Below are 72,089 nucleotides of genomic sequence, written 5' to 3' on the forward strand. Positions count from 1 at the left end.
CAGAGGGGGACCCCGGTGGGAGCTGGAGCACAGAGAAGGGAGCAGAGTCAGCGCCCCGGGCTCCTGAGCGGATGCGGGAGCAGCCAGAGGGCCGGCCGGCTGGGCGGAGGGCGGGTGTGGGAGGGAGGAGTCGTTCTGCCTAGCGGACCCGTGGGCCCAAGGCGAGGAGGCAGTCACCCCAGAACAAGGCCGGCGCGTGACTCCAGCCCTTGGCTCCATTCTTTTCTGTCATCATCGATGTCTCTCTCCCTCTCCCTCCCTCTCTGAAAGCAATAAAATATATTTAAAAAGTAAACCATGAAGCAGGCGGGGTCCCCGTGAGGGAGGTGGATTAAAAAAAAAAAGTACCAAATAATATGCATTTATATGTTTTATAAAACACTTATCATCTTTCTCAAATCAATTCCCTGGTAGATTTTTCTTTTCTTTTTAAAAATTATATTTTTATTGGTTTCAGAGACAAAGGGAGAGGGAGAGAGAGAGATAGAAACATCAATGATGAAAGAGAATCATTGATCAGCTTCCTTCTGCACGTCCCCCACTAGGGATCCAGCCCACAACCCAGGAATGTGCCCTGCTGGGAATTGAATCCTGACACTCAAGCACTGAGCCACATCGGCCAGGCAGATTCTTCATTTTCTTCATTTTTTCATGGTTGTATATCATAACTACTCAGATGAGCTAGGAATTGCAAAAGGGGATAAGGAAGTACAGGAGAGTGTGAGCAGGGTGAACAGGGATGGACATGGTGAGAACACACTAATCAATTAAATATCAAGTTTAGGACTTTCAGTTCTTGAACTGCCATATAAGGAGCTTGGAAGTCACCACTTCACCCTAACAACAAATAAAAATCCAAATAAACTGAAAATTCAGCACTCTTCTTAGTCCTTCAGAGACGTGAGGTGACAGAATAAAACACTGCCCAGATTGGAGAGATGGCTCTGGCCAGGTTGCTCAGTTGGTTTGAGCATTGTCCCAATATTCAAAGGTTGTGCTTCTATCCCAGGTCAGGGCATATAAAGAATCAACCAGTGAATTTATGAATAAGTGGAACAGCAGTTCAATTTCCCTCTCTTTCTCTTTAAAATCAATTTTAAAAAAATTGGAGACATAGGCCATACAGAGAAGCACAATTTAGGAGAGCAGAGACCCACAAGCAGACACTTCTTTGGAAACCAGTACCTGGAAGTGTAATTAATGAATTGTTGGATGCTCATTGTGGAGAGTTAAAAACTCCACTTTTGTGAGTTTTACTTCCTGAAGCTCTTCCAGGTTGTCACAGTGAATAGAAGAAGAAAAAAACAATCCTTTTAGATAGTTGGCAGGGGAAGGGGAAAAGGAACCATTTTGAAATATGCCAGAATATTTTGTTCTATTTAATAAGGCCTGCACTCAAGAGAAACTTTTACCAAAGCCTAAACTATTGGGATTTTATCAGAGTTTAATTGACCTGGGGGAAAGGAAATACCCAACTTCAGTGCCCTTTAGCCTTCCACATGTGAGAAGGGAAAAACTCAGATGCCCCTCTGGCCATCTGTTCCATATAAGGTGTGGGAGTGGGGGACTGAGAACCACTTGTGACATTCAGTCAGAAGCATAGAGTCACTAAAAGACAGGCCCTAATTATAGGAATATAGAAAGCACCCCCCCCCCACCCCCTCACCTTACCAAGGGCCTATTTTCCAGAGTTCCTTTTACCCAGTAATCCAAGGTCCAGCTTTCAACAAAAATTTGCAAAGCATGCTAACTGGTGAAAAATAAAAATAAATCAATAAATAAACTAAGAAAACATGATTGGAAGAGACAGAACACATATCTGAACCAGACTGAGATATGGCAAAGATATTGGAAATATGAGACGATGAATTTAAAACAACCATGATTAATATGCGAGGGTGCTAATGGGAACAGTAGACAACACACAAGAATAGATGGGTAATTTAAGCAGAGAGATGGAAATTCTAAGCAAGGATCAAAAAGAAATACCTGAGATCAAAAACACTATAACGGAATTGAAGAATGCCTTTGATGGGCAAGTGAGTGGAGTAGACAGGTCTGAGTAAAGAATTTCTGAGGATTAGGAATGTCAGTAAAAACTTCCAACACTGAAAAGCAAAGAGAAAAAAAATACTGAAAAAACAGAACAATATCCAGAACTGCAAAAGTGTAACATATGTGTAATGGGACTATGAGGAGAGGAAAGAAATGGATGCTATTTGAGGCAATATTGACTGAGAATCCCCAAATTAATTTCAGACACCAAACCACAGATCTAGAAAGTTCTGAGAACATGAAATAGAAAAGTGTCAGTAAAACACAAAGACATATCATATTCAAACTGCAGAAAATGAGATAAAGATAAAATATTGAAAGCGGCTAGAAGAAAAAAAATATCTTACTGTAGAGGAACAAAGATAAGAATGATATTCTGCTTCTCCTCAGAAACCATGCAAGCAAGAAGAGACAAGAATAAAATATTTAAAATGTTGAAACAAACAGAAAATATCATCAACCCAGAATTCTGTCCCTGGGAAATTATCCTTTAAAAGTGAAGGAAAACAATGATCTCAGACAAACAAAAATTAAGGGAATTTGTGGCAACTAGATCTGCCTTGCAAGAAATATTAAAAGAAGTTATTCAGTGAGAAGGAAAATACGTCAGAAACTCTGATCTACATAAAGAAAGGAAGATAATTAGAGAAAGAATGATTGAAAGTTGAAAAAAAGACTTATCTTTCTTATTCTTTTTAACTGTCATCCAAGGATATAGTTTTATTGATTTTAGAGAGAGAAAGGAAGGCAGAGAGAGAAAAACATCAATGTGAGAGGGAAACATTGATCAGTTGCCTCCCACACATGCCCCAACCAGGGACCAAACCCACAACCTAGGTACATGCCCTGACCAGGAATCAAATCCACAACCTTTTGGTATACAGGGTGACACTCCAACCAACTGAGCACCTGGCCAGGCTATTTTTCTTATTCTCAATTGATCTAACACATAACAGTTTGTTCCCAATAATAATGAACGATGGACTTTGGATGATAATATGTTCATGTACTAGATTCATCAGTTGAAACAAGTGTACCATTGTAATTATTTTGAGAGTGGAGGACATGAGGGAGAGGGGTTAGGGGGTAAATGGAAACTCTGTACTTTCTGCTCAGTTTTGCTGTGACCTTAAACTGCTCAAAAATAAAAATAAAAATGCCCTAACCGGTTTGGCTAAGTGGATAGAGCATCGGCATGTGGACTCAAGAGTCCCAGGTTTGATTCCGGTCAAGGGCATGTACCTTAGTTGCGGGCACATCCCCAGTACAGGGTGTGCAGGAGGCAGCTGATCGATGTTTCTCTCTCATTGATGTTTCTAACTCTCTATCTCTCTCCCTTCCTCTCTGTAAAAAATCAATAAAATATATTTAAAAAAATGAACATTTACTAACTGCAAAAAGAATCCCAGCCTGTAAATAAGGACTTTTGAGTTTAGCTCTTTTCTTTCTTTCTTGTTCACATGTTTATTCTATCCCCTCACAGATGTCTCCCTGCATTTAGTGATGTAAGAAAAGAGCTTGCCCCACATGTGCCACAGGACTGTTTTTGCTGAAGGCCATGCATATTTGTTTGCCTAAGAATCATAATCATTGGTAAAATTCTTTAAGGTTAAATGCTACAGGCAGAATAATATCAGATACTCATTTCTTAACCAAGTTCTCCCTCTGCCCTAGGGACAATGATTCCCTTGCAAATATCTGAAGAACTTATTCTTTGCCTCATCCCTTTCATGTTAAGAAATAGCACTCACGTAAGGCCTTTTTCTCACTTTTTTTGAAACGACTCTCTTGTCTTAGAAGTTTGCATATTTTCCATTTGCTTCATCAAGAGCTTCAGGGGTTCTTACCTCTAAAGCTATATCTCTACCCTGTAATCTAATCTGAATCTTACTGGTACACCCACTCTTCCTTGTATTTCACAACCACTCTTTCAGCTGTCCCCTGGATCTTTTCAAATGACCATACTGAAAACCAAACTCAGTTTCAACAAAAAGATATTTTCCTTTAATATTCTCCATAGGAGTTAACAGGCTTGTTGTGGAGCACGAGCGACAGAATGACCAGAACTCCAGACTGATTAAAATTTAGAGAGCCTGTATTGACTGGCCAGTGTCCGCTCCTCCACTCGGGAAGCCCAAGAGAGAAGCGGCCCCGACCATCTGCAGTGTCCAATATTTAAAGGGGACAACTACATCTGTGTTCAGGTTCCCATAGTAAGCAAAGCCAAGTTACAAAAGCCAATTGTGTAGTTTTATCCAAGCTATTCATCATCATCCTGTTATTCATTTCTGGGTAACTTAAAGGTAAGGACTATTCTTAATTTTGATCTGTTTGTTCTTTGTGGGCCGTTGTTCAGGTGTGGGAGCTCAGTTCCTAGAAACTTTGCACAGGCTGTCAAGCTGCTGAGGTGGCTAGGTAATTAAGCAGGCCTAAAAATGTTCCTGCTCTGTAACATTCCCCACTGGTTTTTGGGCGACTTCCCTGGTCATTTTATCTGCGAAGGCATTTCCCGGTGCCTCCAGGGTGTCAGTTGACTGATGTCTTTTGCAGTGTATGACTGCCACCCGCCTTTGGCATCCAAAGGGCTGCAAGGAGGGTAAGGATTTCTGGGACATTTTTGATTTCCTTCCCTCCTGATGTTAGGAGTCCCCTTTCTTGGTATAAGGCCCCGTGAACGTGAACAGTGGCAAATGCATACCAGCTGTCTGTGTATATATTCACTGCCTTTCCCTCCCCCCATCGTAATGCTTGGGTGAGGGCTATCAGCTCTGCCTTCTGAGCTGATGTCCCGCGCCCCAGTGCCTGCGCCCAGATCACCTTGTCAGCTGTCACGACCGCTGCTCCTGCGTACCTGGTCCCTGCTTCCATCAGTGTATAGGGTCTCGTCAGGGTCTGGCAGGGGCTGGTCTGTGAGGTCCTCTCGAAGGTTCTTGAGCGAGGACGGTTTCAGTGCAGTCATGGAGGGGCTGCTCGGGGTCATCATCAGGCAACAAGGTAGCAGGGTTTAGTGCCGCCGTTTTGAGAAAACTGACTCGTGGGGGATCAAGCAAGAGTACCTGATACTGGGTGATCCGAGCATTGGAGAGCCAGCGCTCCAGTGGGCTTCGCAACGGTGCCTCCACGGAATGTGGAGCCACTACTTGCAAGTCCTGCCCGAGAGTGAGTTTCGAGGCTTCCTTTACCAATATAGCTGTAGCTGCCACTGCTCTCAAACACCCCGGCCACCCTGCAGCCACGGGGTCTAGCCGCTTGGATAAGTATGCCACAGACCTTTTCCATGGTCCCAGGGGTTGGGTTAACACCCTCTTTGCGATTCCCCGAGCCTCTGCCACATGGAACTGAAATGGCTTTGTGAGGTCTGGCAGCGCTAACGCTGGTGCACTAAGGCTTGTTTAAGATCTCGAAAAGCCTTAGTTTCAATTTCAGTCTAGTTCAGTTTATCAGTCTTTCCTCTGGTGCAGGTAATAGGCTCAGGAGGGTATATGGATTAGGCACCGTGGGATGTATAGTTTCTACCCTCTTATTGACCTCTCTTTAGTCCTGAACGGGTCTGAAGTCCTCCGTCACGGGTTTTTGCACAGGAAGCAATGGGGTATTCCACGGGGAGTGGCAAGGGACTAAGATTCCTGCTTTTTTCAGTCTTTTTATGTGCACTGCAGTGCCTCTTCGGGCCTTTTGGCTTATTGGATATTGCTTAACCCGTACTGGAATTGCTGTGCTGGAGAGTTGTATCACAATTGGGGCTCTGTGGACGGCCAATCCTGGGGGGTTACTCTCTGCCCATACTCCAGGAATTTTCTGTTGCAGCTTTTGGAGTAATGGGGCATCTGGGACCGGATTGTTGCTCTCAGTTCCTTCAGTGAGGAGATATTCGTTGTTCAAGGGGCAAGTCAAAAGCACAGCCCCCGGTCTCTGATTATAAGTCACTGTAGCCGTCTCCTCCTGGAAGGAGATGGTAGCCTGCAGTTTGCTGAGAAGGTCCCGTCCCAGTAGCGGGTACGGGCACTCCGGCATCACTAAGAATGAGTGGGTCACTGTCCCGGCCCCCAGGTTGGTAATTTGGGCCTGGGTCCATGGGTAAGATTTAGTCTTCCCTGTGGCTCCCTGAATGGGGGTTTGTTCTTTGCACACCAGGCCCTCCGCCTGCTGTAGGATGGAGTAAGTAGCTCCAGTGTCTACAAGGAAGTCCACGGGTTTGCCCCCGACTTTTAAGGTGACCCTGGGCTCCTGGGGGCTAATTGGGATGGAGCCCCGGCCCCGTCAGTCTACTTCTTCGACTAGTTCCGGGGTCGGGTGCTGCTGAGGCTTTTTTGGACAGTCTTTCTTCCAATGGCCCTTTTCCTTGCAGTACGCACACTGGTCCTTCCCTAAATCAGAGCGTCTTGGGTGCCTGTCCTCTTTCCCGAACTTCCTTCCCTTTCTCTGATTCCCGTCTCTTTCCTCTTGCATGGCAGTTACCAGGACCTTTGCCATTTTCCGAGTCTGCACAGCCTCTGAATCTTCTCTATTGTTAAATGCCTTTTGAGCAACCTCAACCAATTCCGACAGCACTTTTCCCTCAAAGCCTTCTAACTTTTGTAATTTCTTTCTAATGTCTGGGGCCGACTGGGAACGAAAGCGATGTTAACTGCCTACCAATTCTCAGGTGCATCAGGATCTATGGGTGTGTAGAGCCTGTAGGCTTCACACAGGTGCTCTAGAAAAGCGGCAGGAGATTCATTCGATCCCTGTAAAGTTTCAGTTACCTCAGACAAATGGTGGGTTTCCGCGCAGCCGCTCGGATTCCCCTCAGCAGAGTCTGGCGATACCGACCTTACCTCACTCCGTGTTGGGGTCCCACGAGGGGCAGGAGAGTGGGAAGATAGCCTTGAGCCATGCTGACTCCGAAAAGGGTTGGCTGTCGGGGCCAAGAACCATTTTCCTTCCCTCCGACCTGATTTGCTCTCTCTCCTCCGAGGTGAAAAGAGTCTGGAGGAGCTGTTGGCAATCATCCCAAGTGGGCTGGTGGGTGAAAAAGACAGACTCCAAGAGGGAGATTAATTCCTGCGGATTCTGAGAGAAAGAGGGATTCTGATTCTTCCAGTTATAGAGGTCACTGGTCGAAAAAGGGACGTAAATCATAAAAGGCCGTTCCTCCCCGTTGGGGGCGGCCACCTGGTGCAAAGGCAACATCGGGGCTCCAGAGAAGTCTGGAGAGGGGGCTGAATGAGGGGGTTGGTACTCTGCCCCACTGCGGGTATGAGATGGACTCAGAGGATCTTCAGGGGGAGCCGCCATCAGGGCTGACAGGTACGGGGGTGGCTCTGCCAGGGTGGGGTCCTCCTGCGGAGGTGGGAGGACAAGGGGCTTCCTCTCAGCCTCCCTGGGAGGTGTAGTGAGGAGGACAGTTGGTCTCTGTCCCAATTTCCTTTTCTTTTCTGAGGGTTTTTGGCAATCCCAGAGCCATCTAGGATTTTCAGTTAAGACATCTATCCAAATTTGAATATATACCATTTGGTCCAGGTGCCCGGGGTTTCCAAAAATTATAGCCTGGACCTGATAGGCTAAACCCAAATCAGTCGGCCCCTCAGGAGGCCACTCGATCTGCGGGAACGTTGGCCATTCATGTTCACAGAACTTCTGTAAATCAAAAGCGTTAACAGGGGCTCCGTAGCCCTCGGCTCTTCGCTTGAAGTCCTGGAAATTTTTCAAAAGACATTGAAGGGGGGTACAGGCAGTACATGAAGCTGATTGATCCATTCTGACAACAAAAAACAAATTGGACGCAACAACAGACACAGACAAGACAAATAACAACCAGACTCAGGATCACCGGGCACCGTCATGCACCGGGATCTGGTCTCAACGGAAGTAGTGCTGCGTCCAGCCTTCCAAAGACCTCTGACGGGCCCACAGAACCAGAATCAGGACTCAAAAGAATTGAGTCTTCTTACCGGTAAGAATCAGATCCAGATGGCTCCAACTGAAGTCAATTAGACAATTTTTGGACAGACCTGCCAAACTCTATCGGTCCCGGGGCTGAGGAACGTCTCTCAGAGATCTCCCCCTAGGTCCAGGAGTTCGGATGTCTTCCCTAGACTCTGGTCACCGGATCAGTCAATGGCTGGTTATCTCGCTGGGGCCTCCAAATCTTGTGGAGTGCGAGTGACAGAATGACCAGAACTCCAGACTGATTAAAATTTAGAGAGCCTTTATTGACTGGCCAGTGTCCACTCCTCCACTCGGGAAGCCCAAGAGAGAAGCGGCCCCGACCATCTGCAGAGTCCAATATTTAAAGGGGACAACTACATCTGCGTTCAGGTTTCCATAGCAAGCAAAGCCAAGTTATAAAAGCTAATTGTGTAGTTTTAGCCAAGCTATTCATCATTCTCCTGTTATTCATTTCTGGGTAACTTAGAGGTAAGGACTATTCTTTTTTTTTTTTTATTGATTAAGATATTACATATGTATCCTTATCCCCACGTTACCCCCTATCCCCTGCTCATGCCCTCACCCCCCTGTTGTCCATGGCCATTGGTTAGGCCTATATGCTTGCATATAAGTCCTTTGGTTGATCTCTCCCCCTTACCCACACCCTCCCCTACCTTCTTAATTTTGATCTGTTTGTTCTTTGTGGGCCGTTGCTCAGGTGTGGGAGCTCAGTTCCTAGAAACTTTGCACAGGCTGTCAAGCTGCTGAGGTGGCTAGGTAATTAAGCAGGCCTAAAAATTTTCCTGCTCTGTAACAAAGCTCACTATCCACTTAGGTTTATAATTGACTAGAGGCCTGATGCACGAAAATTCATGCCTGAGTAGGCCTTCCTTTCCCGGGCTGCCAGCACCAGCTTCCCTCCAGCACCCGGACCTGGACTTCTCTCCTCCCACCACCGGTAGGCACCCAGAACCCGGGCTGGCTTCCCCCAGGCCACTGGCAGGCACCCAGGACCCTGGCTGGCTTCCCCTGGGCCACATGTCAGGAAGAATGTCCAGAATGACATCCGGAAGACATCCGGTCTAATTAGCATATCACCCTTTTATTATTATAGATTAGCACTTATGAGCATCTCATGTGCTTCATATTTTACATGTGTATTTAGTTTACTATCCATCTCCCCCACCAAATAGTCCTTGAAGATAGGGGATTTTGTCTTTTTCACTATTCAAAGTGCCTAGATATGCACTACTAGAGATCAATAAATATTAATTGAATAAATGGGTGAACCTATCTTCTGTGAAATCAACTTGAAAAATAAGATGGCCATCACTTATTTTGTAGTCATTTCCTAAAATTGGAATTTTCAAATCAAAGGTATCTACGTTTTTAAAACTCTTTTTTGTTAATTGCAATGGTGATGCCTGGAGCTGCCGTGGTCATCTTACAAGTCAACATACCAGTGATATAAGAAAAGGTTGTAGCCCAGCCAGCATGGCTCAGTGGTTGAGCTTTGACCTATGAACCAGGAGGTCATGGTTTGATTCCCGGTCAGAGCACATGCCCGGGTTGTGGGCTCAATCCTCAGTGTGGGCTGCGCAGGAAGCAGCTGATCAGTGATTCTCTCTCATCATTGATGTTTCTATCTCTCTCCTTTCCTCTCTGAAATCAATAAATATCTATTAAAAAAGAGAGAGAGAGGAAAGGTTGTGAAAAAGAACCTGGGTCCTTGATGGCATTATTGAGATGGAGTCCTGGTTGATTTCTCCTAGAGTTTTCTCTGCCTATAGATTTCTGGTTAAATGAGTCCCAACAGCTGCACATAAAGCACTTAGGCTGAACTGATGTCAATTTTAATATTCCTAGTTTTTAAACATAGACTCTTAAAGTGATATTAGCCATCACATTCCATCTGTCAAGTCAACAGGTTCTCATTGCTCTGAAATGAAATCTAAACTCTTTACAATGGCCTACTAGGCCCTACCCACCTCTTCAACTTTTCCTCACACAACTTATTCTTCCTATCTGTGATCCACTCACACAGGGCTTTGTGTATCTCCATCATTTCTAACTTTTTGCTGCCCAAAGGCCTTTGCACTTGCTGTTATCTTCACCAGAATGGTTTTCCTCTGCATGGCTGGATTTTTTTTTTCTTTTAATTCTCAGCTATCAACTCAAATATTGTATCCCCTCGTTACTCTCTCCATTATATGTTCCTGGTAAATTTATTTATTTTATTGTCTCAAACATACTCATCATGAGAATACAATCCTTGTTTCTTCAATTCACTGCTATATCTCTAACACCTAGTGCAGTCCCTATTATATGTACCTAATTCACGGTTTGTGCTCAAAATCTACACTAATAAAAGAGAAACATGGTAATTAGCGTACAACCGCTACCCTTTTCATTGGCTAATCAGTGAGTATATGCAAATTAACTGACAACCAAGATGGCGGCTGGCAGCCATGCACTGAAGCAAACAGGGAGATTTGCTTGCTCCAGTGACTGGCGGACTCCAACGTTCCCCGCCTGCCGCTGCCGGCCTCTCTCATCGATATTTCTAGCTCTCTATCTCTCTCCCTTCCTCTCTGTAAAAAATCAATAAAATATATTTTAAAAAAAAATTTATTCTTGCCCAGCTGGCATGGTTCAATGGTTGAGCGTTGAGCTATGAACCAGGAGGTCATGGTTCGATTCCTGGTCAGGGTACGTGCCCAGGTTGTGGGCTCGATCCCAAGTGTCGGCACGCAGGAGGCAGCCAATCAGTGATTCTCTCTCATCATTGATGTTTCTATTTCTCCACCTCCCTTCCTCTTAGAAATCAATAAAATAAAAGAAAACTTAAAAATTTTTTTATTTCGAAATGAAACATCACCTCTTTGGGATAGTACATCGTGTTCTGTTACATACAAAGAATGCCTAATCCTCTTCATAAATAACAAGCCACTTCTTTTCAGTATATTTATTATATTTTTTATTTTCAAAATCTTTATTGTTGAAAGTATTACATAGCTCCCCTTCCCCCCCATTGACCTCTTCCAGCCTACTCCCAATCTTCTCTCCCCCACCCCCCCACATCCCAGGCCCTCACCACCCCATTGTCTGTGTCCACGGGTTATGCATATATGTATACAAGTTCATTGGTTCATCTATTTATATTTCTTCCTTCCATTTTCTTATCATGTACTTCTTATCTGCATAACCTAATTTGATGTGCTTTAAAATATTTCAGTCTTCTTATATCAAAAAATCCCATTGCTATTTCCAACATAGCTTAATGAAAGAAACATTTAATATGAAAGATTGACCTTACAACTTGGACAAGTCTTATATTTGTTATTCCTCAGTCTCTTCGTCAGTTGGTAATGATGATAAGTAAAACATATAGACTCCTTTGAATTACCAGAAGACATCTAAATCCAGTATGTTTAGGCTTCCTGAAATCTATGACTTGCGGTGCAATCTGGTCATAGTTGTGTCATGCCATTGAGACTTTGCATGCCTTTACATTTCCACTCTTCCATTTTTATCTTTTTAATTATTATTCTTTGAGCTATTCTCAGCTCAATCCTTGGGCTGCTGGTGATTGGAAAAAATTTTATTGCCTACAGAAATGATCACAGGCCTGATATGACATTCAGCAGTCCAGAATGTGTCTCCTTTTTTTGTGTGGTTTCAAAAACCACAAATTCCATTTAGGTCTTACATTCTTCATTGGGCATTTAAGCAAAACCTTACTCTGTAAATCAGTTGTTTTTATTTATAAGTGACGCATGTAATTTACTTTAGAAGCAAGTGAAAAAAATTCTATTTAAAGAGAGCCTCGCTCCCAACTTCCTTTCCAATTTTTAAATGTAAAAATTGATTTCGAAAAGCAAAGTAAAAATGGCAAAGTGACTTAATGAGTGCATTTAATATTTACTAGACCATTTATTGTTTGTTTGCAAAATTTAACTTCAAGTAATCTTAATACATTGAGGCAAATCTTATATCTATTTTATATTTTTTCATTCTATGCAATATCTGTCCTTTTTGATTGCTGTATATGTTTTCACAAAATACTTGCTAGGTGTCTTCTGTGAATAGGAGATACAAAGCTTATATCTGACTCAAAATTCTGAGCTTGGTTTTGAATCAATCAGACAGTGAAGGACTGGTTTGATCAGAGGACCAAGGCCACACAGCTAGTGAATGACAACTCTGAGATTTAATTATTCTCATATTTGCTTTTCCAGCCATATGAAATAAGCTACACAGCAGCAGTAGGACTCTATGTGGTTAAGAGTATGGGCTCTGGATTTAGGTTCTGCTCATTTGTTGTCTGGCCTGGGGAAAATTACTTCATTTCTCTGTCCTTTAGCTTTCTTACCTGCAAGTGGGGAGAAAAATATGATGATGGACATGAAACACCTAGAATTGTGCCTAGCATATAGTTAACACTCTGTAAATCTTAGGTGTTTTATATTGATATGTATTTAGATGTTATTACTACTCATCACAGATGAAATCTGTTTTGCTCTTCCTGTATGCAAGCCCTGGGTGAGGCACTCTTCACACATGCTCTAATGTCCTAGTGTTCAGCATCTCTCTGCATTCATGAAGCTATGTGGTGAGTTCAACGGCTCTAAGGGTGGCTTCTAATACTTCCAGTTAGTCTCCCATGGGAGGGATTCAAGGAAATTCAACCATGTAGTATGGTTGGTGGCTAACACCTTTGCTGGGTTGTTAGAAATGTTTTATTTTAATGCATTCATATTTGTCAAATTTTTTATATGGCTTCCGTGGTTTGAATATAAAGAATGGCCTCCCCACTAAAATCTTCTCATGGTGTCATATGAAACTGTTACTTTTTCATTTTATTTGCATTAAATATTTGATACATTTGGAATTTATCACCCTCTAATGAATTAGGTAGGAATATGGTCCTTTTTCTTTATCAAATAGTCAAACAGTTGCCAATACAGATAACCAAACTATCCATATATTGCATAGCTTGCCATTTTTCACTATTGCAAAATGTTGCCATATATATTGAGTCTTTTTCTGAATGCCTCTATTGTATTGTTCTTTTCATTTGCTAATGTTCTACTGCTTTAATAACTGTAATTATATAACATACTTAAATATCTGATAGGACTAATACTTCATTACTTATTTATTTACCTGTTTTTCTTATCTTTATTTTTCTACATAAATTTTATAGTAGGTTTTCTTGTTCTCTCAAAAAACATATTTGTATTTCAATGAGATTGTATTGTATTTATAAAATAACTTTACAACTGAATAACACTGAACCATCTTTTCCAAAGAAAAAAGAATATGCATTGTTATTTATTCAACTTTATTTAATGTCTTTGGCTATAGTTTTCATCACATAATTCTTATACATTTAAGTTTTTTTCTATATGTTTCTGTTACTATTCTAAGTCAAATCTTTTCTTTACTGCATTTTCTCAAGTGGTTGTAAGGAAAGTCAGTTTTTGAAAAGCTGCTGCTGTTGATATTTGTGTATTTCATTTGTATCTAGCCAGCTTAATGATTTTTTATTATGTCAGTTGATGCTCTTGAGTTTATAGGTATATAATCATACCATCTGAAATAAGTGACATTTTCTCTCTTAGTCTTCAATTGTTATGACTCTTCTTCTTTTTTTCTAATTACTTTGTCCAGTTCTTCAAAAATGTATGGTAATTATTAGCTATGATACAATTTGAGTTTTAATAAAGTGTATTTTATTATGTTAAAGTAACTATCCTTTCGGTTTTATGAAGATTATTTTGAATCAGTAATGGATGTTTAATTTTATCACATGTCTTTTTGGCATCTATAATGATGACTAAATGGCTTATTTCCTTTGCCCTTTTAATTATATTAATTATAGCAGTAAATTTCCTAATAGTGAAGAGCTTCTTTGGGAAAACCCCTCTGAGTCAAGGTGAATCATTTTTTTTTATAAGCTGCTGCTATTAAATGAATTTCACATGAGCATTGATAACATATGTGAGATGGACCTATACTTTTAAAAGACATCTCTGCCAGCTTTTGTTACCAATGCTTTATTTTGTATTGTATATTGGTGTGGAAGAGATGGAAACTTATTCTCACAGTAGTAGAAAATAGATTCACGAAAGCATTTGGGAGTCTCAGAGAATCTCTCAGAATACTGAGAACTAGACTAGGAGGCTACACTCTACAGGGTGATATGGAGAAGTCAGCACTCTGCCAATACTGCCAAGGCATCAGACATAATCTTGAATGGCCCATACAAGAAATGCATGGTCGCCCAATGGCGCCACAGAATCGGATGCCATTGTTGCCTCTGGAGATCAGAAATGGCTGCAATTCTGCTGCCTGTTGTCAGATTTTCTTTGACAGGTTTCTGGTCCTTGCGTCGCTGGCTGACTTCCAGTCACACTGTGTACATCTGATCTGCGGTAGGTTTTGGGTCTGGCTCTAGCTGCAAAGGAGGCTGGGAAAGCAAAGCTGGCAGTTCCAGTTTCTATAAGGGAAGTCCCTGGTCTATTTTCTCTCTGTAGGGTCTGGGATAAGTAAAATGTTATCAAAATTAATTGAGTCATTGATGTAATTTCTCTGTAAGACTGTATATCTGGGTCTGTTATTGGAGGATTGTAGGGATGGGATTCCTCTGTTGCTAGTGGAAGTGGGGTGCTTGGGGCACTGCTAGAATGAGCATTTATGGAGGCCCCCTTGGGAAGAAGAGAAGTGGAAAAAGGCTTTATTTTCATGGAGTTACATTCTTCTTGTTGTAAAGTCCCATGTTCCTTAACAGTCCTGAAAAAGATGCAGCTGGGGCTTCAGTAGAGCTAAAAGCAAAGCCAGTGTACAGAGTTTCCATCCCATGTTGGAGCAGTCTGGTGGAGCATCAGGCTAGATTCAGTCCATCAGTCTATTGTGTGGGTCCCACATGGCCCTAAGAAATGTGGGCAAATGCAGGAAGCATGCCCCCTGCAACAGGAGAGCCAAGAGCACAGGCAAGCAGCAAGAGAGAGCACTCTCCTTGTGCAGGAGTTTAAGTATTAAATTTTCCCGCCTATGCAGTGGTCATGCCTATTCTGGTCATTGACTCATTCCCAGGTCTGACTGACAGACAGGTAAGTTACCTTCCCACCTCATCCAGACCTTACTGGGCATGTATCTATTGTTCAGTCCCTTCCCCCAGCAATTGGCAGGGAACAGATTTTGAGAATGTTAACTTCAGCATACATATTAACTAGAATTCAACATTCATTCAGAGGTTTTGTTTTTCCTTTTGAGGCAAAATTATAGCACATAGTGAACAAAAATCATAAGTGTATCTTAATTGAAGTTTGACAAATTGGTACACTGGTGTAATGCAGACCATGTTAAGATATAGAATGTTACCATCAACTTGAAAAGTTCTTTCATGCGCCTTCCCAGTCAGTTTTCACCTCTTCACCCTTAGAAGCATACATTATCTGATACTTTTCAATAGTTGGTAAAAGTGAATCTTCATTTTTATTTGGCCTTTACTATAATAAAATTTTCTTTTTTTAATGCTTTCTGTCTTGTATTCAATTTTATTTGATATTAATATTTTTACCAGTATTTTCTTTTTCTTTGCACTTGCCTGCCATGTCATCTCTGTTTTCTTCCTTAAATTTTTAAAAATATGTGTTTTACATATTGCAAATAGTCAGTTATGTTTTAATAACCTAACTGGAGTTATATATCTTCTACTTAACTTTTAGACAACAAATGTACTTAGCTCTGATAAATTTTGAAATATCTTTCCAAAATGCTTTTGATTCCACATGGCATTTATAGTTCAGTGATTCTAAAATTGTGTCTATGTGTTATTAGTATCTGATAATAACAATTCATTTTCTAATTTGAGAAATATAATCTAGAAGAATGGCTGTCTATTTTTATTGATCCCAAAATTTTCCTGTTTATGGAATACCTGGTTAGTCATAGAATATATTGGAAACTAAATATATGTAAATACACATTTAAAGTAATAAAAGACAAGAGTCATATAGTATAGAAGATGGAGTTAAATAATATAACAACTTATTACATTCTTCAGACCTCGTGATACTTAATCTCTCAGCAGCATAAGTTGCTTTTTTAAACTATCCTTTTCTTGGACTTTTTTAAACAACCCTCCCATGGCCTCTCTCCCATATCTCTGACTATTCATCACGCATCTTTTTAGGTTCATCCTCACGCGTCTTATATTGTATTTCCTTCACACTTGATCTTAGGCCCACTTTTTTCCTTTCGTTGCCCTCTCTCCAGGCTCAATTATATGCAGATAGTTCAAATATTTACATCTCTGTCTAGTTCAGACTCCTCTGAGCTCCAAAGTTGAATATCTAAAGATCTACAATTTTCACTTGAATGCTACAGTGATACCTCAAACTTGGCATGTCCTTCTTGGAACTCATGGTTTAAGCACCAGCTGCCCTTTCCCTACCCACCACACCAAACCTGCCTGTCTTTGTTCACCTTTTGAACTAATTGCAGACTTTGTTATTTTGCTTCCTAATATCTTCAGTATTTGTGTGATTCATTTCCTTTACATTTACTACCACTATCTTGGCCCAAGCCATAATCTCTTCCTTTTTGGCTTCCTTCTATATCTTATTTCTTGCAGCCAGAACGAGCTTTTTCAAATAAAAATTTGACAAGTCATCCCCTTGTTTAAAACCCTTCGATGTTTGTCGATGCTTTTAGGATAAAGAAAAAATTCTTCACATAGTCTACAAGGTGTCACCTACTTCCCATCTCAGCTTCCTCTCTATTACTCATACTCTCTCTCTTTTTTTTCTTTATTGATTAAGGTATTACATACATGTCCTTATCCCTCCATTGTCCCCCCACCCCCTTACTCATGCCCTCACCCCCTGGTGTCTGTGTCCATTGGTTAGGCTTATATGCATGCATACAAGTCCTTTGGTTGATTCTTAGGATTGAATATTTATATAGACTCTTCTCTTTGCCTGGCATATTATTCCTAGGAACCCCTCCTAACCTAATTAATTTTATTTATCCTTCAGACTGCATTTGGTGTCAGTTTATCATGAAAGCCTTCTAATTATAATCCTTTGTATTAGGGTTCTCCAGAGAAACAGAACCAATAGAATATATACAGAGAGATTAATTGTAAGATATTAGCTCATGTTATTATGGAAGCTGAGAAGTCCCATGAGTTGCTGGAAACCCAAGAAAGCTGCTAGTGCCCTGAGGACCAGTAGCACTGAGGACAGGAGATCAATGTCTGAGCTCAACCAGTTAGAGGGACTGGCATCCAATCTTCCTCCATCTTTTCATTCTTCTCGGGCTCTTGATGGGTTGGATGATGCCCATTCACCAATTCAAATATTAATCTCTTCTAGAAACACGTTTATAGCCATACCCAGAAATTATGTTTAGTCAGATATCTAGGCATTTCATGGCACAGTGGCCCTAACTTTTATGTGTTCTGTGGCCCAAGTTGACACAGAAATAAACCGTGACACCCCTCATGGCACTGTATACCTTTTCTTCATGGTGCTACAACAGTTACACTTTTGCACTTATTAGTGTGATTATTTGAGTAAGAACCATCTCTCCAACTAGACTGTAAGTTTCTTAAGGAGGACCATGATGGCTTTATTCACCACTGTATTTTTACATGTGTACTCCGTCTAGTGATTGAGTGAATAATTGAAAGGGTGATAAAAAAATATGAGTTTTATCCATGTAGATATTAAATGATCACATTGAAACTTAACATTACAAATGCCTCATTGTAACAGATAAACTTTCTACAAAAATGGTGGGTTCTCTGCAACATGCATTACATGTGAATTTATAACTGTACATTTTTATAATCGTGTGGGGAGCTTTTCCTGCCTATGTTTTTATTGAAGAAGGTTAAGTTGTAGAATCTCCTACTTGAAAATTATATTTATACTAACTATCATTAGAAAAGATGATTCACTTCAGTCAAATGATCTATATTCAGAAGCCCAGTCTTGAGAAATAAGTAAACAACTATGATCCTTAAAGAGAAAATCTAATGATTCACACAATGCTGTATATTTCCACTCTACTCACTCCGTGTGGCATTAATCAGAATCAACAATTTTATGGTTCCCAAGTACGTCACTGCCATAATCACATGAACTTTGAGAGCAGCTTCAATGACAACATATATCATAGTTGCAACAAATACGAATATGTAGAAAAATAATATGTGGAGTGAAAATATTTACACAGACTTAAGTTCCAATTCTGGCTTTATAATTTATAAATTCTTACGTGTCAGTTCCTTTAACTTGGGAAAAGTAATTTCTCATTGTGTTGCTGTGATAAATTGCTTTCAAGGGCTTGGCCTAGTTTCTGTCTCATAGCCATTTAATACATGTTCCCTCTACTCCATCATTATTTTAAAGTAAAAAAAAGAGAGAGAGAGAGAGAGAAATGTTTATATTCTATGAGTGAATTGAGGATTTCCAAATCTGGTTGATTATCAGTATCATCTGAGAAGCCTTTATAAAAAGGTAGATTCCCAAACTCTATGGTGGTACAGACTCTACAGGTTTGGATTGGAGCCCAGAAACCTATGGTTTTCCAAAGTTCTACAGGTGTTTCTGATGATGAACCAAACGTTTCCACATGTGCTAGGGCATTGCACTCTTTTTATAACTGCCATTTATTGTGATGAGCCTGGTACTTTATTTCCATTACTCCCAATAATGGAATGATAATTCCATAACATTTATGTGGTACAGAACAATTGAATTTGTCCAAGTTAGGTTATGAATTAAGTGCTGATAGACTCCAAAGCTCATTTTCTTTATTATTCTATATGGCATCTCTCTCTCTCAATCATTTAAAAATTCATTATTGGTAACTTGCTCAAATTCTGTACGATCAGTAGATTCTAAGATGGTATGTGAGAACTTGCCCTATGTAGGGAACATGAGGCAATGTTATGGAATGAGTAGTACCAGAGTCTGGCTGGAAGACCAAGGATGTATCCACTCCTGACATTCTAGCTTTGTGGCTTTAGACAAGTCTATTAATTTGTCTGAGTTTTAGCTCCCTCAATTATAAAACACAGATAATACATGAGATTACAAGACTTTTGCCATGAGATTTATTATGATAATGAGATAATGTAATATAAAATGACACATGAATATAAGGTGGTCTTATTATCTGAGTTTGTTAATCTTGTCATCCTCCTTATCTAATAAAAGAGAAACATGGTAATTAGCCGTACCTCCGCTACCCTTCCCATTGGCTAATCAGGGCGATATGCAAATGAACTGCCAGCCAAGATAGCGGCCGGCAGCCAGGCAGCTTGAAGCCAACATGAGGCTTGCTTGCTTCAGTGACAGAGGAAGCCAACGTTCCCCGCATGCCGCTGCCGGCCTCTGAGCTTGCAGTTTGAAACATTGTTACAAATATAGAACCCAAACAAACCAGATACCTGCTTTCAGCAGCCAAGGCCTCAGAGCTGGAGCTAAGCCTCAGAGCTAAAGCTGGCCCAGAATAAAAAAAAAAAAAGAAAAAAAGGAGCAGTTGGGAGCTTCAGTCACCCGCCAGCCTGAAAACAGCCCTCAGCCCCTCACCCAGACTGGCCAGGCACCCCAGTGGGGACCCCCACCCTGAAGGGGGTGTGACCAGATGCAAACAGCCATCATCCCCTCATCCAGGCTGGCCAGGCACCCCAGTGGGGACCCCCACCCTGATCCAGGACACCCTTCAGGGCAAACCAGCCGCCCCCCACCTGTGCACCAGGCCTCTATCCTATATAGCAAAAGGCTAATATGCTTCCCAGCACCGGGATCAGCAGAGCAGCGAGGCCTCCTGGCACCAGGATTAGCGTGACAGGGTACAGCGCCCAAACCCCCTGATCGCCCTGCGGCTCTGTGTGTGACAGGGGGCGGGGCCACAATCTCCCTATCTGCCCTGCTCTGTTCGTGACAGGGGAAGGCGCCCAAACCCCCTGATCAGCCCTGCTCTGTGCCTGATAGGGGGGAGCTCCCCAACCCCCTGATCGGCCCTGCTCTGTGTGTGACATGGTGCAGCACCCCAACCGCCCCCCCCCACGGGCCCTGCTCTGTGTGTGACGGGGTAGAGCCATAACCTCCCCATCGGCCCTGCCTGAGTGTGACAGGGGGGCGGGACCCCAACCCCCTGATCCTCCCTGCTCTGTGTGTGACAGGGGCGGTGCCCCAACTCCCCTATCGGCCCTACTCTGTGAGTGACAGGGGGGAGCTCCTCAACCCCTGATGGGCCCTGCTCTGTGCGTGACAGGGGGGAGCTCCCCAACCCCCTGATGGGACCTGCTCTGTGTGTGACAGGGGGGGAGCTCCCCAAGCCCCTGATCGGCCCTGCTCTGTGCGTGACAGGGGGGAGCTCCCCACCCCCTGATTCACCCTGCTCTGTTCCTGATAGGGGGGGACTTCCCCAACCCCCTGATGGGCCCCGCTCTGTGCCTGACAAGGGGCAGCGCCCCAACCCCCTGATTGGCCCTGCTCTGTGCGTGACAAGGGGTGGCGCTGCAACCTCCCCATCGACCCTGCCTTGAGTGTGACAGGGGGCGGTGCCCCAACCCCCCAATCGGCCCTACCCTGAGCATGACTGAGGATGGCATCGCAACCTCCCGATCCACCCTGCTCTGTGCATGACAGGGGGCGGCGCCCCAACTCCCCAATTGGCCCTGCTCTGAGCCCGACCAGGGGCTGCACCTAGGGATTGGGCCTGCCCTCTGCCACCCAGGAGCAGGCCTAAGCCAGCAGGTCGTTATCTCCCGAGGGGTCCCAGACTGCGAGAGGGCACAGGCCGGGCTGAGGGACCCCCCCCCCTCCACCCCAAGTGCACAAATTTTTGTGCACCGGGCCTCTAGTCCTATATAATAAAAGCCTAATATGCAAATTGTCCCCTCAACCAGGAGTTCAACCAGGAGTTCGACCAGAGGACAGGGTTGGCCAGCCAACCTCCTGTGGCCCCTCCCCCTGGCCAGCCCCGCCTCAGCCAGCAGCCGCTAGGGACCCTACCCGTGCACAGATTTTGTGTACTGGGCCTCTATTATATATATATATGTGTGTGTATGTGTGTGTGTATATAGCCACTTCTTGTTAGTTTGGGAATTAAGGAATAGAGCATCACCATTAAGCATTTAAGTATATATATATATATATATATTTTTTTTTTATGTTTTTTACAAATCCTCATATATCATTTATTTTCAGAGAGCAAAGTACAGACAAAGGAATGGATGTCTGGAAGTCTTTCTTAAATCTGAAATGGTAGCAATGTTTCTTTTGGGCACTAAGTAATGAAAGATACAGATGCTAGTTTTCCAGGAACATTGGCTGTTCCTGAGATAAACAGAAGCCGCATCCTTTCTAGATAAAGAATGAGGAAGAAAGTTTGCTGGGGAGGGGGTGGGTACTGGACATTTTTACATTTGCCAGTTACATAACGTAATACTTAGTTTATAAGGAATAGGAGAGAGGGGAACCCTTCACTAAACTTGCCACTTTGGGGGACATGCTAGGTTAAAAAACTAAAGTCTAGCAATCATAGATGGTTTCAATTTTTCAGAGGCTTCTTGAAGGTTTGAGGAGGGAAGTCCCCTGACAACTTTAAGCTGTATATTTTAAAGTGTATATTCTTGTCTCTATGTTAAATCAGTATAGTAACTTTTAAAAAATTGATGGTGATGGGCAACAGAAAATTAAAGATTTCAGCCATCAGTAAAGATCAGTTGCCACCATCCCCAAGAATCTAACAGTTTTATATGAAAATTTAGAATGGTTGAAACTTTTTGATAAACTTCCTGTAAGTTTCATATCTACTTTAAAACAAAATCTAAGAGGAAGAACTGATTAGAATAAGTTCCAATCCGAGACATATTGGAAATATCTTTAAGATTTATCTGGCTCAACTGGTAGACACCAAATTTCCTGTGACTGAGTTTGTCTTCTTTAGGAAACTCAGTGAAGTAAACCATCTGGAATCTTCCAAGTGTGATTATCTCAGGGGATGATAACCTCCAGATAAAATTATACGTAAAAGTACCATTCATCGGAAATGATGAAACAGAGAGAAAGAGGCTGGTAAGGGGAATAAAATATCTTACACATACTGAAATGCTGATATGTCGTTTTTGAAGGATATAACATCATAATGTTGAATAGTAAAGCTGAGATGGATATTTTTCTTACTGTGCCTTAATTTTTCATTAAAGGATGATGATTAACTATAAAATATTTAGTTTCTCAATTAGCTTCACTACATAATATTTATCAAATGCTCACTAACCTGGGTTTTAACTTCTTAGAGTTTTCATTGTCTAAGAAAATATATCTTCCTTAAAATGTCTTAGATGATAGTAAGAGAATTAATTTTTTAAATAGTAGTTTTCATTGTGTATGAAGTTTAGAGTGAGATTTTTTTTTTTTTTTTGGTATATGTTAACTATGGGGAAAGGAGGCACTAATAAAAAATTCAATTTTTAGGCAAGGTGCCCAATGTGTGTGGTATCAGGACATGACTTTTCAGGAAGACAGCAATAGAGTTTCAAACCCCAGATCCGAATGAATAGGGAATGAATAATGTGAGGGAACTGTGAGGGATGCTGTGTTTGGCAAGCCTGCTGCCTGGCAATTTGATATTCCAGAAAAATCAGAAAACAAGAAGTAAGGTTTTAATTCATTCAGTGGGCAGTCTCTCAGGATCACAACACTGTGAGGAGGAGGCATGGTTGGCAAGAAGAAACTAGAACCTCAGGCCTATGAGGGCGAGGCTCTGGATAATTCTTCTATTATTAGTAGACAGACTCTTCTCCAAAGTACAGTTTAGTTATGAACCTTTAGATAAGTGTGTTGAACTTGCCTAACATGATAGACCCTGGTTTTGAACCTTGGCTCCACTAGGTCAACAAGCTGTTCACTTTGGACAAGTACCTTATTCTTTTTTGACTTTACTCACTTGAATTCTTCAGAGTAATCTTTTAAAAATATATATATTTTTATTGATTTCAGAGAGGAAGGGAGAGGGAGAGAGGGATAGAAACATCAATAATGAGAATCATTGATCAGCTGCCTCCTGCATGCTCCCTACTCGAGCTCACAACCTGAGCATGTGCTCTTGACCGGAATCGAACCTGGGACCCTTCAATCTGCAGGCCAATGCTCTATCCACTGAGCCAAACTGGCTAGGGCTTTACAGTAGTCTTAAATAAATAACAATTAATTTATCTTTTTTTCAAAATAAAGATTATAACTTAATTTACAGAATATTTTGCGTATTTAATATCATAATATATGAGAATTGTCTGATGCCTATAACTTTAAGACTGATATAGGCCAATTCATGAAATACAGAAAGAAACCAAAGAAACCCTGAAGCAACAAGTTGCTGCTTCACACAACCCTGATCCTTGCCCTTACCTATACTTATATTTGTTTTGTTTTCTGACTATTAGATATAGTGCTATTCTCTACCTTCAATCCATAGAATTGGTTTTGGTACTTGATTTATTCCTTTTTCTTTTTCAACTTGAACCCATTCCTCTTTTTGGGATTCCTCCTACTTTCCTATCCCCTGGATAGAAGTTAGCAGCGTGGGCAAACTTCTCTGGGATTCTCCCAAAACCCTTGGTACATGTCTATTGTCTGCACAAGAAAGTACTCTGCACAACTCTTTGCTGCATTCTGAAGGACTGTGTGGAGGACATTTCTTAGGACATTATTTCTTGCTTTCAACATAAAGTGACATTTGGGAAATTCATTTAAAACTAAGTTCTAGGAAAAGATTATCTAAAACACTGTAATGTTTTCTCCATTTTGCTAACAAAAGAGGTGAAATTTATAATCTAGCTCTTTCTTTTTTGTTTGCCAGGAACTTTAAAATAAAATATGAAACAGCAACTATGCATGAACATATGACCTATATATTTGGATTTCTGATTCTGACACACTAATTTAATTCATATTTACTTGATGTTGATTTTTTAAAATTCACTTTAAATTTTACACTTTTATTCTAGGTAGATTTTTCCCCCTAAAAATTCCATTTGGATCCTTTGCAGGAAGAAATAGGAGATAAGAAAACAAATGATTACCTCATACTGTCATTCTTATCGCTCTAACAGTAATTTCTAATGTGTTATTTCCTCCACGAGGCCTTAAATCTATTTTAAAACTTATTTTTATATTATCTGAATCACTTATTACAAGCCAATACTAAGCATATGTGTGTTGCATGAAAGAATGATAAAGTAGCCCCATTACTGGGAAATGCAGATCCTGGGTACTCAGTGCCATTCATTCATTTATTCATCTAAGCTATTAAACAACCACTTTGTGTCAAACACTCCTCTAAGTGCTGGGGATATATTAATGTAATAGAATATTTGAAAGATTATTAGGACTTCTAGGACAGGATGAATGCCCTTTAATGGTAGGTGGGAAATTCAGGACAGGAAATTGGGACAAGGGCTGCCTCATTTGAGCATGCAATGGTAAGAACAATTAGACAAATATATATATTGAGAGTGAATGCACTAAGAAACACACGCAAAGCCAAGCCTTTCAGGCTTTTGTGTCATACACAAGAATATAACTGATCACAAAGGGCTAAGATCCATAATAGATAAAGAATTCCTAAACATCAAAGAGATCAACAACTTAATAAACATGGACAAACAGGCATTTTACAGAAGAAATACAAATAGCCCATAAAAATATGGGAATCTCCAACTTCTTTGTTATCGGGTATATGCAAATTGTAAATCCAATGTTCTACCATTGAAATCCATCATATTGCCAAAACTTAAAAAATCATTATCTTGAGGGCAAGGATATAGAACAAATCTGTTTGTGGTTAGAGGATCTATCCCTCTAATTTCAATAAAAAACACTGAAACATTGAAAGGCAACATAGTTTTAGGATTGAAAGAAATGGTTTGGAAAATGACAATGAGACACAGTATTCATAAGACTTTGTACCACAAGAATAAGATATAGGTCTGTTTTATGGTTGTTTCACTGTTTTATCCCTATCATTTGCTACAATCTTTATACATATAGAGTCTCCAATAAGTCTTTGTTGAATTATAACTAATAAAAATTAACTTCAAGTGAAAGAAGTCCAACTTTATACATTTTGAATGAGAATGCATTATCTCTTGGAAGAGGTTTATAGCATAATCTGTGTTTTTCCATTCTTATTTGAACGTGGTGAGAACTTGGGAAGTGGAAAATTCCAAATCCTTGGAGATAGTTTTTAAAAAATTATTTGATTAATAAAATTGTGTGTTTTTAATCATCTCATTCAAAGGTTTATTGCTACTGACACACTCTAGCTGTTCTTACATTATAAATAGTGAAGGGAAAATTTAAAGCTTAGCTTAACAGTGATTGTAGGAAGGAAATGGTTTTAATGAAGCTCTACATGGACTTTTCCTCATGCAATATTTTGGTTTATTCAGTCTCATATAGTAGATGCAGCACTGAGTTCTATCTTGCTTACTTGCCCCTGCCACCAAGTTCTGTGTAATTTTGTTTACTTAACTTCTCTGGGTCCTTGTTTTCTCATGGGCCAGATAAGACTCTTATGGCCTCTTACGTCTGTACAGATGCAACATATTGGCTTTTCTACAAGGCTGTGCTGGCGGAAGGAAACTTATTTATTGAATGTGTATTGTATACATTGAATTTAGTTAGGATTCATTTAGGCCCTTAGGATAACATTGCAATAGTCAAAGATGTCCCAAATCATAATTTAAATAGTATATTTTATCTTTAGTGCATCCCTATCCTTCTCAGGATTCTTCCTCTGTGCTTCCATTGTGTTTCAGATTATCTTGTTGGATCATTGGCCAGACATTTGAGGGATTTTTATTGCCTAACTTTCCTCTAAAATAAATAAATTTAAAAATCCCGTAATAAAAATCTTACTGGAGTAAAAATGTAAATTTCCAGTTTATTCATTGATGTATGATACATCTGTAATACATTTGCATGACATTATCCAATGCCCTTTCCCCCAAATTGCTACAAATCCAAATCTGTTCCTCTTTTAAAGTTCAACTCAAATGTCACATCTTTCTGAAATCTGTGTCCTTTAGTTTCCTGCTTTTTTATTTCTTATCTCTTTTCTCTTTTTTTCTTGTTACCTGGCTTGCAAACTATCACTCGATTATTATCTTCATGAGGGCAGATACCATACCTTTTTGACTTCCTAAGCCAAATGCATTCTGACATTAAAAATAAGCACTCAAGCCTGACCAGCGTGGCTCAGTGGTTGACTGTCAACCTATGAACCAGGAGGTCACAGTTCGATTCCCGGTCAGGGCACATGCCAGGGTTGCAGCTCGATCCCCAATGGGGTGTGTGTGCAGGAGGCAGTCAATCAATGATTTCTCTCATCATTGATGTTTCTATCTCTCTCTCCCTCTCTGAAATCAATAAAAATATATTTATAAAAGTAAGCACTCATATATATTAAATAAATGGATAAATTAGTGAATTAAGTAGGCAAATGGATTCTTTATTGTCTGAAGAAGTTTTTCTTTGGTACTTTCCCCTTTCCAGATACTTATCCAATGTACCTTTTATTTCTAGTAGGCCCTATGATTTGTACCTGTTGGAAAGACAAATCTGAAATTGAAAGGTAAAACTTGTGTTTTAGCCCAAGATATTTCTGAATGAATGAATGAATAAATAAATAAATAAAATAATCAAACCTTTTTCTAGATATTTATGAAGTCTTCAAAATTTCATTTGCCCTCTGCTGGTATTTCCATTAATCACAAATGACGCTGGGTTGAGCTAGGTCTATTCTAAATACAATGAGAATTATAAATTTGTTTTGGTAGATAATAAATGTTCATAATGCTCTGACTTCAAGGGGGAGCTTAAGGAAACATAGTTTCCATTAGGTCTAGAGCTTTTGGTGAGGGTAGTAAAGAAATGTAAAGAGAACTGAGCTACGGTCCTTTTCTTCAAATCTTCCTCTTGCACATCTGTCTCAAGGAATTCTTGTGGAATTCTAGGCAGCCTGTGGGTAAGTTCATGTTCAAAGTGATCGTTCCTGTTCTTGCAAAACCAAGAAAGAACTGGAGTAGAGCCCAAAGAAAATACTGTGTAGACCTGAGGTTATGTAAGATAAATGAAACCAAACTACATTAGGGTGGAATGAGACTGGGGTTTGGACCGACCCAAGACTTGAGCTAAAATTAAGAATAGAATAAATTTCATTGGTTTGTATGATATGTTTCTTACCTTTCTAGCTGTGGTATAATTCACTTTTGCAAATGGCTAGTCAAGAGTTAGTGGATTTGAGCTTAATTACTTCTCCCAGGAGACATAACTAATAGGATGTCTTGGTACTTTTTTGGATGAAAGAGTGATGTGAAAACTGAGCTGGGGAGATTAGTTTTGTAGCAATGTTCAGGGACGATTGAAAGAGGCTAACACTGGAGCTGGAAAATCAACCAGAAGTTGTTTTGTTAACAGAGAATATGGTAATGATGAATCAAACCAGTGAGTTAATGGGAGTGAAGATAAGAAAAATCATAGGAAGAGGGTACTGTGATTGCATAAACACAGGGAAATAAACATAATGACAAATATTTGGTCTAATTTACTCATTATGTAATAGACTAGATTGCAGACACAAAGTTTACTTTCAGCTTAAGGAAAAGTTTGAAGAAGTTTCAAAATATGTGTTATTTCTAAGTAAAATATATAACACACATTATCTTAGTTTACTATGTTCCTTAATTTTACATTCCTTCTATATTTATTTATTATTCTTTTATCCATTATTAAGATAAAAATACATGTTAATTTAATATGAATTTAAATCAACCATTAGTGTAATTGTGATCAGTAGATCAGAAAAGTTTTTAAAGTAACTAGAATAGGAGCTAGCATAGAGTAAATAATCTATAAATGTTAGTTATCTCCATGCTTGGTGCCTTTTTTGTTGTTGTTGTTAATTCTCAACCAAGAATATTTTGCATTGATTTTTAGAGAGAGTGGAAGGGAGGGTGAGAGAGAGAGAAAAAAAAAAATCGATGTGACAGAGATACATTGACTGGCTGCCTTCCTCATTCGCCTTGATTAGGGCCATGAATCAAGCCTGCAACTGCAATAAGTGTCCTTAATGGAATTGAACCCGGGACTCTGCAGTCCATGGGCCGACATTCTACCCACTGAGCCAAACCAGCTAGGGCACTTGGTGCCTTTTAAAAGCACTGTTAAGTTGGGACTAGATATATCTCCATTTAGACAAAAACTTGAAGCAAAAGGGGCCACCTAATCCCAAATTCCAAAAGGACCTGATCCCCTTTTATAGGACTTCAAAGAAGATGGTATCAAGTAGTTTCCTGTCCTTAGCCACTCACCCCCTTTCAGAAATAAAATGGTGAAAAGTGAAGTAGCTTGGAGTTGATGGAAATTGAGGGTTTGTCTGAAGCAAACTATTGTGTTATGCAGTCCATCCATGCCAAGAGGTACAATGGGAGTCCTTTCCCTTCACTTTAAGCACAATGAGAGAGGATTTGTGAAGATCACTTGCAGAACTTTGTGTGGATCTCTTGGGTTAAAGAGACATAGAGAGTTTTTTTCAATTAATTCATAGAAAAGGACGTTCATAGGACAGAAGCTGGCTAAAACCCTCCATTCAGGAAGAGCTGAGGAATGTTTGAGAACTGAAGCCTCCTGAGAGCAGGTCAAAATGTTTTTTGTTTGTTTGTTTGTTTGTTTTGTTTTTAAGGATCAGATTTAGAATCTAAAGTAGAAATTTTATCCTGGAATTGTTTTGAAAGAGATCCACTAGAGAAGGCTTCTTATAAAGAGCCAGAGAGACGAACTCAGCAGAAAAATCCTGAAATGAACCTTAGGATGCAGAAGGGGGTCATGTGTTGTGATAAAGAGTGTTGCCTCAATCAAAGGGAGGTACAATATGATAAGCCCCACTAGAGTGCTCAGGAGGAAAACACACCATTTTTAACTCTGGCATCAGACAGAAGAGACCAAAGCAGATAATGCTGGTGTTAGTCAAGCAGGACTTTTCTTATCTCTTACCTCTGCTAGCTATCCCTTCTTCGACCCCGGGCCTACTTAATGGAAGAAGGAAAATAAAAATCCTATTGGGATTTCTACTTCCAACAATGGTGGACTAGGAAATTGAGCTAATCCTCCCATGCGAACAAAGAATGCATGGTCAAAATATTTTAATACGATCTGCATGAGAAAACTAACAAGGCATTGAAGATGTCTAGGGCCAACATCTGAGAGAAGAAAGCAGATAGCTAAATCCAGCATTAAGGGCTGCTTTCTTCTTAGAGGTATCTACTAACTCCAGAAAAGGTGACTGAGAGGATAAGAAGATGGAAACTAGATTTGGACAGTCTCTCAGAAAGATCAAATCTGTATAAATATAATGGAAATTGATAAGCTGATTTATAACTTACATGAAAATACTAAAGACCAAGAGTAGGCAAAACAAGCTTGAAGAAGAATAAAGTTGAAAACAACTTTATTCAGACTTACTATAAAGTATTTGGTCTTGGTTTATACATATAGCAATCGATCAATGAACCAGAAGAAAGAACCTAGAAATTGACTCACACATGTATCACTTGACTTTTTTTTTTTACAAAGGTACCAATATAATTTAATAAATGATGCTAGAGCCAACTGGATAGATACCATACAAAATCTTGTACATCATAGACCTAAAGGTGAGGATTAAAATTACAAAGCTCTTGATAAAAACAGAATGCCTTCTTGACAATGGGATGGACAAAGATTTCTTGTCAGGAGGAGAATGATCCCAGTTCTGAAGACAGAGGTGTAAGCAGAATGAAAGTGACGAAGAGGATAAATCTGGGGTAAACCTAAATGGAATGACTGCATAAAACAACAACAACAATAATAATATATTTGGGAATATATAATATTTGAGTTAAAATATAAGATAACAATGTAAGTTAGGAGGAAAGTAAATGGAGGTAAGGAATCAGGTTTATATTAAACTTTAATGATATAAGGGTAATTCTAGGTTTACCACTGAAACTGTATTAAAAGAGCCCATAGTGAGGAAAGAAATGGAATAATTTTTCAAAATTTATTCTAGAAAAACAATAAATGATTTTCTGAAAATAAACACACTGCTGCCCTTCTGCATACACAGCATTCCTGAAGCTGGTGCCATAAGAGAGAGTTTACATGAGTAGCATGGCATGAAAATTATTAACCAGGGATTTCTTACTGTAAAAATTCTTTCTACCAACATTTAATTGACATAAATATAAATAAGTTACTCAAAAATAAAAATAAATAAATAAATAAATTACTCAGAGAGAAGCAAACCAAGACAATAAATCAGAAAGGAATATATAAAAGAGACAAAGCAAGTATAAAATGAATAAAAAAAGGGGTAGATTTAACATACATATGTCAGTAATTACATTACAGTATAGATAAATCACAAACTCCAATTGAAGAACAGAGAATGTCAGATTGGATAAAAATACAAAAGGTAACTATATACGGTTTACAATACAAACACTTAAAATATGAAGATACGGAAATATTGGGAATAAAAGGATGGATAAAGTTATCCTATTAAAAAACCCAAAAGATTATTATAGTAATATTATTAAATTAAGTGGAATTTAAGACAAAAATTTACCATAGATAAAGAGGAACAGTTCATATGAAGTTCTGTTTGTTAAGGTAGAATTACTCTAGTTTGAATGCACCTAGCAACATACTTCAAAATATATAAAGCAAACGTGTAAACTCGGGCCGATTGTAACTGCGTATTACCAAATATTTGTTTGTAATCCACCCTTTTGGTGGATGGAACAAAACCAAAAGACAGAGCCATCTTATATTTTGGCGGGAAATTCACCTGCACTCCAAGTGTTAATATGTTTGCTTACCTTCTTGGCGCTATGTGTTTTAACCGAGGTCACCTCTCTGAGAAAGGTTGTTTCCCCAGGTGGGGATCTTTCCCTGAAGTTAGGGAGGGGATACAACCCCTTAATTAAGTGCCAGGCGGGTAGTTAAGCTACATAATCTTTACTCCCTGGAATGGAGATAAGAAACGCCCTAACCTTTGTAATAGAAATTGACAGGATTAAAATCAGCTGGTATAAATACGGATGTAACAAGACAATAATCATCAGCTCCTCATCAGATCCTCATCAGATCCTCGTCAGATCCTGATCAGCTCCTAACCAGAACCTAGCCAGAGAACATGGCAAAAGATCCTGGACAGAACCTGGCTACAGAACTTCACTGGAGAACCTAGACAGAACATGGCAAAAGAACCTGGATAGAACCTGGCTAAAGAACCTGGTGACTGAACCTGGCTGGAGAACCTGGAGAACCTGGCTGGAGAACCTAGCGAGAGAACATGGCACCAGAACTTTGGTTGGAGATCCTGACCAGAACTTGGTTGGAGTTCCTAACCAGAACTTCGCTGGAGATCCTGGAGGGAGAACCTCGCAATGCTGATGAACTGAAACCAGTTTCCATGTCATTCCTTCTTCGCCGACTCCGTCCACACCTTTGGGGATCCCTGGACCCGTTGGGGTTGGACCCCAACATCTGGCGCCCGAACAGGGACCCTTAGGTAAGCCCCCCATTCCCCTAGGTAAGCCCCACTCTCGGCACGGATAGGACTCCACCGTAGAAAGAGGGTGGATAGTCTTTGCCAACTCCGTCCACACCTTTGGGGATCCCTGGACCTGTTGGGGGTTGGACCCCAACAGTTATCCTATTAAAAAACCCAAAAGATTATTATAGTAATATTATTAAATTAAGTGGAATTTAAGACAAATTTACCATAGATAAAGAGGAACAGTTCATATGAAGTTCTGTTTGTTAAGGTAGAATTACTCTAGTTTGAATGCACCTAGCAACATACTTCAAAATATATAAAGCAAAAATGTGGAGAGGTCTAAGGGGAAATAGGCAAATGCACAATATTGTAAGACTTAACACATTTCTATATTAAAGAAGGAGCAGACAATAAAATAGTTATTGGTATTTTTTTTTACCTATCTCACCTTAAGGAAATTCCTCTAAGTCAATTTGTATAGCTCTAACTCTTCATTTCAATGTCTGAATAATGGCTTTATTGTATGCATGTATCCCTGTGTGGCTTATCCTCTATTGATGGAAATATTCAATTATTTGCGATGTAAAACACATTGATCATGAAATGAGTTGCTATGACTCACATACTGAATCATCAAGATGAGTCCTGTCATGTAGTTGTTGCAATGCTTTAGAATATTTCATGTATTGCTGGCAAGAAAAGGGAGACTTTTAGTAGCCTCTCCCAACCACACCTTCAGCAGCATCTTTTGGGTGGTTAGTCCCTGTACAGCTATCTACTGCTTTGTAGGATGAAAACAGGAGGGGGTGGTGGATCAATAGTTGGCCAATAGGAGAGGTAGTGTATCTTTAATGCCAAAACGCCAGTTTGCAAAGTGGAAAAATAAACCATGTTTTTGGCATTAAACCCTACTTATTTTCCTTGATTCAATTTGAAAGAACCTTCTTTCTTTTTCAACTATTTTTTTGTTTTCTATTGCTTATACTCAAAATTCTATTACATAGTATTCAAATAATCAAACCTTTGGCCCAATCTGTCTTCCAAATCTTCTATCTTATATTATGTTCTTGCCAACTGGAACACTTCATCTTTTCCCAACATGTTCTTTCCTCAGCTTGGTACGTCCTCTCATCTACCTCTGTTGATATCAGCTCAAGGGCCAGCGTCTGCAAAGCCTTCTCTGTCTCTGGCTTCATTCTCAATAGAGATCTCCACTCCTCTGAACTCATTTCATACATTAAATCTCTTGCATGATTTCCCACATACTCTATTTGGGCTTTGTGACAAACTGATTGCATGTCTTATTTTCTCTGTTAAGTTATTAAACTTGTTAAAAAATAAAGCATCTCTTACTCTTTGAATGGGATTAGCATACTGCCTTCATATATTTTATGCTCAGGAATATTGTTTAAACTAATGAATTAGGATTATAAACTAAAATGGGTATAAGGTAGTTGTACTTTTAGGTAAATAAATAAGAACACAAATAGGAGGAACATCATTACCTTGCCTAATGGATTGTGAAGTCATAGATAATTAGCTGTGATTACCAGTAACCATGGAAAATGTAAAAGGCTATTTGATTTTCAGAAGTACAAAAAATACTCAGATTAATTAATTCACGTAGAAAACAAGATATCAAAATAAATGTATTTGGTTTAGATGAACTAATCCATTGAAATACCCTTCTTTTTTAAAAAAAAATATTTTTGTTGATTTCAGAGAGGAAGGGGGAGGGAGAGAGAGATAGAGACATCAATGATGAGAGAGAATCATTAATCGGCTGCCTCCTGCACGCCCCACACCTAGGATTGAGCCCGCAACCCAGGCATGTGCCCTGACTGGGAATTGAACCTTGACCTCCTGGTTCATAGGTTGATGCTCAACCACTGAGCCACGCAGGCCAAGCGAAATACCCTTCTTTATGTTAAAAATTTTTTATTTTTTAAATATATTTTATTGATTTTTACAGAGAGGAAGGGAGAGGGATAGAGAGTTAGAAACATTGATGAGAGAAACATTGATCAGCTGCCTCCTGCACTCCCCCTATTGGGGATTAAATCCTCAATCAAAGTACATGCTTTTGACCAGAATCAAACTTGGAACCCTTCAGTTTGCGGGCCGATGCTCTATCCACTGAGCAAAACCGGTTAGGACAATGTTAAAAATGTTTTAGAAAACTCTTCCAGGAACAGGCGCTAGACTCTAGCCGCTAGAGCATTGAGACTATTTTATCTCTGGGTCTGGCAAGACCATTCATCTAACGCTTTCTTTGTTTGTGTATTTTAGCTGTTCACTAGGCATATTATATATGAGATTAGCCTTAGATCTAAAATAATTCATATGCAAAATTCTCAGTGGCTTATGTATTTTTTAGAAAAAAAAGTAAATATCTTTTGGTTAATTATACAATCATTGTAACATCTTTTTAAAATCCACATTCTACATTTGCTTTTTTAAGATGCCTTTTACATGAACATTAAAAAACCCAGAAAATTTGGAGAATTGTATTAATTATACAAACTCAGATTAATGAACCTTTTATATAGATATTAATTAAATGACCACCCTCCAGTTAAGATCATTCACAACTGGACTATGAGATGCTAGACTGGATTGTGAAGTGCTTAAAGCCAAAGGTCATGTTCATGTTAGTCTGAATTCCTGGTTTCTGGTGCAAAATTGATGTTCAATAAATGTTTACTGAATCAACAATGCGTGATTGAATAGGTGAATGAATGATTATGTTACACTTCCTGCTAGATGAAGAATTGGAAGTAACATACCTGTCAGTAGAGCAAAACAATAAGCTTCATCGCCAATTGTTAGACTGAAATTAAATTCAGAATATGATAGCAACTGCTTCAATTAATTATCCAATGACATTTTATGAAGTATGATTAGTTTTAATGGGGAGAAATTTTATTTTTATGCTTTCTCCACCTTTTACTTCCATTAGGTGTTTAAGAACTTGTTTCTACTTGGCCATACTTTGACTTTTGGTCAATGATGATTCAGATGGGCACCCTAAGATGATTCAGAGGTATGTGCTACACCTAGGTGACCTATCATTTGCAGAATCTTTCCAGTTCTGACAGTGCCCAGTTTTGTGTAGAATGTGAATCTTATTAAGCCACAGATGTATGACTACTGGCCAGCAGGAACTCATTTATTGCACATGTAAAATTAATTTATAAAATACTAACCTTTATGTGGGAGCCCCAGAATTGTTAAAAAATGTGAGGGTCAGTACTGGGCATTTCTTCTCCATTCCTTCATGCATGATAAAGATAGTTTATGAAATCCGTCATATTTTTATTCTAAAACTATCATTATCATTGTCACTCATTATTTGACACTAATTATCCATTATTTACAGAGTCCTATATAAAGAATTGACAAAATAGAAATCCCACTTCTGAGGGGATTAAAATCTAATTGGGAATTAGATTTTAAAAATTAAAATCTAATTGGGAATTTCATGGTACAATGCAAAAAAGTGAGATAGCAATACATTTATCTTTGTATTGAGTTCTAAATGAATGTGCCTAAACTATTTCCTGTGATAAGGTGATAACTGGGTATCTATCTAGTTGCTAGCTACATTCAACTTGATCAAACTTATTAGTGTTATAGGCTTTTTTATGAACAATATTAATAGCTGTCACAGTACTTACTTCTGGACCACGTCTAAGAAAAGTCCTGCTACATTGAATATTGCCACCTGGATGCAAGAGTGGTCATTAGATAGGAGCCACCTTAAATTCCTAATGTTATATTTATGAACTTTCTTAAAGCTATACATTTTCCCCCTCATATCAATGGAAGTTCCTGACATTTATTTCCTCCACTTGTAATTTAGATCCCACTTTCTCCTTCCTTCATAGGAAGGTCACCTCTCCAGCGTCCTTCTCCCAGTTCCTTCCCAAAAACATTTAGGTATACTCAAGTCAATTTCTTATCTAAGATAAGAAAATTCCTCTCCACCTGATAGCCCTGACTGGGAATCTAATCATGACCTCCTGGTTCATAGGTCAATGCTGAACCACTGAGCAACACTGGCTGGGCTCACCGGAAGGTTTTGAAATTGCCCTTGTACTTATCTGTCTTCTTCTCTAAATTATCTATGCCTCGAAGGCAACAACTTGAGTGTGATCACTATTATTCCTTACAAAATAACTGGCAAAGAGAAGAGACAATATTTGGCAAATGAAACTTAATTGAATTGCTTATAGTGTGTGCCAAAAGGCCATCCCTGCCAGGTTAAAAAAAAAAAAAAGAGGGTGGGTAACAGGGAGTAGCCAGATCTAGCAAGTATCAATGACACATCCTTGGATGACAAAGACTCATATTTGTACATCAGTTGGTTTAATGTCGATTCAGAGAAGCTTGTTATGACAATCCAAAATGAGCTTCTAATGGAATATTTAGGTGTGCCGGTTACCTGGGAGTAGAAGAGCAGCCCAAAGCTAGCTAAGTAAATTATTGAGCAGCTGTCATTAGTCAGCCATGCCCACCTCAACAATTCCTTATCAATGGATACCTTGTAATTTTCCTAAAGTTTTCATGGAAGAGCTGTTAACAAAGGAAATGAGATGTGCATAGTTCAATTTCACACATCCACTAACTGAAAAGTTGGCCAAGGCTTCATTGAAACCAGATTTTTTTGTTAGAATCAAGACTTATGAAATGGTTTCCTTATCATATATAAATATTTATATAATGTTTAATATTTCCTTTTAGGGTAGAAATATTCCTGAAAATAACCTTTAAGACTATTATAATAGTAATTAAATTAGCAGTTACATAATAATGTTATTGATAATTACAAGATTAAATAGTAATTAATATATTAATAATTAAATAGTGGCCTTAAATGACACCTAAATCAGATGATTTAATTGATATCTTCAGAGCATTTTACCCCAAAGCAGTAAAATATACATTCTTTTCAAGTGCACATGGAACATTTTCTAGGATAGACCATATGTTAGGCCACAAAACAAGTCTCAATTAATTTAAGAAGACTGAAATCATATCAAGCATCTTATCTTACCACAGTGGTATAAAACTAGAAATCAATCACTAGAAGAGAACTGAAAAACACACAAAGACATGGAGGCTAAATAACATGTTGCTAAACAATGAATGGGTAACAAAGAAATCAAGGAAGAAATCAAAAGAGACCTTTAAATAAATTAAAATGAGAATGTAACAACTCAAAATCTATGGTACAGAGCAAAAGCAATCCTAAGAGGAAAATTCATAGCATTACAGGAATCAAGTAAATTCTCAAATAAGCAATCCAACTTTACACTTAAAGGAACTAGCCAAAGACAACAAACAAAATCAAAAGTGAGTAGAAGAAATGAAACAATAAAGATCAAAGCAGAAATAAATGAAATAGAGTCTAAAAAATACAAATGAGGAAATATATAAACTGCTATTTACATTATTGCTTCTTTCAAAATGTGATTGGCTTCTGAAATAATACCAGTAACCAATAAAAACTTTTAGTCATATAATAAGTAACCTCAAGGATCTTTTTTATATCAGTTAATGCTCACTTTTCCTTATCTCCATCCCCAAATACCTCCCCAATTCCCTTTTTAAAATACTCTAATAAATGCACCTTCATGCTAAAGTTTACATGACAAAGCTGTGAAATATGACCAGTATTTCATTCTTTTCTTCCCCTATTTCTATTTCTTTTCTGCTTTCTTCCATTCCTACATCTTCCTGAATCAATGCATCTCTCTTTGATAGCAGGTAGCAAATAAACACATATCTAGATAAATTTTTCAAAAAGATATTAAATCTGTGCCCTCTTCCCCCACTTTGTCCTTGAGTATGGCCTGCACTTACTGACTGGCTTCCAAAGAATAGAATTTGGGAAGGGGGAAAATCAACTTTAGAGTGGAAAACATTGGTAAACACCATGTACAGGCTAATATCAAGGCTAGCATCCTCACTGACATTAATGTTGATAGTATGAGATGAGAAGGGCACTTCACCCCTGTGATAGTCTTTCTTAAACCCATAGCCCCAATCTAACAATGAGAAAAATGTGGTCCTTCCAGAATGAGGGACATTATACAAAATATCCGACAGTTTCTTCTCAAAACTGTCAAGGTCATAAAAAACAAAGCAAGACATGTTGTCACATACTAGAGAAAACAAAGGGGATATAATGACTAAAGGTAATATGGGACCCTGGATGAAATCCTAAAACAAACAAAAAGGACATTAGAAAAAAAACTAGTGGAATTTGAATAAAGTTTAGTAGTAGTATATCAGTGTTGGTTCTTGTGACAAATATACTATCCTATTTAATAATAGACAAACATGGTAATTGGCCATACCTTCGCTATGCCTCCCATTGGCTAATCAGCGCAATATGCAAATTAACCACCAACAAAGATGGCGGCTAATTTGCATACTGCAGGCAGATCCCGTTGCGCCGCCCCGCCTGGGGCTGGTGGCAGCGCGATCCCCAGCCGCCACCCACCCTAGCGTGGGATCCAGGCCTGCCGTGTGCGGGGCGGGTTGGACAGGATGAGTAGCAGCATGATCTGAGCCGCCACAGACCCAGCGTGGGATCCGGGCCTGCCATCTGCCACCAGGGGAGCGGGCCTAAGCCAGCAGGTGGTTATCTCCTGAGGGGTCCCAGACTGTGAGAGGGCACAGGTTGGGCTGAGGGACCCCCACCCCCCCGCCAGTGCACAAATTTTTGTGCACCGGGCTTCTAGTGGTAATATAAGATCTTAACAATAGGGGAAATTGGATGTGGTATATATGGAAATTCTATGTACTATCTTTGCAACTTTTATGTAAATTAAAATTATTCTATAACTTTAGAATAGAATAATAGCCTTTAGGATTATTATAATAGTAATTAAATTAGCAATTACTATTTAATCTAATAGTAATTAAATTTGCAGAGATATATATCAAAATATTACCACCTTTTATAACCCTGTTTCTATGATAAAAATAATTTAAAAGTCTGTTTTATGGAGCTATAAACTAATATAAGAATCTGGTTGGTACACATACCACAGCAAATGTCCTTCAATAATCAGCATATTAAAAAAACTCTACAAGGATTATCGTTTCTATTATCTCAGGTTTTGTATAGTTAGCTGATTGTTGCCCTTTCTCTAGAGCTATTAGGACATCAATAAAATCCCAAGTTAACATGCTATTTTAGTATTGTTTGATACTTTGATATGTTAATCCCTAATGTAGAGCATTAAATCAATAACTACATTTATTGATAAGGAGAGCAGAAGGGAGGAATAGTTAGTTAGCTTTTCTTTATTGACTTCTCTGTTGTTCAATTTGATACATGAACTTGTATTCTTCATGGAATATTTTTAATTCAAAAATGTAGTAAAGAATGATTATAGAAATGTCAATCCGATAAAATTTACTGATCATCAATGGGGAACTACCTCTTAGTGGATATTAACTTTAGACTTTATTTTAAGGAATTGTGTAAGAAATAAATATTATAAAAATAAAAGAAAGAAATATTGTAGATGGAAAAGAAACAATTGCTTAAAATTTACATTTATATTTAAAGCTCCATCTGTGAATTAGTTAAATAGATTTATAGTGTCCTAGGATGGTACAACTTTGTAAGGTTTTAAAACTGTATTTTAGTCTTAGTTAATCAGTAATTTTTTTGCTATGTCGGTTCTTTTTCAGTTATATTTTTTTCCATGAGTAGGAGCTCTCAGAGGAATAATTATTTATGGTTTTTAAAATTGCTAGCTGGCTACTATTTGTATTCATTAACTGCTAAACACTCAGGGAATATGTGCTTCGGGGAACCGGGGTAATTGTCCATGCTAACCAAGAACAGTGATAAAATGTATGACAAATAAGACTTTCCACTTCTACTTCCCTTGTAGGAAGTTTATTAGCCTTTACAACCACGATGATGTTAGGAACCAGCACTTATTAAAAACCACTTTGTGTTGAAATACTGCCAACTTCATGCCAGCTTGAGACTGAAGGGACTGGTTGGCATTAAGCTAGTGGAGTCACCTTTAAGCTTCACTTGAGGAGCCACTACAGCAATGAACCAGTTCATGAGAGAGCTAAGGCAGCCAGTATTTTCTAAACATTTCAGGAGTGTTTAAGAGTCTTGGTGAAAGGCTTTGCTCATCACAGGGTATTTCAGAAGTGAGGGTGTTGACAATATAATACAGGGCCCAGGCTTTGATATGAAAGCAACTGGTATTTTGTTTCTTATGACAGAGAAATTAAAAGGTGTTACCTTTCTATAGATGTCTGTGATAAAGTAGTTATGTACATAAAATAGATCTAAAATTGACTATACTTAAGTGTAAAGATTGCAGAAATTTGGGGTAGTCATTAAAGCTTTTTGAGTCTCATTTACCTTATCTCTAGTCAATGGGGAAAACAATGCAAGCCTCACAGATCCCCATAAGAAAAATAAAAAACAATGTATATTAAAATGCTTTTATTTTTTAAAATATATTTTATTGATTTTTTACAGAGAGGAAGGGAGAGGGATAGAAAGTTAGAAACATCGATGATGAAAGAGAAACATCAATCAGCTGCCTCCTGCACACCCCCCACTAGGGATGTGCCCGCAACCAAGGTACATGCCCTTGACTGAAATCAAACCTGGGACTCTTCAATCTGCAGGCCGATGCTCTATCCACTGAGCCAAACCGGTTAGGGCTTAAAATGCTTTTAAAAATGTAAAGCATCCCTAGCTGGTTTTGCTTAGTGGATAGAGCGTCAGCCTGCGGACTGAAGGGTTGCACTTTGGATTCTGGTCAAGGGCATGTACCTCTCTTGCAAGTTTGATCCTCAGCCTGGTCAGGGGAGTGTGCAGTAGGCAACCAATCAATGTGTCTCTCTCACATCAATGTTTTTCTCTCTCTACCTCTCCCCATCCCTTTCAATCTCTCTAAAACTCAATGGAGCCCGAGCCAGGTTGGCTCAGTGGATAGAGCGTCAGCCTGAAGACTGAAGGATTCAATTACGTTCAAGGGCACATACCTGGGTTGTAGGCTTGATCTCCCTTAAAGGGAGTACAGGAGGCAGCCAATCAATGATTCTCTCTCATCATTGATGTTTCTCTCTCTCCCTCTCCCTTCCTCTCTGAAATCAATAAAAATAATAATGAAAAAAAATTAGTGGGAAAAATATCCTCAAGTGATGAGTAACAACAGCAAAAAAAAAAAAAAAAAACAACACACAAAAAAAACACACACAATGAAAATGAAAACAGAGGCAGCAATCAGATGAAACCAACTAGATGGTAAATACTTAAAAAAAAAGAATGAAAAATTGTAGAGCACATGTTGGATCTTTTTTCTGATATATTATCTGGTAGGTAAAGGAGAAGGAGAGCAGATTGGCTTTTCATCTTCTCTTTTGACTACTTTTGCCACCTAATCCATGGGATAATACCAATAAAAAGGATTGCTAAGTTGTTTTAATCATGAACAAAACCATTCATTGCTAGTCTTCTCCAAAAAACCTGAAACAAATGACTCAGTAGAAACCTCTGTGTTTTCTGGGTTTGCTTTAGTATATAAAAACTGTGGGTTTGCAAAGACACTAGATTATAAATATTTAACTTAATACAAGGCATTTGAATTGGTAGTCCATTAAACACATCTGCATGATTAGTGCCAAATTGGACATTTTGTTGCACATTCATTTCTCCCCTTGGATATCAGAATATAAACCCAAACTCCTGTTTCCGTTGTATTTATGCATGTTTGTGTATGTCTATGTGGGTTTGAGTGTTTGGTACTTAGCAGATTTCCACCCCTCCTCCCACCCCCCCATGCAGACGTTCAACAACTACTTCCAAGGATTTGTACTTATCATGACTAAACTAATGTTAAGAACAACATTTATGATGGAAAACAGATATCTTTCCTGTAAAAAGAAATGTCTAAAAATCTTTTGAAAAATGTAATTTCTTTAAACCAAAAATGGTGACTATATGTAGCAAAAGTTTCAGGTAAGTAAAATTTTTGAATGTGCATGAGCTCAGATTTTGCACCTGCATGATGCAATTATAAATGTGTGACTTTTTCTCCTTACGTGTTGAATAGTGTGGAGGAAAGAGTGAAATAGGAAATATATACAATGTAGTCACTGAAATTAAGTAACATCATGGAGATGGGGACATGAGGAAAGTCTATTCTTATTCTGACTAGCCTGGAAACTTACACTTTTAAAACTTTTCAGTCCTGTGTCAATGCCTGGATATCCATCTGGATATATGCTAGGCCCCAGATAACCCTGTAATTATCCAGCTGTGGGACGGTGTATCTAGACCGCTTGACATCCCCCTGACATACATTATCCAGACTGCCTGTCGTCTCACTAATAACCATCCTGGACCAAGAATGCAGGACTGATTGTTCTCCAGAATCCACGTTTTACTATAAGAACTTTAAACTTTTCTTTCTTCTTCAGAACACTTCTACATTTTTGCCTAGCTGTGTTCAAAGTTTGCAAACTCTAAGACCCTTCAGTAAATCTTTATCATTCATTTCTAGCATAAGCCTTTGGACTCTCTTTGAGTTTGTTCCACACAGTTCATGTGTCAATCACTATATTCCTTTCTCTGTGTTTTTTGTTTTGTTTTTTTCCTTTCCAATACATATGAGGCATGTGTATTTTTCCTTGTTGAGAAATCAGCTATTTTTTTTATATATTTCTTTCTAAATTTAAAAATAGAAAGGGAAATTTCAAAACATCAGTCTTACAAAATATATAGCTGAAATATGTATATAAAATATGGCACTAAAATGGTTCATAGTCATTATAAATGTGTATGCATTAACTGCTAAGTTACCAAACTCATACTCAGCAACACAGTTATGATGACTAATAAAAAAATCAGAACTTTTAATAAGCAGTATGGTATTCTCTGATGTGGTCACGAAAATAAATCAGGTGTTCACATGCCCAAGGTGAGTGCTAATAGGTGCCTCCCAAATTCTTGCACCACCCTTACTTCCCCTGGGAAAATATGAAGGAAGGGATAGAAATACAGAGGACAGCGATGTAACTTGAATTTTGAATCTCCTTGCTTTTCACAAACTGAAATCAGCTTATTGCTTCTCATTTGATACCTTGATTGATGCCTTTCAGGGAGCTGGACATCAGTGTGGTGTCAACATCAAGTTCTAGTTTAAATCAAAGCTTTTAAAACTAGGAACTAGTTGAGAAAATTAATTGGTCACTACAGCATTGAAAGCAATTTGTTGGCTGCCTAAGATCTACTGAATAGTATGTGGCAAACCTAGGTCAAGAAATAGGGCATTTCAGTTTAAAATCCATATCCTTTAGTCGCCAAGTAATAGAATTTAGATTCAGCATTATTCACATCTCTCCCAGGAAAGCAAAGCTATACAAAGCATGGGGGGCGGGGCAGGGGCGGGGTCCCGGGTCTTGCGTGATTTCGAGTGACGAAAAAGAATTTCTGAGGGTGGGGCACAGGTAGTTTTTAAAAGATCCTTAGGCAATTCGAATGCATGACCAGGATTGAGAATCATTGACTAATGATTCTCGTTTTTAAAGACCCTCTTTAAGATCATGCTTTTTCAGGAAACTATTTTTGATACTCTCCCTTCTGTATCTTTCAATTTCTTGAAAGATACGCAGAATATTGTAGTAAGACAATGAAGAATTAAAAAGGAAGAGGGAAAGTAAATGTTTAAGAACTGTGTGCCAATTTAGTCACCCTTACTCATTCAATAAAAACGTGAGTGTCTACGCGATGTTAGTCATTGCACGAGGTGATGGGTCAAACTAACATGATTGAGAAATGATGCTTGGAGTTTTCCATCTATTAAAGAGATGCATGTATAAACAAGTTATTATAAAATAACTTGTTTACTATAAGTTACAGTACTATATATATATATATCTTGTGCTTCACAGCACATTACAAAGACAGATTTTGTTGTTGTTGTTGCCACTTAGAGCACTGGTTCTCAAACTTTTATGCAAATTGGGAACACCTGAGGAACTTTATAACGTGTTGCTTTATTGCTCTCTGGGTCCCATACCCAGAAATTCTGATTTGGTTTGGTTTGGAATCAGAATTTAAAACAAAACAAAATAGCACAATGCCTCCCTCGGTTATTTCAACGCATAGCACTGAAATGGAGGCACTGGCCTGACAGAAGTCAAAGGTGCACTTGGGAGTCAGGTTGAATGCCAGGCAAACAAGACTTAGTGAAGCCTTAGTGAGTTCAAGGCAGAGGATCTGGGAATGAACACACTGAATGACTTAAAGGCTCTCCTTAAAGGTTCTCTGTGATCCAGTGGAAGGGAAATCTTTAGAAATATTCTTTGGCAACGAAATACAGAATGGAATACAGGAGCAGATTCCTGAGATCAACTTGTCATTAGGCACAGTAGCCACAGTGCTTAGGGTCCCAAGAAAATATTTTAATTTCCTTTAAACGTAGGGGGAAATAAAATGAACTTTTAGGTCAAAGAAAATGTTTTAATATGAGTGAAGAGTGAAGCTAGGGAATACATAGAGTGAAGCCATTTTAACCAAGTTCCTAAAATTATTAACATTATGAAGGTTGAAGCATGAAGAAAAACTTCACTCTTGTTCTAACTAGCATGGGAACGGAAACTTTTAAAAACTTTTCAGTCCTGTATCAATGCCTGAATATACATCTGGACCTCCAGACCTTCTAATTATCCCCTGAAGGGCTCACACATACATCTAACCTGACATCCATTATCCAAACTACCAGGACTGACCAGATCTGGGACCAGTTTGCTGGACCACCGGGCATCCATCATCCTGATTGCCTGGCATCTGACTCATAACCATCCTGGACCAATCTTAGGGTGTGAATACAGAACTGATTATTCTCTGGAATGCACTTTTTACTATAATAACTTATAACTTTTCTTTCTTCTTTCGAGTACTTCTGGGTTTTTGCCTAACTGTGTTCCCGGTTTGCAAACTCCAAGACCCTTGAATACATCTCTTTCATTTATTTTTTTACAATATGTTTTTATTGATTTCAGAGAGGAAGGGAAAGGGAGAGAGAGAAAGAAACATCAATGATTAGCCTGCAACCTAGGCATGTGCCCTGACCAGGATCGAACCATGACCTCTGGTTCATAAGTTGATGCTCAACCACTGGGCCACACATGCTGGGCCTCTATCATTAATTTCTAACAAAGCCTCTGGACTCTCTCTTGAGTTTGTTGGAAAAATATGACTGTTCAAGAAAATACCAAGGCCTCAGGAAGAAACCATTATTCCTTGAACTTTCATTTTGAACAAGACTTTGGATGTTACAGAATATGCTGTACTCATTCTTCTGCCGGAGCTGGAAGATGTGCATACCAGCATTGTCCACACATCTAAGAAACCTGAAGAATGTACACTATTCAGTCTCAAATCTGTGATAACTGTTGTCCATGAACTTTTTGTTAACCGATCCATCTGTTTATATTTAAAATATTTGTCCTTTATCTCAAATATGATCAGGCTAAATATCTGGCTGCTCATTTGTATTTTCCAGGAATTACCAAGTTCCAAAGCGCTATTGCAGCTGGGCCATTTGTGTAAAGGCTGGTTCTATTAAAGAAAGGGGAGAATTTGAGTTATTTTTAACCTATGAGCTAGTTATTTTTAATTGAGTCCCTAAAGAGAAGTTACATTAATTGTAAAATGGTCCACCCCATTTGAACCTTAACATCATTTGCTAGTGTCACTTCACCAGAAATTATGCTATTGCTTTTTACAATATATATAGCTGTGGGTCAAAAATGATCTCCTCGCCCGGCTGGCGTGGCTCAGTGGTTGAGCGTTGACCCATGAACCAGGAGGTCATGGTTTGATTCCCGGTCAGGGTACATGCCCAGGTTGCGGGCTCAATCCCCAGGGTGGGGTCTGCAGGAGCAGCGACTGATGATTCTCTCCCATCATTGATGTTTCCATCTTTCTCTCTCTTCCTCTCCCTTCCTCTTTGAAATCAATAAAAGTATATTTTAAAAATGATCTCAAAAAACTAGCTACTAAACTGAGATTGGGAAGGCAGGAGAATGTGTTCATCTGAGTTGAGAGTTTCACCATTGCTGTAGGAAGGTCTGGAGAAGGACATAATGGAAAAATGGATCAGGTAGAATTAAAAAAAGAAAAACAGAATGTTCCTAAAGAAGTACACTTGAGCACTAACGTCATCTGACAGGCTGTGCGTCAGTGTAACATCATGGGATTAGTGGACCTTTAGGTTCCAGTGGAAATTTGGTATCACATCAGGTCCAGCTCTGAGAATGCTAGATAGTTTTCAGGCTGAGTTGGAATAAGTGCCTAAGGGCATTTTCTGAAGAAAGCTCCAGAGAAGATGAAAATAGTCCATGACCACAGAGATGCACAATAAAGTAGTAGTAATTTCAAGTAGTATGATGAATGACTGCAATAGAGGCAGGGGAAGAGTGATGGGCCTACTGGACTCATTGGAACAGTTTTGTGTATCAGTGATGTGAGACATTAGGACATTCTTTTTTTAAAAATTGATCTTTATTGTTGAAAGTATTACAGATGTCCCATTTGTTTGTGGGGTTTTTCCCCCCATTGACCCCCACCATCCCATACCCACCCCTCCCAGGCCTTTACCACTGTGTTCAAGGGTTATGCATATAAGTTCTCTGGTTAATCATTCCCCTCCCATGCCCCACACCCCCACTTTCCCTCTGAAATTTGTGAGTCTATTCCATTTTTCTATGTCTCTGGATCTATTTTATTTATCAGTTTATTTTGTTCATTAGATTCCACATATGACTGAGATCATGTGATATGTATCTTTCTCTGACTGGCTTATTTTTGCTTAGCATAATACTCTCCAGGTCCATCTATGCTGTTGCAAATGCTAAGAGTTCTTTCTTTTTTATAGCTGTATAGTATTCCATTGTGGAAATGTACCACAGCTTTTTTATTCATTCATCTGTTGATGGGCACTTGTACATTATTAATGTTAAAGGGAAATTATTAGCCTTCTGTGTAGGGAATGAAACATACAGAGAATTAGGGCTAAAAGATACCTTGGAGGTCATTACACAAAGCATCTCATTATTCAGGTGAAAGAAGCAGCATAGTGCAGTGGTTAAGAACACAGACTCTGGGCTCAGACTACCTGGGTATTTGAGTTCTATCACTTATTAAGCTACCTAACCCTTCCGTGTTTCAGTTTTTCCAATGGTAGAGCATGGGTGATATATTGTGTCTTCTTTCTTGTTAGAATTAAATGAGTTAAGACAAATGGAATGCTTAGAACAATTAGCTGGCATGTAATGACTGCTCAATAAATTCAACCTATGTTTATTTATATTCCAGAAACTTGGGTATGCATTAGTAGGTGTAGACTGACTTATCTCCAGATTTCCAATACTTTTCCACGCTGACCTTATTGGTATTTATACATCAGTTAAGTAATGGAACTTTGAGTCTTAGTTCTATTTTTGCCTTTTAAGTTTTTGGGGGTTTTAGTTGTTTTCTGTTTCTTGTATAATTATATTAACTCATGTATTAGAAAAATAGTTAATTTCTTGTTCAATAAACTCAACTTCATTCTAAAGACTATTTAGAAGCTATTATATCTGTATCAATGGCAAAACTGACTAAGGCAACCAGTGCACTGAAATCTCTGATTATTATGACTAACAAACTCTCCGAGATTGTTTCTAAGTGATGGTGCATGAGGTAAGGCTCGTGTGTACTAAAGCTCAGTGTGTACTTTCCTTGTGATTAAGATGTGTTTCCTGGTTGGAGGTAATGTCCCCCTTGACAATTGATAAGATTATGGATGACATTCTCTAAATCCATAAATGTTGATCCTAGTAGAAATGCTACAGGAAGGGAAGGCAATACACCAGTAATATGTGTCTACCTCTCCATGATGGGGAGAGGGGGTTCAATACAAGCAATCTGTCATGTCACCAATGATCACTCTGGTAAATGGTGCCATATAGAGGCCTTTGCATTGGTCTCTGTGATTGGCAAATTGGGCACTTGGCAGTGATTAACCAGATTGGCCTTCAGGAGTGGAAGTCTATGTTGTTGACCCTTTTCATGGTTTCTATCCTTGCTCCCTGGTCACTTTGTACATGAACATTTTGAGTGAAACTGGTGATGTTGTTAAAAGAGTCTCACTGACATCCTGGTAAGAACCATTCTTCTGGTGAACATGTCCTTTGGATACAAAATCCTCATAGTCTTGTGCTTATCTTAGATGTCCATTCTCAAATCTCATTTTCTAATCTTCTTATTACAAACTTCTAATTTTGTTCTTTTAAAGTCTCTGTCCAGTTAGCTAACCTAGCTGGTGGCTTGCCAAATAAACCTCCCAACTCTATTGTCCTTCATATTTCCTGTTGGTGTCTCCCATCAGCTAAACCATCTGAAAGTGAGAGGGAGTCTGTGAGTAGGCTCATGAGTCAGGTTCCCAAGGCACATGATGGGAAAGGGGGAAGGGTCTATCCCGAAGGTTCCATCCGCTAACCTGAGATTTCGTTCTGATACAAAGCACTACAGTTATTTTGATTGCTCCTTTGTGAAAAAGAAGCGTGCGTGCACGCATGCATATGCATTGCACCTTGTACGTTTTTATTTAGATGAAAGATAGAAATAAGATGTCAGTAAGCCAATGGAGCAAGTAAAGATGAGTACAGTAAAACAGTTTCAGAGAAAGACCAGTATCTTAGAGTTACAGATGGAGATAAGATCTAGTGAAATAAACACAGGCTTTAGAGCAGCGGTTCTCAACCTGTGGGTCACGACCCCTTTGGGGGTCGAATGATCCTTTCACAGGGGTCGCCTAAGACCATCGGAAAACACATATATAATTACATATTGTTTTTGTGATTAATCACTATGCTTTAATTATGTTCAATTCGTAACAATGAAATTGGGGGTCACCACAACATGAGCAACTGTATTTTGGGTCGCGGCATTAGGAAGGTTGAGAACCACTGCTTTAGAGTTAGGAGCTCTGGTTTGGAAATCTGCATTTACCATAAAATAAATTTACTTTTAGTGCACATAAAATTTTCATCAAAATGGACCATCTTATGGGCTATAAAATAAGTCTCAATGAATTTCAAAAGATTGAAATCATACAGAGTATATTATCTGACCAATGGTATTAAATTAGAAGACAATAGCAGTAAATAATTTTTAAAAAACACTCAAATACGTGGAAATTATATATCTTGCTCCTAAACCCCTGATATAAGTTAAAGAGGAAATCACAAAGGCAATTAGAAAATATCTTAAACTAAATAATATCTTAAACACAACATGAAGCAGCTAAAGCATTGCTTAGAGGAAATTTTATATTTTAAAATAATTATATTAGAAAAGAAGGAAAGCTTAAAATAATTTTCCTAAGCATTCAGTTTAGGAAACTAGAAAAATAAGTGCAAACTGACCACAAAGTAAGTAGAAAGGAGGAAACAATAATAAAAAAAGGAGATAAATAAAATAGAAGACAGATCAATCATAGAGGACCATCAATGAGAGCTGTTTCTTTGAACAAGTCAATAACACTGACAAGGCTCTGCCTAGTCTGATGAAGAAAAGACAATGGGGACACAAAATAACAATATTGGTAATATAAGATCTGTGGACATTAAAAAGTAAATAATGGACTATTATGGATAACTCTATTCCAATATATGTGACAACTTAAATGAAACAAACAAATTATTTAAAGACAAATTTTCAAAATTATCAAAAACATAGAGTCTGGACTGGCCTTTGTCTATTAAATAATTTGAATTAAAAAATCTTCAATATTCCCACAAAGAAAACTGCAAGCTCAAATGATTTCACTGGTTAATTTTAGGAAGAAATAATACAATCCTAAGTATTTTTTTTTCTTTCAGAAACTGGAAGGAAAGGGAATACTTTGCAGTTTATAGAATGAGATCAATACTACTCTGACATCACAACCAAACAAAATCATTGCAGGGAAACTACAGACCAATAATCACCATCTTGGATACAAATAGCCTTCACAATATATATGCAAGTCAAATTAAGAATATATAAAAATAACATTTATCATGATCAGGTGGCTGCAAGATCAATTCAGCATCTAAAAAATCAATGTCACCTCAATTGTACTGTAAATTTTATGGCTTGATGATGGTTCTGAAAAGGAGATTAAGGGGTAAGAATGTGTCAATGTTTATATAGTACTAGGGGAAAAATGCAGCAAGAGAGGCCAACTATTTCTGGTAGGTAAAATGTTCCAGTCACTTGGAAGAACATATTTTCTCTTTAAATATGGCCCATATTTATTCCTGTAATATAAGGACCCCCAACTGTTTTTAGGGATCTTATTCTGTTTGGACTTGACGATTTGATCAGTCTCCCTCTTGTTGTGAAGCATGGTGGCAATTGCTGTCTAATATTGCTTGGTGGGAATTGCTGTCTAATATTTTAACCCTGCTGACTTGCTTCTGTCATTATTTGCTTGCTAAAATAATAGAAAAGTTATTTTGATTTTCTGAATTATATAAATCATCCCATTCAATTGAATATCCTATTGGTTGTAATTTGAATACCCCATTGGTTGTGGTCATACTGGTTTTAGAAAACACATTCCTCTGTACCTGGAGACCAGGGCTGCACAATTACTCTAAATTGCCTCAGTGGCTCCAGATAACGTGTTCCTGTTGACTCAGTGGTCCCAAGACCCGATGGCTCCAGATAATGCATTCCTGTCGACTCAGTGGTCCCAACACCGGATACTATAATTAATCTTTGTAGATAACTAATCGGCTCAATCTAGCTTTTGTAACAAATTGCTTTTTTGCTAACCAGGTTCTTCATTCCTAACCCCGGGATGTAATCAATATCTTTGTGATTTTTGCCTATATAAAGCTGGTGTTGCGGCCATCGTATCACTACGAGATTTGGAGAGCAAAATGCCCCCTGGTAGTCCCAGCTTTGAAATAAATGTGACTCCTTAATTCGACTTCTTGAGGCATCTTTGTGTGATTCGCGGCATACATTACAACAATTGTGAGAGTAATCTGTCTTGATTGTTCTATGAATGCTTGAAAATAGACCCTATCTACTAGGATTTGACTTTTGTCTTGTAGTATCTTGTAAAACTGTATGATAGGTCAAAATATATAAGTGGAAAGATGAAAGTTGAGAAATCAGTTAGCTAAGTGAATAATTGAGATTTCTATTTTATTTGATGTCTTCCCTGTTACAGCTTTAAATATAGAATTTCTATGGTTCTATCTGAAAACAAAGCCTTTTAATTTAATTAGTCCTTTACCATTTCCTACTATTCTGGGATTCACAATCTAGCAGTGCAAACAGAAATGTTGACAAAGCAAACAACTAGAGTGTAAATTGATAAAACTTCAATCAGACAATTTTTCTAAAGTGACCACTTTTAACCCTCTACTATTTTTGTTCTGTTCTTCTCTCTGATGATTGCTTGTGCAATCCCATGTCTATTTTCTTCTTTTGTAAAACAGCTTACAGGTTAAAAAAAAAAGTGCCACACAATATTACTCATTCACATTGAATCACATTTAAAATCATTTTAGACTAGCTTGGATATCAAGGAAATGCACTGATTTTTATTATGCCATAGCATCCCAATGAAGTATGGTAGCAATCATCTCAGGTAGAAACTGTAGTTTAACTCCAATCCTGTTGTTTGGCTTAACAATAGAAAAGTTACTTTGATTTTCTGAATTGTATAAATCATCCCATTCGATTAAATGCCTTATTGATTGTAATGTGAATATCCCATGGGTTGTGGTCATAGTGGTCTTAGGAAGCACATTTTCCTTTACCTGGGAAGGACAGCACAGTTATCCCAAGGTCAGAGGGCTCTAGACCAGCCGTGGGCAAACTACTGCCCGCGGGCCGGATCCAGCCCATTTGAAATGAATAAAACTAAAAAAAAAAAAAAAAAAAAGACCGTACCCTTTTATGTAATGATGTTTACTTTGAATTTATATTAGTTCACACAAACACTCTATCCATGCTTTTGTTCTGGCCCTCCAGTCCAGTTTAAGAACCCATTGTGGCCCTCGAGTCAAAAAGTTTGCCCACCCCTGCTCTAGACCCAAAACTGTATTTAGATAACATGCTTAATTCTGCTTCTGTAAACTGCTTTTTTGCGAACCAGATTCCTCATTCCAAACCCTGGGAATCAATACCTTTGTCATTTTTTGCCTATATAACCTTGGAGCTGCGACCATCTTGTTGCTATGAGATTTGGGGAATGGCCCCTCATAGTCCCGGATTGCAATAAATGTGACTCTTTAATTCGACTTCTTGAGGTGTCCTTCTGTGATTTGTGGGGTACATTACAACACCAACATTAAGAAAAAAAATTGAATTGATAAGCACACAAATAACCTTGTCTCCCATATGGGGAATCCTATAAAATTCCAGGAACATGATATTTTCTGGAATTCCATGATAAAATTTCAGTATATTTTAGTAACTACAGCAATGTTATTAAATGTAAGCATACCAGGCATTCTTTTCCAAAGTGAGTCTACAAACACTGGGGTTTCCTATACCCAGTGCTGTTTTCATCGGAGACAGCTTTAACCAGGTGAAAAGTTTAAACAGGAAGGAACAATGCAGAAGAGGAGTTTGAAGTTTCAATATCTCATCCTCTGGTTTTTTCCTATTACTGTGATTGACATTTTTTGGACATACTAGTAGAGACTCATTTGGCCTCTTCAAGCCTCAGTTTACAAGCAAACTTGTAAGGAATTCCTGCGGTGATTTTTGAATGATGTCTTTGTTAATTTTTGTCCAGAGGTGGTGGACGGTGATGGTATCTCTGGATACAGCAGTGACTAAGACAGTATTTTTGCTTTGGGACCCAGGTGTCTAATCTCACGCAGAGTCCCTGGGAACATCTGCTAAGAGGCTTGAGGGCTGAGAAGCAGAGAACCTGAGACCCTGACGGCTGGGCAGGGCCCAGGAGGAAGCCAGGCTGTCCAGCACATCCTCACTGACTGTCGGATCTACCATTGGAATCAGGGAATTCCATCCCAGCCCAGTCTCTATTTCACAACAACACTGAGCCCTTGCTCTGTGCCCAGCCCTGAGATGGGTGGTGCTGGGGACACAGGAGTGACAAAGACTCTGCCCTTTTGGGGCTCCCAGTCAGGTGGGGAAAGAAGACAAACTGGAGGTCAGAAAGGGCTTCCTGGGGGAGAGAACTTCTGAGATGTGCAGGACTAGTAAGGCTCACCAGGAAAGAGGAGAGAAATGTGGAAGGCTGCGTGAGGAAAGCAATAGTAAGGCACACCCCGGAGAAAAGAGATTCGGAGTGGCTGATCCTCCTCTAATCCAGCGGTTCTCAAGCAGGGTTCATGATTCATTGAGCAATGTCTGGAGACATTGTGTGTGTGTGTGTGTGTGTGTGTGTGTGTGTGTGTGTGTTCATAGCGTGACCTGAAAAACAGCAGATAGTTCTCATCCACATTAACTGTAGATTTTTATAAATGGTGATAGGTACATAGGTAACCAACATTTAGAGCTTGTTTGGTGAATCTTTATCTTCATTATGTTTTCTGAACAACCATATCCAGATACAGTACGAGACAGTCCTTATTCCTTTGGCCCAGACAGCTTTGTTGAGCCTGGTGTCAATGGGAATTCTGGAGTTCCCATCTCCTTCATGGCAAATTTCTGCATCTCTTTGAGTACCAAGGATCATGCTTCTGGAAACCCAGGTCATGGTTGCACTTGTGAATGTAGGTGGTGTATTCTCTGGTCACTACCTCGCTGATGGCAGAACAGCCCTTCTTCTTTTCACCTCCCTCCTTTGTGGGAGCCATGATGCCAGGCCCCAGTTGGAAAAGTGGAGACATTTTTTATTATCATAACTGGGAAGAAGTGTGTGTGCTACTGACATCTACTATGTAAAGGCTGGGGATGCTGCCACAATGTATTGGACAGCCTCTCTGTCCCTCCCACCACAAGAATTATCTGACCCAAAATATCAATAGTGCCAAGGCTGAGAAATCCTAGTGTAGTCTGAAGAAGAGTCAGAGGCAGACAAGGCCTTGATCTGCTAAATAATTTGTACTTTATCCTGAAGGCAAAGGAATAAGGATTGGAAGGTTTTAAGCAGAGATGAAATGAGAGATGATCTGGTTGTGTCTGGAAGCTCAGGGCAGTCAGGGCAACCTGAGCCCTAATCTCTCTGATCCCCTATGTGCCCAATAATCAACAGAAATTCAGAGGAGGAAAAAATTTCCCTTTAACAAGGCTGGCAAGCCCCTGAAGACAGACACTGAGTCTTCATTCAGCACCAACTCAAAATATTTCTTAGCTGCTTCTAGGCCAGGCCCAGGTTGGGGTGGTGAGAAGATTCAAACCAGGTGTATTGGGCATCATCATACCAACCTCATCCTGGTGTCCTCCTTGAGTGACATTATTTGCCCCTCCTCTCAGCTCCCTCAGTCCCTGGCACAGACTTTTGTCACCTCCCTACTCATCTACAATTGTAACTCTGTTTACACATCAGTCTCTTCTCCCACTCCATGAAGACAGGGACAAGACTGGAACCATCTTTGAGGCCCATCCTGGTTCAACCCCTCCATTTACCACTGGAAAAACGAAGCCCCAAAGAGGGAAAGGACTTGCCCAAGGTCACACAGAGGGTCAGCTGCATTCTCCCCACACCAAACCTCTCCCCTGTGCTGGCATTGACGTCCCAGTGGTGGTGGGGGGTGATCCACAGCACCTTGCTGTCACTCCATCAATATTCCAAAGACTGAAAGGTGGCTACTGAATTGCCAGCTTTGGTTTAGTAGAGGAGGTAATGGGTCAGAAGTCATCAGCCCCTGGATTAATTCCCCCATAAGACTAGTTTATGCTAAAAGCATACCTATCCCAGACTGGACCACCCTGGGTCAGCAATGTCTAGTAACTTTTAAACGGGATGGATCTAAAACCTAAACTGGGTGACTTTCTGCAAGTACCTTAACTTAATCTCAGTGTTCCTGGGATTCCCATCTGAAAAATGGGTCTGTGAGCCTCCACAGGCATGCCCTGATCCATGATTATTGTTCACACCTCAGGGCACCATACACAGTAAGCAAGGGCTGGAGTGCAGATCACTCTCTCATTTGAACTTCAGACTGCCCCAGAAAAAGCCAAGATGGATGCCATTTTTCTCGTGAAAAACCAAGAAATTGAAGCTCACGAAGTTGTACGTGTTCAAAAGCACAACTCTAGCTCATGGTGTTGGCTAGATTCCAATCTGTTATCACCACTTGCACTCTTTATGATTACAATCTAGCCTTTTAATCTCATTTCCAGGTACTAATGCAATAAAATGGTTAAGATCTTGAGTTCTGGAGTCAAAGAAAATGGGTTAAAATACTGGCTGTGTCATTTAGTTGCTAGAAGGCACTGGGCCATTTATTTAATCTCTTCATCACTCAGTTTCTTTATCTTTAAAATAGGGTAAATACCTATGTAAAGCGCTCATTGTATAGTGCCCCCCATTTATATTAGCCACTCAATAAATATTTGCTAATGTAAACAGCTTTATCTTTTCTGCTCTACAGAGGCAGCCTCAGAAGGTTCCAGGTGAAATAAAAGATATGAACATTTATTGAGCCTCCCTTCTATCAATCAGGACTTTAATCATCATAGTATCCAGGTTTTGTTAGTGGCGGAAAAACAGCACCATGTGTTAGTGAGGAGATAGTCTGGACCTGGGCTTTGATTTATAAAGCCAATCAGTAAAAGCTTGGCTTTGGAATCAGACAGGTGATTTCTGATTTCTGCTTTATTACACAACCTTTATCGGAATTATTTACATGTAACCTCTTCTGGCCAGTTTTGTCACATGTAAAACGGCAGTAGTAGTTAGGTAGGCATGAGCAGAGGAGGAACGATAGGCCAGGTGCAGAGGCTCACCAGGGTGGAGAGCCCCGGGTGCTTAGAAATGGGCAAAACTACAAGCCCTTGCATCACCACTCTCTTAAGCATTAACCCCTGGAGATGACATCTAGGCCTCAGCTATGTTTCAGCTCCAGGCCCAGAGAAGCAACAAAAGCAGATGGAGCAACACCATGGCTGACATCAGGACCAGCTGCATTGACTAATGACCCTTTGGAGGTTATTACTCTCCCTCTTCTACGCTGGAAGGGTCCTTCTACTACCTCTTTAACTTTCTAAACAAACTTCCCTTAGTTTTAGTTCCTTAGCTCTGAATTCTTTCAAGCCAAACTCAAGTACCAGGTTTGCTCAACCCATGTCCAGACTATCTCCTCACTAACACATGGTGCTGTTTTTCCGCCACTAACAAAACCTTGATACTACGATGATTAAAGTCCTGATCGATAGAAGGGAGGCTCAATAAATGTTCATATCCTTTATTTCACCTTGAACCTTCTGCAAAAAAAAAGTGTTTACTAAATACTTATCTTTATATTATGCATTTTGCCCCCTACTTGTATAAGGCATCTTAGTCAACAATGGATTATCAGCACTGAGGATGGTGCCTGCATCTTATTAGGCATCCAACAAATATGTCTTGAACTATGCATTTCATGTCATGAGAGGGAAAATTCTCTGCAGCTTGGTATGGTCAGGGAAAAGTTCATAAAGGAGATAGAATTTAAGTGGATCTTGAGCAATGTTTGGAGAAGATGGTCACCAGATCAGAATACAGAATGGTATTTATGAGACCTGCTCAGGATAATCAGCAGCTCACAAAACCTGTACTTTAGATATGGAGAAGAGAGATGATTCTTGTTGATGTTCTAGAGATGATAGTCTTTGGACACAGGAGAATTTTGAATTCCAAGGCAGAAGTGATACGTATCCTGGAAAGAGTTCAAAGAAAAGTGAGTGTAGTGCAGTGGTTTTAGAAATAGAAAAGACAAGTAAAAGTTATCTTTTCCATCATTTGAAAATAGTGGTAGAATGGGTCCTTAGGCTGTGTTCAGAATATAATTTCATAAAATTGTCTTCACCTCCATATATTGTTCTACATTTGATTCTAACTTTTCTATTTGGATGGAAATCATTCCATTAATATTAATGATATTACACACACACACATAAAAAGAAGCTTTGGAAACATCGCTAACTTGTAACTACAGGTTACAATAAAACATTGCCAGGAGAGAAAGTCTGTTTAATAACAGGAAAAAGTGCAAAGGCATCGACTCGTGCTCTCATAGGCTGGCATGTTGCCACTGGAGGTGTTGACAGGTTGAGTCTCGGTTGACATGGTGAAAACATGGTGGCAGAGATTCCTGGGGAGTTTTTTCTCCATAGCACCCCTTGGCTACAGGTGCAAAGTTCTCTCATTGCTAAGGAAAGGCTGTGCCTCGCCTGAGTGAAAAGTGCTAAGGACATGGAAACTCTATGAGCAAAGGTTTTTCAGGGGTGTGAGTGCAGGTGTTCTGATTTTGAAATTTCCTCTTGAGGCTGCCTCCTACTGTGTTAGAGGACGATGTCTCATTTCTCTGTTTATTCTCATGCTTAAGCTGGAACAGAATGAGGTTGATCTGAGAGCTTCAGATTACGTTTTCACTACTTGCTTGAAAGGACTTTACCTATTCACACTCTTTCACTTCCTTGTTTCTTTTGTTAAAACATCTCGTTTCTATTCCAAATGACCATACTCTGGAACTTGTCACCATCTAGATCTGCTGTACTGTACCTGAAATCTTCAACTCAGTCACTCTTCTCTCTGACCACAACCTCTTAGTTATAGTCTCACCATCTGTTTGTTCTGTGACCTCATGGGAACTTGTAATTTTAGGACCCTTTGCTATATCTTTATCTATCTGCTGCAAGCGGGCAGTAAAGAGTGAGGGGTCCCAGACTGTGAGAACCCCAGACAGCAAGAGGGATCAGGCCTAAGCCAGCAAGTGGACATCCCCCAAGGGGTCCCAAGACTGCGAGAGAGCTCAGGCCGGGCTGAGGGGCCCCCTCACCCCCCCCCCCCCAGTGCACAAATTTTCTGCACCAGGCCTTTAGTTTTTAAATAATATGCCAACTCCCTTTTTAGATAGTGCAATAGCCTACCTTAGGGACCAGTATAAACTAGCAAGATAATTGCTTTCCTGAAATAAGGAAGTTGTAGCTCTGGATATGCTGGCTTTTGGCAACAACACCAGAGTAAATCTAAATGGTAGATATTTGAATTGGGGGTTCATTTTTTTGAGAAATATTTAAATGCTTTCAACATCAGAAGCTACAGATATAAATATAAATTTTACTATATCTCCTAAACAAATAGATCTCAAATGAATGATTAAGTTACCCTTCTGGATTCTTCACTTACGTCTATTTTAAACTGTGTGAATAATTGGTAATTAACTCGACATTTAAACATCTCTATTCTTGGAAATAATAGTGGTTCCACTAACTACAAGGTGCTTTTTAAAGATAAACTCTGTTTTATTTACCATTTAACATCCTGTTATATCTCTGGGACTTAGAACATACACACACACACACACACACACACGAATCCCTGTTTTTCCTTTAAGCTAATATATCTGATTTTGAATTACCACCTATTTTTAAACAAAATGTTTACATGAGAGGAACTTATCAGATATGAGAAAAGTGGTTACAGAAATTTAGGATTGTAAAATAAATTCTTCCAAATAAGATATATTGGGGTTTCTACTAATAAAAATCTAAATCTCCTTCTAATTGACCTACTCATTATACAAATAATATCAAAGGGAAATTTAGGAAAATTTATTAGGTAAGAAATTAAAGCCAACTCACTAGTGAACAAAGTAGATTCAAAATTATTATTATTATTATATTAAGAATTTGGTTTCTTTTTCCTGGAAGAAGAGGGGACTGGCCAGATGACATTTTGAGGTTCTCCCAAAGTTGTGTTCTTGCTGTTTATCTCCCTTTAACATTCTTTTCCATCCACTCATCCCCCTTTCCACTGTTTTTCCTTTTCTTTTCCCCGACCTCCCCCCTACCCCCCCCCCTGCCCTTTTCCCAATCATTAAGAAACAACAAACAAACATTCTTTGACCCTACCTTCTCCTCTGGCCATCAGCCTATATCTGGTTTCTCTTCAGTCAAACTTATTTAAATGGCAACATTTCCTAGTCTTTTATATTTCCTCAACTTTTATTTACTCTTCCACATTATAGTCTGCCTTTTACCTACCTATCTTTCTGTGGAAACTATATTCAGTAATGTAACTGAGAAACCTTTATTATTATATCTGGGGAATTTATCTCAATCTTCCATGTGCTCTCAGCAGCAACTGATATTATTGAAAACATCTCTTGATACTATCTCTTCTTCTTGACTATTCAGCCTTAGAATGGTAAAACCAAGCTAATGTGTTTGGGTCAGTCCCATCCAGGAATAAAGAGAAAGAGTTGCAGGCAAAACAGTACACTCAAGCAGGACTGGGGACCTCAGAGTGCTGTCTCCTCAGCGCATTAGCAGCTGCTACAGTCATCTCATTCTCATGTTGATCTCAAGCTTCCAAAGGAGAGAATTGAAAAAAGGGGAGGAGCCCTAACCCGTTTGGCTCAGTGGATAGAGCGTTAGCCTGCAGACTCAAGGGTCCCAGGTTCGATTCCGGTCAAGGGCATGTACCTTGGTTGTGGGCACATCCCAGTAGGGGGTGTGCAGGAGGCAGCTGATCGATGTTTCTAACTCTGTATCCCTCTCCCTTCCTCTCTGTAAAAAATCAATAAAATATATATTAAAAAAAAAGAAAAGAAAGAAGGGGAGGAAAGGAGAACCTGGCAGAGAGAAGGGAATTGAGAAAATTGAGCAGCTTTGTGTGATTTGTAAGGCCATTCTCTGTTCTATTTATAAGACTAGACTGTGAGCCAAGGGTGAGCTCATGCTGCAATAGATCTCCACTGGGCAGCAACAACAGAAGTCCCTGTAACAGCCATCACACCATCATGGAAATCACTAGACATCATGCTACCTATGGCCAAAGGCTTTTGAATGATCTTCTTTAGTAAACTTACTCCCAGGGCTGAAGACCTCTGTCCAAGAATCGCCTATGATTTATTCAAACCTGCATATTTTTTATATTTCTTGTTTAAGTATTTGTTTTAAGTTGGAGGGGCTTGACATTGCAATTGAGACAGATTTTAATTGTTGCAAATTATTTCTTCTGGTACTCCTAGTTATTCTTTATTTATTCTTTACCAACTTCTCCTTAATTATTCCTTTTTTTCCTGCTCATTAAATGTTGGTGTGTTTCTCAAAGCCCCATTATTTTTATCCTCTTCTTGTCTTACTTTGTATGGTCAATCTAGATTACCTCATTCTTTTTATTCTGAATCTATGGATCCATCCAAGGCCTGTCTTTCAAAGTTCAAGCCCACAGTGCTCCTGTATGTCCAAGAGAGCCCTCAAGTAAATGTGGCCAAAAGAGACGTCCTGTATTTTTGTTTCTGACGACATAGCAGACTAAATTAGTGGGGAGCCTTCCCAATTACAAAAAGAATAGAAAGCAGATATGGCCTTGAGCCTACAGGAGACAAGCAGATGAAATTGAGTTGCCTGGAGAAAACAGGGAACTTGAAAGACTACCTCAATGAGATGGGGATAGAGCACAGAATGGGAAAAGTAGACATACCTGGGAAATTAAAACTTGCAGTTTGTGTCTACAAAGTTATGGAATACAAATGGTGCAGTAATACCCTCACTGAAAAAGTAAGTATAAACTGGTTCTAGGACAATCAAATAAAGAAAATATTGCAGAATTTTGAAAACTTGGGTACCTTGGATTTCTTAGAAAACAATCCCTACTGAAGGCGATTTCATAGTCAAAGGAACAAATCACAAATTGGTGACTCAGGGACTCAAATTTTGTGTTTCACAAAAATTGCCATCTTGAAATCCTTTATTCTGTGTGGAATATTGCCTTGGGCTGGGACTGACGCATAATATTTACTCACCTTCCATTGGTGAGCATTGGTCAATGACACCACCTTGTTACAAGGGGCTGGGTAACATGGTCTATCACTTTGTCCAAAAGAGTGTGACAATTTTGTGAACATATAACAACCACCTTTGCTACATTGTCCTACTTATAGATTAATAAAAATTACTGATTCTGCCTTAGATGCCATTAGTTAATCCATCTTCTGCCTCCTAATGTCTTTAAACTTGCTTAGGCTATTTTGTTCTATCACTTGAAATACCGCAATAGCCTCCTGAGAAGCCATCTATTTCCCACTACCACTATTAGAACCTTTTGGTTGTGAATAACACTAGCTGTAGCTAACCTAGTACAAATTGGGAAATTATTAAAAGGGCCACATATCATCTTATGGACTGCAGAAGTATTAATGAAGCTAGGTCCAGGAAAGTCCTGGGAAAGGAGATTGAAAGAGTGTCAGGGTTGCAAAGCCAGTTGTCAAGTATCCACAGTTGGCCTTTATCTTCTTTGGCCTCAATGCAAGAGAACTTTTTTCCCTCCTGATCCACATGGTGTTTTCGATCTTAATGCTGTAATAGTATTTAGTTGTTTTTCCTCTGATTCATTGGTAGCTTTGGCATGTAAGTAATTTCTATAGTATTTCTCTTCTATCTATAAGGGCAAGGATCTCACTAAGTCATCTACTTCTTTTTATCTTCAACAGAACCTAACTTGAAATTTGATATAATCCAGGTAGACTGAGCACTTGAAATCACTTTGTGGCTAAGAACCTTCTTTGGTGTCTCCAGTTCTTCTGGACTGGTGCCTTTCATCTGAACCTGATTAAATAAATAGTGCATTAGTCTCCCTTGATGAACCTCCAAGTTGCATGTCATCCTGTGAATATCCAGCTCAGTCACATATTGGAATGACAGCCCTTTCTCCCATAATCAATTGTCTTCCTAATGCTTACCTTTCAACTACTTCTGGTGTTCTCTTACCATCTATTTTAATATTATTTTTTTACCCACATAGGTGGACTTCCTACCTACTGTCTGCCTCACTCTCATGTGTGGAGAGAACTGTAGTTCTCAGGCATTTAAAGAATTCTGCATCCTGCCACAGTTAGCCACTATACCTGACCACGTTCCAGATACGAGTTATACTCTTGTGGGGGGGGGGGGGAGATCAGTATAGAATAAATAATTTGCAGTCTCTGTATGTTCTATCAGTTTTTATTATGTGAATTTGTAAAAATAAGCAGCCAAGTGAATCACGAGCTTCTTTACTGAAATATTCATAGCCATCTAGCCAACAGCCAAACCATGTTCAAGAATGAGCCAAAGACACAACTATCATTGGGCTGATTTAGTGATACAGGGAGTAGAAACAGCTGCCATCTGCAAGATGTCTTTTATTTGAAAACTCTTCATTATATTATTCAGTACAAGTAGAAACTAAGCTGAAAAATACAATAGAAATACATGGAAATTTGAAATTAAAATCTCTAGGAGAAATCAGGAACGATAGACAGCAGCTTTGGAAAGGAGATATTTAATCTTTGGAAAACCTAAGCAATGAAAATGTTTGTGTGTTGGGAATGAATTAGGCTTTCACAATGTCCTGGGCACTTTTAAAATTCTCTTCAGACCCACTGTTGACTGGGCGGAAGAGAAGAGCTTTTAGTGTCCCGTGTAATCTCTCCCTGCTTTACTGGTATCTGTGCTGCAGTGGCAGACCTCTGCAAACAGCCCCAGGCAGTTTCTGGGAGAAGTCTTCTTAAATTGCAAGTCATCTGGAAGGGCACTGAAGACCTCACTTGACATATGAGGGATGAGACTAGATGATCCACCATTGCTGGTTATAATGATCTCTGATTCAATGTATGTGTATGTGCCAGTGGTTCTCAACCTTCCTAATGCAGTGACCCTTTAATACAGTTCCTCATGTTGTGGTGACCCCAACCATAAAATTATTTTCGTCGCTAATTCATAACTGTAATGTTGCTACTGTTATGAATCGTAATGTAAATATCTGATATGCAGGATGTATTTAGGCGACCCCTGTGAAAGGGTCGTTCGACCCCCAAAGGGGTCTCGACCCACAGGTTGAGAACCACTGGTATATGCTTATCTTAAGTCCACAATACATACTTTCTTTTTTTAAAAAAAATATATTTTTATTGATTTCAGAGAAGAAGGGAGAGGGAGAGGGAGATAGAAACATCAATGATGAGAGAGAATCGTTGATTGGTTGCCTCCTGCACGCCCCCCACGGGGATTGAGCCCGCAACCCAGGCATGTGCCCTTGACCAGAATCGAACCCGGGACCCTTTAGTCCGCAGGCTGACACACTATCCATTGAGCCAAGCCAGCTAGGGCCATGCTTTCTTTAAAACCTCTTTTAGAATACATTACATTTACTTTACTATGTATGCCTCATGAATTTAAAAATCTGTAAATTACATTACAATTTCATAAGAGAATTTTCACAAAACACATAACCAAAATAGGACAGAGGCTATGCAACAACAATCCCTTTACATGAGAAGCCCATGCTAACAAATGGAGAGGCAGTCAGAAGTTTTTTGGGGGGGGTTTGTTTGTTTGTTTGTTTTTTGATTGCTAGGCATTTCTTGCTGTTTGCTTCAGGCTGATTGCAGCTAGAGTGATTATGTGACAGACTGCATCTTGTCCTGTCTTTTCCTGCCTGTGGGTAAGCCCTCTGCATCCCGAGGGATTTAGGAACCACAGCACCTGCTAGAAAACAGGTTAAGTGAGCCTTCAGGGCAGAGAGCAGGTGCAGGGAAGTCCTGTGGTTGGGAGTTAGAAAGAAATCTCCAAAGTCATTTAGTAAAAATGTCCCATTTTTCAGATAAGGACACTGAGATTCAGAGTTGCCCAAGGCTACATAGAAAGTGCACAGCAATATGAGACTACTATTTTGAGGGAAATGTACATCATTATATTTTCTTCATTGACTCATGATTTACTTAGAAGTTAAGTTCCAAATACATGGAGATTACAAAATAGTTATTAGCTATATCAATATCTTAATATAAGGTCAGAGGATTTATTTTAGTATTTAAAAATTTTTGAGGCCCCTTTATAGCCTAGAATATGGATAACTTTTTGTAAATGTTTTTGCTTAAAATTTTATCTGGTGTAACATTAATACAGCTATATGTACTTCATTTTGATTGTTGTTTGCATGGTACACAATTGGTTAGAAAATATTTGTAAGATATACCTCTAAGACTTATTTTGTTAATTTAAAAATAGCTTCTAAAATATTGGCAAAAGTACAATTATGCCTTTTGGGATGGGAACAAGGTTCACAATACATGAATGAACAAACAGAACATCCACTACACTAAATAGTACTAAATAGCATGTTCTCGTGTATATGCGGGAGAATGTGTACGTGTATTTATCAGGGTAAAGCTACACATCCAGCTGTTTTGAGTAGTTTGTCCTGGGTAATGGAATTTTGGTAATTTTTCTTTCTTTTCTTTTTTTTCTATTTATCTTCTAATTTTCTAAAATGAGATTCACATTTTGTGTTTTTAAAAATCTTTTTTTTTAAAGTTTAAGAAATAGGAAAGAGTGTCTAATGCATAAAGAGAAATAAAGTTACATCTGGATGGAGAGAACTTTGGCCTTCAATATCTTTAACAAGAATAGTTTCAATAAGAGTGTGAGGCTGATGTTAGATGATAATGGACTTTAGAGTAGGAGGAACAAATTACTTTTTCATTGGCTATGAAGGACATGAAAGGTGTGAAAACATAAAGGCAGAGGCTAATTTTATTTTTATTTAGATTGAGAGGGATGTTACCATGTTTGTAGACAAAAGGGAAGAAGGAAAATGGAAATAGAAAGGCCAGTTCTTGGAGCAAGACAGAGAGAGGCCTCAGGAATACAGGCACTGGGCTGGTCTTTTTGTTAATTCCAAATATTAATTTGATATGAATCATAAGCCTAACTGCAAAAGCCACAGCTATGAAGCACCTAGGAAAACATAAGAGAATAGATTTGCAAAGTTGTGCTAGGAAAATATTTCTTAAAAATGACACAAATAAAAAAAACACTTAAAAGAATGATAGATCGAATGCTAAAATTTAAAACTTCTGCTCAGCAAAAAACATTACTAAACAAATGAACACACAAACCATAGACAGAGATAAAAACATAACACATATATTTGAGGAAAGGACTGGTATTCAGAATATACAAAGAATTTCAAGTTTCGATAATAAAAAGATAACCAACCTGATATAAAAATGGACAAAAGATTTAACAAATATTTCACAATAATGATCTATGAATGGCCAATAAGAACATGAAAATGTGTTCAACATCCTTACTTATGAGAAAAATGCAAATTAAAACTACCATGTGAAATCACTACATAGCCATAACGAAATGAAAAGACTTGTAATTGAATGTTGATGAATTTTAATGCAATTAGAACTCATTGAAAGGAGTGTAAAATGGCACAAGTGTTTTAGAAAATTGTTTGGTAGGTTTTGAAAGAATTAAATATACATCTACCTTATGATCTAACAAGTCTATTTTGAGGTTTCTATTCAAGAGAAACAAAAATATATGTCTAAAAAACTTATACAAAAACATTCATAGAAACTTTATTTATAATAGACCAAACCTGGAAATAGTCTAGATTTCCATTAATAGAAGAATGAATAAAAAATATACAATGAAACAGCACACAGCTATAAGAAAGAATAAATGATAGATGCATGCAGCAACATTATACAGAGTGACCAAATCCTGACATAAAGAAATACATATGTATATAAGTCATAAAATAAGAAAAACTACTATATGATCGTTATGGAAATCAGAACAAAGTGGGCAGGAAGAGATTGACAAGAAAGAGGCATAAGGGAATTTCTAGGGCTATGATAGGATGTAAGTTATATGAATTTATCCACTTGTCAAAACTGATGATACTGTACTCTAAGGCATATCTAATTCACTGCAGCAAAATACACCTCAATAAAAAATTTTTAATGGCACAAAGCAAATACTAATGGGAAATTAGCATTTACAATATTAGATACTTCAATTTTTCTTTAGATATTCTACCAGGCAGGCCTTCTACACTATTGTAAAGGCCTTCTCTTGCCCCTCACCACCCCAAATCCTTCAAGGTCTTAAGTTTTTCTCTTCTTACTCAGTAGGAGATCAATGCAGAACAGAGAATGCCTGGCATCCAAGCTGAAAGTCAAGATATAGTTTACTCTAGTGAGTCAGTGGAAATGCCAGGAGACCTCCTTTGCGCTACTGCTTTCTGACTTTACCAATCTATCATTATTAGGCTACCCTCAACTATGACTCAGTACACTTATATTGCAACAGATTGCCCAGTATCATTCAGGGATTGGTCACCAAGTCTGCTAAGATGCATTTCTTCCTGGTCCATTGACTACTGTTTTTTGTGGTCACAGTGGTCTTGCGTGACATGCGTGACATTTCTTCTGGCAGAAATGTTAAAGTCATAAGATTTATGTATAATTTGTGATGCAGGTTTTTGTTACAATTCATTCTTGTCACTTTCTCTTTGATCTAGTGGTTCACGGGGAGAGATGATTGGTAGCTTTTAGTTTCCTAGGTTACAAATAAAAAGTCTACTTTAGTATCCTGTTGTGTTTTGCATTATGGTTTCTATGTTATTATTTACTCACTGTATGAGGTTGACAAAATAGTGCTAATAAGTAACCCACTGTACCATAAACATTGTGCCCTAAGTTAACGGTATATCTGAACTCTGGGACCAAACATTTTCTTTTGGTTTTATACAGATATAGTCTATAGAGAGAAGATACGGAATCTGAAACAATTTGCTATAATTTCAGAGTATATGCATTGATTTAAAAAAAGAGATTTTTTTTTCTTTCTGGGAAAGTTTGAATATGGTACCAAACTGCTGAGTATTACCACAGTTTCCAGGAGGCACTTCCTGTCCTTAGTGTGCTGCTTAACATTGTTTAGGTTTATAGCATGTGAGCAAACATTTGTCGACCTGGATTGTTTTGGTTACGCAGGGAACAAACAGATAAGTGAAGTGGGTTCTAATATCTACTCATTCAACATCCTGTGAGAATTAAACGTTTGAGGGGTTCTTTGTTTCCTGGCAATTCTTGTAGTTACGAATCTTTAAAGAGAAAATAAAAGAACAGGTCAATGGATAAACTCAGGTGTAGCTGAACTGCAGTAATGACCTCTATTAGCGATCTGGCTGCGGAGATTGAATTTGCCTGAAGCTTAGTCTCTCTGGGATTTATATGCTTGAGAGTTCTGGAACATGTTTTCCATCCAGAGCTAAACACCGCTTTTATTATTTAATATTTATGTATCTGGGCAGCCAAAGCCTGCTGGAACCGACTCCCGGTGTGTTGACAGGTAAGGTTGGTTGAAAGACACAAGCCAGAGATTTATAACATCATCTCTCCCACAAAGTCTTCTCTGTTCCCCAGTTTACACCACCCCTATATTATGCTCCTATTATTAGATTTGCACTTATTAATGCATTGTATTTATTTTTGTAACAGTTTTTTTTTAGCTATGACTCATATATCATAAAATTCACCCCTTTAAAGTGAACACATTTGGTGGTGCTTAATACATTCCCAGAGATGTATATTGCTATAATCTAATTTTAGAACATTTGAACACCCCAAAAAGAAACCCCATCCCCATTAGTAGTACCTATTCCATTTTCCTCCTCCCCCAACCTCTGGAACCACTAGTCTAATTTCGTCTCTATAGATTTGCCTGTTTGGGGACATTTCTATAAATGAAATCATATCGTATGTGATCTTTTGTGACTGGCTTCTTTCATGAATATAATGTTTTCAAAATTCATCTATGTGGTAGCATTTAGTACTTCATTCCCTTTTATTGCTAAATAATGTTTCATTATATTCACATACTACATTTTGTTTATCTATTTATCAGTTGATGGCTTTTTGGGTCATTTCTACTTTTTTGCTATAATGAATAAAATTGCTATGAAGATTTGTGTACAAGACTTTTTGTGAACATGTGTTTTTAGTTCTCTTGGGTAGATATCTAGGAAGGAAATTACTGGAAAATATGATGATTCTATGTTTAACATTTTGAGGAACCGCCAAACTGTTTTCCATAGTGACTGCATTGCTTTACATTTCCACCAACAGCAAATGAAAGTACCAGTTTCTTCTCATCCTTGCCAACACTCATTACTGTCTGTCACCTTGATTATAGCCATCCTGTTGTCCATGAATTGGCATCTCATTGTCATTGTGACTTACATTTCCCTAATGACTAATGATTTTGAGCATCTTTTTATGAACTTATTGGTCATTTGTATTTCTTCTCTGGAGAAATGTCCATTCAGTTCCTTTGCCAATTTTTAATTGGGTTATTTGACTTTTTATTATTGAATTATGAGAGGTTTTTTAAAATTATATTTTGGATAAAAGCCCATTATCTAGTATCTGATTTACAAGCACACTGCATTTACAATATTGTGTCCACTCCCAATTATGACTTCCTAGAAGATAAGGGTGACTTCTTGCTTCCCCACATTCTTCAGATTTATTCACTAAACCTGTTAGGAAATGTGTGTAATTCATTAAAAACAGAGTTGCTATAGACACAGTTGAAAAGTTGAAGTAAATCATGTATGTTGTTACCTTATCTGCCACTGAGCTTGTATTTTTCTGCTTTTCTAAACATCACCATTTCTGGAGTAACAACTTTAATGCCTCTCAGGCAATGGTTATAGTTCCTTCTCTACTACTCTTACACTGGTTCTCTCTAGGCTGGCAGATACCTTCAGGTGTTTGTCTCCCTTTAAAAACTGTCTGTCAAGAGTAGGGATCATGCTATGTTCATCTTTGTCACCAATGTTGTCAAATGCCTTCATGCTATTTCTCAGACTTCCTGAGCATCCTGGTGCATTGCCTCTCCCCCTCAGCATCAGAGTCCCTGGTAGCCAGAAACAGAAATAGAATCTGGTTAAATTAAGCCGGTAGACATTTACTGTAAGGATAGGCAGAACCAATCAGAGATGGACAGTCAACCTTCCAGATAAATATCCCCACAAAACCAAGCACAGAGGAGGAAAGATAAATTCCCCAAATGAGAGGATGCTCTTAGGAAAGGTGAATAAATTCTGAATAATAGATGCAACTAAATATTCTCTATTATTCACTTTCTGTTCTTCTCTATACCATTGCACCAAATGCTATTCTCTCAGGATGTCTATTAAATTTACAGTTCTATCTAAGAATGATAATTAATAAAACCTAACCCTTCAAATACACTTTAGTGTTACTATATGATAACTCCCTCTTAGGGGTGCTTGACCACTACATGGTGAAAAAGGATCTACTGAAGTGCTGAGGGAGCCAGATGAGAGAAGGCACCATGGATAAGGAAAAATAAGGAAAAGCTAAGATGAAGTGAGAAAACCTTCACAGATATATTGCCCAAGGCCAGCACTTTAGCTTTCTGATATAGAACACCCCCATTTATAGTTTTCAGTATTCTAGGAGCTTCAATTTAAGATCAGTCTCACTGATAACTCAATTGATAAAACAAATGCAGATACACTGTAAAAACATCTCTCAAGTATGATCTTGTAGATAATTTGGAGTGAAACATTTGTTCCATTTAAAAAATACAGGACATTTTGACCAGATTGTTTATTATGAAAGGGAATCACAGTCAGAGGACCAAATTTCTTCCCCTCTGTTTCTGTTTTCATAACTGATTTGATAATGATGGATATGTCTTTTAATGTAATGAGACCTTGTACATTTTTGGCTGTGATTTAACTCTGTATCAGTGACATAGTAAACATTTTCAGCTGTTAGAAGAAGGATAAAATAGAATAAACAATGGATTAAATTAAAAATTATTAATCTGGAGTCACTGATTATATTGTAGTTAAATAATTAAAATAATGCCAATTCATACCAGTAATTACTGAGCTAGAAGATTCAGGATTTGCCTAATCCCTTTTTAACTCTCAAGGTTTACTTTAGCTATTGAGTAAATAATACATTTTAATTTATTCTTCTATATATACTAGAGGCTTGATGTACACAATTCCTACAAGGGGCTCGGCCATCGCAGCCCCGGCTTCGTCTAGAAGGGCATTTGGCTGTCCAGTCTAATTAGCATATTATGCTGGTATTATCTATAATAATAAAAGCGTAATATGCTAATTAGTCTGGATGGCGGAACAGTGGAATGACTGTCTGGACAACCTTCCAGACGACCTCCCAGATAACCTTCTGGACGAAGCTGGGGCTGCGAGGGCTGAACCCCTTGCACGAATTTCATGCATTGGGCCTCTAGTTATAGATAAAAGCCTAAGTGACTGGTAGACCGCTAGCTATGAAGCATACTGACCATCAGGGGGCAGATGCTCAACGCAGGAGCTGCCCCCTGGTGGTCAGTGAGCTCCCACAGCAGGAGTGCTGCTCAGCCAGAAGCCGGGCCCAGGGCTGGCGAGTGGAGCTGCAGCCGTGTGAACCTCTCCCGCCTCCGTGGCAGCACTATGTAGGGGCAGTGGCAGGCATAGCGGGACCTGGATAGCGGGAGCAGCAAGGTGCCCAGCTACAGCTCTCAGGCTCCTGCCTGGCCGCCTGCCGCTTTGTGCACTGCTACATCCCCTGAGAGGTCCCAGATTGCGAAAGGGCACAGGCCAGGCTGAGGGACTGCACCAGTGCACAAATTCATGCACCAGGCCTCTAGTAGTGTTATAAAGGTAATAATACTATAGTTTATCATATTATAAAGTTACTGTCCTGTTTTAAAAGAGATTCTTGTTGGCTATTTCTGGATTATCCTATTCTTCTTTTCCTTACTCTTCTTCCCTTTCCTCCCTTCCCTTTCCATATCCTCCTCCTCCGCCCCATCCCCCACTTCCTGAACTGATTTACTCTTATAATCACAATATGAGCCAAGTTGTTTGTCTACTTATAGACTCTCATTTAGTCTTTCTGCCCATGTTTCCCCTTTTCATACTTAGAGAATAGTCTGTGTAAAAGATAGCAAAATAAATATAACACTTTATTTGTATTCAGCTTTTCCCTTTGTAAAAACTCAGGAATATTCTTATTTGATGTATTGTCATATTGCAATGCTAGCAAAGATGCTGTCACCTAATGCATTTACAATACTTTAACATAATTCATATATATATATATGTATATATATGTGTATATATATATGCTTATCCTATAAATTATATGTGATTGATGAAGATTATTTTTTAAATTGGAGGACAATTGTGATTTCAGTGTTATGTAATATTGCACGGTATTCAAAAGATAGCAATGTATATCATTACACTAGTCTTTGAGCAACATACCTGCAAATCTTTGTCACGAATCAAAGGCTGATTCGCTGCAATTGCTTCCATTATAACCAAATTATTGCTTTGAGGACAATTAGAAGAAGGAAATGGGTAGAGATGCCATTGTTCCTTTAATCCTTGTTCATTTCCTCACATTGGCTTTTGGATTGCAGCTGTCCACATTACTGGACTCAGATCAGTAGCTTCATGCTGACCAGTCTGAAGGTGTTATCATATTTACTGTGTTCAGTTAGAAACATACTTTAAAACAAAATATCTCTTATATTTTTCTTGCTCCTGCCAAACAAGGTTTTAGCTACCCAATGACTTTTAATTTATGTTTGTTTGACTGATGGTATTTTAATAGGAGATATCTAGGCACACAGTTATGTCTTTTCTTCCTCTGTCTTACAAACTCCTTTCATTCTAAACTCTGGCATAAAGTAGACACTATTAGTTTCAGGGTAAGATTAGAATCTTACAGCAAAGGACGAACTCCTAAGAATACTATTGTATTGACTTTAATCTTTTAGCAATTGGGAAAGACATTTAATTCTTGAAGTAGTTTCCTAAATATTCCTGACCTTGAAGATTACCAAATAATTTTTACTTAATTATTTTTAAATATATTATTTTTATAAGATGCAAGACAATTTTATTAAATGCTACAAAAAATCACAAATATTTAAATATGTATTCGATAATTGCATTTGAGCTAACCAAAGTACATTTTGGGATAAAAAATGTTATATTTTAATATAAAAATGAATACACTATAAAACATTAAAATTACTTCTTACAACTTGCTCTTTGGTTGCCTTTCTGGAGTCTAATGACCCCACTGTTGAACAAAACAAAGAAATATAAATAAATGAGAAAAATTATGAAACATGGCAAGTGCAACACAAGAAAAAATTTAAATCTCAAAGTTAAAGTTAATTAAAAACATATCAATGATCAATGACCAAGGAGGTTGGATTCACAAAGTAAATCAACTTTTTTTCTTCCTTTTCTTGTGCTGCTAGTATAATAAAAACTTGGGTGAAGAGGAAGTTATGACAGGCGAATATAGGAAACACACACAAGAAATGCCTAAATAAAGTACTTACATGATCTGGATTGAAAAATACCAAAAGATACTAATGATATATTTTCTTTTAATTCCTTACTTGG

At 38.7% G+C, this 72,089-nt stretch overlaps 1 pseudogene; it reads right to left on the reverse strand.

Moving 5' to 3' along the window:
- Positions 1 to 49,776: 49,776 nt before the first annotated feature.
- LOC106697373 lies at positions 49,777 to 53,478 on the reverse strand (annotated as a pseudogene).
- Positions 53,479 to 72,089: the final 18,611 nt, after the last annotated feature.

Source organism: Myotis lucifugus, unplaced genomic scaffold (assembly GCF_000147115.1).
Source record: "Myotis lucifugus unplaced genomic scaffold, Myoluc2.0 scaffold_65, whole genome shotgun sequence".
In the NCBI taxonomy this organism is placed as follows: Eukaryota; Metazoa; Chordata; class Mammalia; order Chiroptera; family Vespertilionidae; genus Myotis; species Myotis lucifugus.